The 65,474-nt window shown below is 42.3% G+C and overlaps 2 protein-coding genes across 3 annotated transcripts; both read right to left on the bottom strand.

Annotated features, from left to right (window-relative positions):
* Positions 1-5,110: 5,110 nt before the first annotated feature.
* bean1 (brain expressed, associated with NEDD4, 1) lies at positions 5,111-33,631 on the bottom strand. The gene is made up of 6 exons (XM_072671337.1): positions 33,418-33,631; positions 29,122-29,171; positions 27,043-27,150; positions 11,381-11,546; positions 10,582-10,720; positions 5,111-6,085 (listed from the first exon to the last, which is right to left on the bottom strand). Exons 4-6 carry the CDS (start codon positions 11,517-11,519, stop codon positions 5,776-5,778), a joined length of 588 nt encoding a protein of 195 aa, XP_072527438.1. The 5' UTR covers positions 11,520-11,546; positions 27,043-27,150; positions 29,122-29,171; positions 33,418-33,631; the 3' UTR covers positions 5,111-5,775.
* Positions 33,632-43,668: 10,037 nt separating this feature from the next.
* On the bottom strand, positions 43,669-64,177 carry cdh5 (cadherin 5). 2 transcript variants are annotated; one of them, XM_072671308.1, is made up of 12 exons: positions 63,907-64,177; positions 58,578-58,787; positions 57,354-57,636; positions 56,987-57,103; positions 55,993-56,160; positions 55,283-55,461; positions 54,486-54,739; positions 53,967-54,103; positions 53,762-53,874; positions 52,985-53,087; positions 48,043-48,285; positions 43,669-46,490 (listed from the first exon to the last, which is right to left on the bottom strand). In XM_072671308.1, exons 2-12 carry the CDS (start codon positions 58,785-58,787, stop codon positions 46,000-46,002), a joined length of 2,298 nt encoding a protein of 765 aa, XP_072527409.1. In that variant the 5' UTR covers positions 63,907-64,177; the 3' UTR covers positions 43,669-45,999. The 2 variants fall into 2 exon arrangements, with proteins under 2 accessions (XP_072527409.1, XP_072527410.1); XM_072671309.1 differs by having other exon boundaries at positions 63,916-64,177.
* Positions 64,178-65,474: the final 1,297 nt, after the last annotated feature.

Genomic DNA, 65,474 nt, shown 5'->3' with positions numbered 1-65,474 from the left:
AATGAACAAATACATTTTTTATTAGTAAGACAAATGTTTTAATACATATTAGACAAACAAATTCACAAATAAACGTTTGTAGGCTTCCGTTAATTTCATTCAACTGCAAAGAATAGTACATTTACATTTACTGCATTTATCAGACGCTCTTCTCCAGAGTTCTTACAGAAGAGCTTCACTGTTTACTGAAGAAGAACCTCAGCTAGTTTAAATAGACTAAACTCAGATCCTCTAATCTTAGACTCTACTAAACACAAGTCAATATACAGACCTTAATACTAGCCTATATTTGCCAGCTGTGCGTCCACAAAAGCAGTTGTAGCCTCTTCCACAGTTGGATGGATGGATGGATGGATGGACCGGCACTGGGAGAAAGAAATGCTTGTGTGGCAAAAATAATAATTTTTAGGATATTTATTTTCCAGATTAAAAATGACAAAATAATTTTATAAAATGATTATTTTTGCCACACAAACAAAAAATATCCACCTGTGGAAGAAGCTACAAATGTTTTTTTGATGCAAAGCTGGCAAAGGTATGAACCCTCTGTCTTTAAGCATCTCCATGAATTCAGGCCTGATGTTCTGAGCGGTCTTCCTGCAGACTGACCCCACAGCAGCTCCTCCTGTTAACAGCAGACTGTGACCATGCTGCCGTGCCTCTCCCAGTATGATCTTCTCTTAGTCTCAATAAATAATGTGTGTGTTTTATTATTAGTATTATTACTATTATGAATCATATTGGGGATTTTGTTTGACTAAGTGCACTCCACTCATGCAGAGTCTATCTACCTGTCTGTCTGTCTGTCTGTCTGTCTGATGCACACAGAACCCGGTTAAAGAAAGCTCCTGAGAAGCAGAGGAAGCTCTGAGCTCTTTATTCAGTAGGATCTACAGAAGGAAAGGAACAGAGGCTCCAGTATAAACACACACAGCTGTGCAGCACAACTACACACACACACACACACACACACACACACACACAGGAGAGTGAGACACTGGACTGAGATACACAGCGGGCTACAGTGGTGGAGTGACAGCGGACAGCAGCGCCCCTACAGGCAGTCAGAGAGCACCACCTGTTTAAAGAGCCCAAATCAGGGAGGAGGAAGTGCAGCATTTCTACATTTTTGTGATGTCATAAAACATCTATTTACATATATCCACCCATTCAGCCTGGAGAGATAGCCCCACCCATTCAGCCTACAGCAGTTTAGCCCCACCCATTCAGCCTACAGCAGTTTAGCCCCACCCATTCAGCCTGGAGAGATAGCCCCACCCATTTAGCCTACAGCAGTTTAGCCCCACCCATTCAGCCTGGAGAGATAGCCCCACCCATTCAGCCTACAGCAGTTTAGCCCCACCCATTCAGCCTACAGCAGTTTAGCCCCACCCATTTCCAAGTTATATGGAGTGTTTCAGCCCAGACAGCTTTTTAAATAAGGAGCAACACAAGGCCAATCAGGACAGAGACTATTTACATATGTCAGTCTTAAAGGCACAGTAACTGATTGTGATACAGAGAGGTTGTAAAATGTTGGGAATGTAAAAAGCAGAGTAGAAATGCAGCACACAGACGTTACCTACACACAGGTGAACCCAGCAGCCCAGCAGAACCTCCACTACACCAGAACCTTCAGCACTGCTCCTACTGCTGAAAGGAGCCGGTACCTTCATGAACTTACTGACCTCCAGATAAACATATTGATGTTAATAATGTAGACTTACATTGTCTGGCCACTTTATTACTAGAAATAGTGGTGGTCTGTTTCCAGTGCTGAATGGGGTCGGGGTGGCGGGGGTGTGGCTGAGAAACTGACTGACAGATGCATGAAAAGGCAGTTTGGAAGCATTTAGGAGTTTCACACGTTCACATATTAATAATCCAATAAAATACATATGAGTCTGTATCAGTTCTGTCAGCTCTACACGTATAATAACGTGAAACATGATGGATGTATTCCTTATATTTTTCATAATGACATCCTTTGGAGAAGTGGATTGACGGAGTCTGTTGAAGCCCTTTCAGCTGAATTGCTCTTCTTAATGGAAGCGGTCGTCATTCACACGCTTAGAGCTGCTGTGTTTGACCGTGTTCAATCAAACTAACGTCAACAAACTTTACAAAATAAGAATCAGAGACCAAAATAATCACAGTGAGATCAACTAGATACACTCTTACCATAAAACATAACAGAGTGTGAATCTGCAGCTGTTCTTTATACTGGATCAGAATTTCATGATGAACGGACCAATAGACACGCTCCAAAGTCTTTACACTGAACGCTTAGAGAGAGGAGGTTTGGTTCTGAGGTCCATGTACAATCATCTGCACCCTTGTCCTAATGGCCCATGCTGCTGAGTGTTAAGCAGTGAACACATCCTCTTCAGGAAACATCAAACACGGCCATTTAAACGTCATTCATTTTGCACACGCCAGATATTACTCCTCATTATTCCACCGATCTTAACCTCAGTAAAACAGCAGCGTGTGAGTGAGCAGGAGTGTCTCTGTAGAGGATGAGACTTATTTACACTCACAACATCAACCATACCTGTCTGAGCAGAGCCGTACTGTGTAAATACACACACACACACACACACACACACACACACACACTCACAGCTCCAGAAAAAATAAGTTTATTAAGTACTATGAATGCCATAAAGTCCCAACAGCAGTGTGAAAGACTAGTGGAGAGCCGGCCGAGACATGAGAGCTGTGATTGGCTGTTGAGGTTATTTCATCATAGTGATTTCTGAATGGTTTCAGAGTTCAGATATTAGTACTGAGTTTAAATCTGAATAATAACGTCTTAATTATTTTAATTAAATTATTTTTTAAATTTTATGTTAATTTTAACATTATAATTATTATAATCATTTATTTGCATTGTTTGAGCAGTTGTTTGAAATGTAGAGGAAATGTTGTCCATGGTTTATGAAATACAACTCAAATGTTCTTTTCCCAAAGCACATCGTCTATAAATAGTAAAAACAAACTGATCATGTAGGGTGGTCTCTTCATTTTTTCCAGAGCTGTATATTTATATGTATGCATATAGACTTACAATACATCTGTATGTTTGTTACATATATAATGAGTACTGTATAAATGGTAAAGCCCTGTACAGGTGATGTAATTACTCTAAATGAATTAATATAATTACATCACAGAAATTTACAAAATATCATAAAAGATTTACTTTTCTGTCAGAAAATAGTAGAACTGATCAAACATCTACACAGAGGGCCTTCTGTAAAATTTATTAAAGCTGACCCTACAATAATACTGTTAATGCGTGTGAGTGTGTGTGAGTGTGTTTGTGAGTGTGTGTGTGGTGGGGTTTGAGAAAGGATGTGCATTTCTATTATTATTAGTAGTAGCAGCAGTAGACACAGAGCCTGGATATAAGTGTGCCAGTTTTGAGAGTGAAAGGTGATCAAGCTTATTTAGCTACATTTTCTATTATTATATTAGATATCTGTGATATTAATATCTGTGATATTAATTGTGTGCCCCAGTTTCACCAGCTCAGCTAATACATCAACACCGTCCATTAAACTGTTTCAACTGTTTTAAATAAATGATCTGTTTCAGTAAAATAAGGCTGAGGGTCTTATTACAGGTTCTTTCACTTCCACAGATCTCACTTCTGGATCTCTCGGCTTGTCAACAAACGCAGGTGTGCAGCTGTCCATGAGGGGGCAGGAACTCAATAGGGATTTGTATTTAGGGCAGTGGTGTAAAAGCAAATGACACTCCCCAACTGTAGCGGGAGCCCTGGACCAAAGAATACCAATCCTCCCACATTCCTGCTTTAAAGGATATGAATTTTAAGCATGAGTAAGAGATTGTTAACGTGACGTCCAGATTCAGGCCAGAGTGGACGTTTTCGGATCTTTTGATGACATGGAAACGACAGTGATTTTGGTGGACGTTCTTCACTGTACATCAAAATAACCTGTAAAAAAAAACGTGTTAGTAGAAGTCGTAAAAAAGACGGTTTAGTGGCGGCCTGCTTTGCTAGCGTCCATTTTAATATACATAAAATATAATAAACTAGCCCATATAAAGATGTTCATTCAGGCAAGGCTGACCCAAAGCGAACGTCTAACAGCAGTCTGCTGACCGACTAGACCATTAGGAGCTAATCAGATAACTAGCGTGTAAAGTCCTGCTACTTTAACCGCAGTGTTTAGGCTAGCTAACGCCGTCACTGTAGCTAAACCTCCACCTGAAGTTCATCACACAGCTAAAACAGCCTTTTATTCATCACACAGAGTCACAACCCACACCAGCGAGGTTACTGAACACCTCCACACGCTGCCAGAAGAGTGTGTGATGACTTAGACATGCAGTTAGCACCATGCTAATTGGTGTACATAGGCCTCCATTACGTTAGCTACATTAGCCTCAGAGAAGCAAACGTCAGACACTGATCATGTCTTGCTTGGTGCTTCTCTGATTTTAGGCATTGGAGAGTCAGAAATGTAACCCTTAATATACCTAATAATGTGTCGCATTAATAAACTGATGATATAAGAGCACATTAAAGGAGCAGTCTGTGAAAAATCTGAGTATTGTGATTGATCTCTGAGCCCAAATTTATTTGATCACACAGGACGTGTTCAGTATCTGACCTGTGCTTTTTTAGTTTACGACAAAAGATGCTAAGCTAATATTGCTAACAAACACTGGATTCAGACTGTCACCAATTTACCCATCTCAGTAAACATGTCCATCTCTCAGAGCTCCTCCAGATCTTCATCAGCTGGTAGATTGATGAGGTTTAGGAGATGGTGGGGCTTACTTTAGTCTGTAAACCCAAACAGAACCGGAACCACAGAGCTGAGGAACGCTGGAGGAACCGGACCCTCACCTCAGCACAGTGTGTGGTATCACTCCGCCCACTGCGCTCCAGTCTGAGGGTGGAGCAGCTGTACTGAGCGGGACGTTATGAGGAGGATAAAGTAGTTCCGGTTCTAGATTCAGTGTGTAAAAAAGATCTCCTTGTTCTTTTACTAAATCTAGAACATCACGTTTCTTTACTAATATTTCAATTTATCGAGGCATTGGTGACAGTCTAAGTCCAGTGTTTGTTAGCAACATTAGCATAGCATCTCCTGTACACTAAAGAAGCAGAAGTAAGACACTAAACGTACGTCCAGATGTCCAAAAGTTTGTAGACACCTACTCCCACAGAGCTGTTTGTTCCCCCGTTGCTGCATTAATAGCCTCTTCTGCAAAGGCCCAACACTATATTTTGGAACATTGCTGTGAGGATTTGATGATGGCATTTGGCCATGAGAGCATCATTGAGGTCAGGATTTGAACTTTCTGGACCTGAATTTTCGGTCTCTATTTATTAAGGATTAATGAAAGAGCTACAAACAGGATCAACACTCAGAAGACAAGACTGAGTGAGGTGGAGGTAACAGTGGGTTCCTTGAGATGTTCCCCAGTGAGATCCAGCTCTCTGCTCCTTCGCAAAGTCTCAGAGTCTGTGGAACGAGCTTCCTGGATTCAGCCAGTCCATTTTCTTGCTCCAGTGTTCTGATCGGTTCTCCCCGACCAGCAGCTGTGCTGTGCTGTAATTGTAGCTAATGACTGTTTGTGCTTGAGTGGTCATCAGTAGGCCATCAGTAGGTCATCAGTAGGTGGGGATGGACCGATGGCTTCTCTCACTGGGGATTGGTAATTCCCACCTGGAAAGACTCAAGCTGCAGGGGTCTGATCGGGTGCAAAAACCCCAAACAAGCAGGAACTGTGTTTTCAGGTCTGTGGGGTTAAAGGAATGGGGCGGTCCGCCCCCGTGCCCCACACCACGGCCTCATACGGTGGCACCTCCTCCATGGGCAGTGGAGAGGGAGAGCTGGACGAGACGGACCAGGCTCCAAAGTCCCGCTGTCTGATTGGATACGCTGAAGCGTCTGGAAGGAGCTCCATCTGCAGGTTGTAGACAGTGTGGAAGCGTGGGGAGGGCGGCTGATCCCAGCGGCACGGGTCAGTGAGGGAGTACGGCGGGGGGGCCTCTGTAGGGTCGTACATCGGAGGAGCTCTGGGTTCCATGCACTCGTCATATCTGAAACAGAACCAGATTATGATTATGGTCATTCGAGTCCACGCCCAATATGCAAATATACTACAGGGACGAAAGTATTGGGACACCTGCGTATTCAATACTTCCTTTGAAATCAAGGGTATTAAAGAGCTGATCCTGCTTCTGTTGGAGTAACTGTCTCTACTGTCCAGAGATGAAGAAGTATTCTGCAACAAGAGCTGTATTAGTGAGGTCAGGATGTTAGATGGATGATCACCAGTTCACCTCACAATCCCCAACCCCCCAACTCATCCCATCAAAAGTACTGGATGGGAAGGGGTGTCCGCAAACATTTGGACACATAGTGTAGATTATGTGAGGAGACAATAGGGAAGAGGTTTCCATTAGGGAGAGCCAAAAACAAGTAAACTACAATAATAAAATAAAGTTTCAACATTTTTTTCTGATATTTTAAATACACAGTAAAGGCCTGCGGTGATGCAAATATACACTGTGTTAAGGACGGTGTGTGTGTGTGTGTGTGTGTGTGTGTGTGTGGACTGACAGTCCAGCCTGAGGAGTGTTAAGTGTCAGGGCTTAGACATTCGCCATTTGACTGTTTACTCCTTTACCATCTGCTCATTTACTGCTAATAGTGATACTCACTCTACCCCTCTCTCTCTCTCTCTCTCTCTCCCTCCCTCCCTCAGGCAGTGAGAGACGGGCAGGTAGTTCTTGTTCTTGGTGTGATGATTAAATATTGATCAGAGAGGGAGCACCGCTTTACTGTTCTCTGATCAATATTTTATTAGATCTTGGAACATCCTGTTCCTGCCGGTTCTGCCGGTTCTGTTGGTTCTCTTACCCATTTTCACTCTCTCTCACTCTTTCTCTCCTTTTCTCCAGCTTGTTCTTTTTCCCTCTCTCTCTTTTACACAGTTAGCTTTAATGCAGTTAGCACTAATTTGTGGGGTATAGGCTGCCTACAGCAGTCAAGCCCCACCCATTCAGCCTACAGCAGTCAAGCCCCACCCATTCAGCCTACAGCAGTTTAGCCCCACCCATTCAGCCTTCAGCAGTTTAGCCCCGCCCATTCAGCCTAGAACCACTTCACAGCCGCAGCGTAGTGGAGTGAAGGAGCGGCGAGGGCTCGGACCGTTATCTGTAATAAACCTGTGCTGAAGATCTTCAGAGTGGAGGTTCTGGAGCTGCTCAGATTGCATGTTAAGCAGTTTAGCATTGATGCAGAGAGCTGTATAAACGCAGCGCAGTCGTTACTGAGAGCTGTAATGGGATGGAATGATCTGCGGGCTTCCCCGGCAGAAAGGCAGGCTGGATAAATGTAGAGGAGGAAGATAAATTATTGAAGATGCCAATTAAGCAATCTGCCATTTAGCTCCAGCACAGCAGGGCCTGCTGCAGAGTACAGCCCTGCCATTAGCAGCCTCACGCGGCCTGCAGGAAGGAGGCGGAGCCTGCTGAGACACTGTGCTGTGATCAATACTCTCTGCAGCAGCCTTCAAGAAAACAGCATGATCAATTCCCAACAAAGGCATAAACACACACACACACACACACATTATATATATATATATATATATATATATATATATGAATAATCAGTTTGTACTTTACAGAGTAAACAATTAAATATATGTAATATTTTTGATTTGGAATTAATGATCAAGTCCCAAAAATGTAATAACAGAATTCTTTATTATTATATAAGTTCTTTCTTTTTAAAACACACTTAGTGTTACATTATCAGACTGAGTTATTATAATTATTATTCTCTCACACTCTTATGCTTTCTTTCGCTCATGCCTTCTTTTTCATGCAGTTAGCTCCAATGCTAACTGGTGGGGTATCAGCTCCCTACAGCAGTTTGGCCCCACCCATTCAGCCTACAGCAGCCATTCAGGGCAGCAGACAGCAGTGGTAAAAATGTGTTAAATTATCAGACAACATTATTATAATTATTATTACTAAAAAATATGATAAATATAGACATTAATTTCATTAAATGTCATTAATACCATTACATTGTAGCTATTTATAGACAATTCAATAGAACTGAATACAACATTAATGTAAAAGTATTGATTACAGCAAATTCAACCAAAAAATAATGTAGATGGTAAAAGACAGACAGACAGCGCCACCTGGCGGTTGTTCAGAGCTCAGGCCTTTACTGTGCATTTAAAATATCCGAAAAAAATGTTGAAACTTTATTTTATTATTGTGCTAACTCGCCCACACACTCCTTCACTCTCTCACTCTTCTACTCTTTTGTTTGCTCACTTTCTTTCTCCTCCTCTTAATTTCTCTCCCTTTCTGCCCTACAATCTCTCTCTCTCTCTCTCGCTCTCTCTCTCTCTCCCTCTCTCTCTCTCTCTCTCCCTCTCTCTCTCTCTCTCTCGCTCTCTCGCTCTCTCTCTCTCACGCTCTCCCTCTCTCTCCCCCTCTCTCTCTGTCTCTCCCTGTCTCTCTCTCTCGCTCTGTCTCTCGCTCTGTCTCTCGCTCTCTGTCTCTCGCTCTCTGTCTCTCGCTCTCTGTCTCTCGCTCTCTCTCGCTCTCGTTCTAATAATACCACAGCGATGGACACAGCAAGCCTAAAAATAGTGTAGTCCAGTCCCCACGTCCCTCAAGAGCTCTCCCTCTCCTCTGTCTCTCTCTCCTTCTTCAGAGAGTGATGTCTCTCCCTCACACTTTGTGTGTGTGTGTGTGTGTGTGATAAGGCAAAAGCTACTCATGCAACAGTAAAGCTTAGTGAGCAGAAACAGTGATGTTTGATTCAGTTTAGCTGAATTGATTCACTGATTCACTCACCTTTACTAAAGCGTCGTTCCTCTCATACTCACGAAAACACAGATGTACACACTGCAGAAAAGCTCCAGTGCGTCTGATTCAGTTTGACTCGTGAATCGTTCAGATTTGATTAAGCCTTAATTGAGCCACTGTGATCAGTTAGGACTGACTACAGTCTGGAAAACCTCCAGCGTATAAATCCACTACTGCAGTGCTGCAGCTCAGAGCCCAGGATACGGATTATACTGCAGACATCCACCCATCTATCTATAGATCCATTTATCCACCCATCAACATTACCCATCCACCTACATATCCATGCATCCAGCCACTCATACACCTATGCGTTATTCATTCATCCATCCAGCCATTCACCCTATTATCCATCCATCCACCCTTCCACCCACCCTATCATCCAATTACCCATTTATACATTCACCCTATTATCCATCCATCCACCCATACATTCACCCTATTATCCATCCATCCATACAAACATCCACCCTATTATCCATCCATCCATACAAACATCCACCCTATTATCCATCCACCCACCCATACATACATTCACCCTATCATCCATCCACCCATCCATTCATTCACCCGGTCATCCATCCACCCATACAAACATCCACCTATTATCCATCCATCCACCCATACATTCACCCTATTATCCATCCATCCATCCACCCATACATACATTCAAGCTATTATCCATCTATACATACATTCACCCTATTATCCATCCATCTATCCACCCTATTATCCATCCACCCATACAAACATCCACCTATTATCCATCCATCCATCCAAACATCCACCCTATTATCCATCCATCCATCCACCCATACATACATTCAAGCTATTATCCATCTATACATACATTCACCCTATTATCCATCCATCTATCCACCCTATTATCCATCCACCCATACAAACATCCACCTATTATCCATCCATCCATCCAAACATCCACCCTATTATCCATCCATCCACCCATACATTCACCCTATTATCCATCCATCCATCCACCCATACATACATTCAAGCTATTATCCATCTATACATACATTCACCCTATTATCCATCCATCTATCCACCCTATTATCCATCCACCCATACAAACATCCACCTATTATCCATCCATCCATCCAAACATCCACCCTATTATCCATCCATCCACCCATACATTCACCCTATTATCCTTCCATCCATCCACCCATACATCCATTCACCCTATCATCCATCCACCCATCCACCCTATTATCCATCCATCCATCCATCCATTCACCCTATTATCCATACATCCACCCATTAATCCATCCATAAGAGAAGCTTGTTCCACTGCTCTAGAAGTTACTCAGTACTGAAGTACTTCAGTAGTTTTTCAGCTGCTGCTTCTGTTCTTCTGTTTGTAAAAATACTTTTATATTTGACCTTTTCAGTGTTTACCTGACTCCCTGATCCAGAGGTCTTACAGGTGAATGATGTTACACAGGTAGGAGGATGTAGAGTTAGCAGTCTTACCCAAGGACTCTTACTGAGGTGGGGTGGAGTGGTTGCCAGGCTGGGGAATTGAACCCCAGTCTGCCATGGGGAGGGTAGTGTTGTTACCCACTACATTGCACCAGCGTCAACCTTACCACTTTTACAGAGGGCCCATCTGCTGAGCATGAAGGTCTGAGGATAGAGAGAAGCAGGAGAACAGGAGCAGACAGAGGATCACTCACTGAGGCGGTGCGTCTGGACACACGTCGCTGTTCTGGGAAACTGTCTCCGCGTAGGAGTCCCAGTCAGACGCAGTGCGGGAATCATCAGGACGGATGGGCCTCAGTTCCCCATTCGAGCCGACAAAATAGCGGTCCCCAACTACCAGGACAGAACCAATACAGAACCACAGTTACCACCATCTGTCCACACAGCTGCCTCCTCACTGTCCTACACTGGAGTTTAAAAAGAGCTCACCCTGTCTCTACTGTCCAGAGAAGACTTTCTACTAGATCTTGGAGGTACATTGCTGTGAGGATTTGATTGCATTCAGCGACAAGAGTGTTAGTGAGGTCAGGATGTTGAATGATGATCACCCCCCCACCTCATCACCCCCAACTCATCCCAAAAGTACTGGATGGAGCTCCTCCACCATCATTCCAGAGAACACAGCTCTTCCACTGCTCCACAGCTCCTCAATGCTGGGGGTCTTTATACCCCTCTAGCCCACGCCTGCCATTATTAGGCAGCATGGAGTCAATAGGGTCATGATGTTGATTTGCTCCAGAGAGTCCTATTCTATTGGCAGTACTTCTTCTCTACAGGGACTAGACAAGCTGTGTGTGTGCATTTGCACATCTGTGTCAGCAATGAGTGCAACTTAAAGTAGCTGAATGTATTTTATATATTTATTTTTTATAAATATTTGGACATATAGTGTATATAACTGAAGCTGTGGTAAATAAAACAGTGTGTGTGTGTGTGTGTGTGTGTGTGTGTGTGTTTAAGGACGGTCAGTATACAGTGTGGCTGTGCTGGTACCGAGACTGCTGGAGCGCAGGTTCGGGTTCCTCTTGTGGTTCCCCTTCCTCAGCCTGCCGATGATGATGGTGATGCAGGAGATGATGATCACGAGGCCGATAACGATTCCGGCCAACAGCAGGCTTGCCTCACTGCTCATGGACGAGGCTGCTCCGGTTCGAGGTCACTGTGGGCACACACACACACACATTCCACATAATAATAATAATAATAATAATAATAATTTAATAAAGTAATTATTTCTAGATTTTATTCTAGATAAGATACATGTGAAATACAACTCCAGACTACTAGCTATTTATTTGGGGTAACATTAGGAGTTCTAGGACAGTCCAGTTAAATCCCACTGAAATCCTGAACACTGGTAGAAAAGGACAGTATAGCAGAAGGCTCTGTTGGTAGTAGGTGGTTATATGGAGAGGGCAGCTCAGAGACACAGTCAGCAGCAATGCATCTCACTGGACGATCAACAACCGCCTGGTAAGTTGGCGACCCACACTGCTACTAGAGAGGAACAGAGAGACTGACTCAGGGTTTTTTTTGCAGTTGGTTACCAGTATAACACCCCACCACTCTGATTACTCTACTGCACACACTAGCTAACAGGCCTGAGCAACAGCAGCAGCAGGGAGCTCAACACCAGACCTCTGTCCTCAGTCCGCTCAGCTCAGATAAACACAAACCCATCTGCTACACACTACAGCTGGTGGAATGAGAGTGAATCAGATGAGACACTGAGCTAGAATTATATATATTAGTGTCCTGACTGTGTCTAATTTAGTAAGAATCCAGATGATCAGATGATCACAGTTTCAGTTTCAGTTTCAAGAAAGAATGGTTTAAAAAGAAATCAACAAAATTATTAAAAATGTTGGTTCTAAACAACTCTGGTTCTACTGGGTCCTCAGCATTTACTTACAGATTACTCCAGATTACTCCAGATTACTTTCCTGATGAATGTGAGAAGGTCTGTTGTGATTGTGTATTTATGCTGAACAAAGACTGAATTCTATGATTTTAACAATGTTTACTGTTCTGTATCAACTTAATATCTAGAACCTGCTGTTTCAGTGCAGTTCAGTATGTTATTAATGTAACAATACTGTAATAATTATGTAATAATACTGTAAAAATTAGTAAAATGAGACGTTCAGCAAAAAACTCACAACCTAAACAGTTAAAATGTTAATATATCAACTGATTAGACAATAATATTCACCAACACAGCAAATTTAAAGACGTTTAAAGTTCCAGAACATAATAAACAGGATGCACACACACACACACACACACACACACAAACACACACACACACACCCCCCAGACTGTGATCTCTCAGTGGAGTTTATTCAGCTGTTTTTAATATTTAATTCTGACCCACCTAAATATTTAAATACACACACAAGAGCCTTCAGATCAGCTCGAACCGACCAGCATTCGATGATCTATGAGCTATTATCAGTACCTGGAACGTCTTCTGATAATGTGGGAGCTCTTTATAGGGTCATGACGCACAAGCGAGAGGTCTATACTAAGAACCCCCCCCCCGCTCCCCAATCGAACACCCTGTTACCACAAAGGCCCCTCACACTGCTCCTCCTCTCCTCTGCAGGTGTATTTAATATCAGGATGTGTGATTCCACCACTGGGTAAAAACACCCCCTCTAATCTCCTCCATTACAGCCTGATGTGATAATAACTTTATTTGTGTGTGAGCTCTGTTCCCGAGCTCTTTGTGTGTGTGTGTGTGTGTGTGTGTGTGTGTGTGCGAGAGAGATAGAGTGTGTGAATGAGGTTAGAGACAGGGGAAGTGTGTGTGTGCGTGTGTGGGTGTATGTGTGTTTGGAAGATGAATGTGGGAAGAGGCAAGGATGTAATTTTGGTTTCAGTAGTGTGTGTGTGTGTGTGTGTGTGTGTATATTTGGGGGGTTAATGAAGCTAATAAAGTCTCTGGTACCTCAGAGCTAGGTGGGTCTTACTCAGCTGACAGGACGTTTCTCATAATACAAAACTACACACTCACAACTCAGCCCATGAACCATCAAACACGTGTTACCATGGTGACCATGCAAACGAGTGTAATCTAACTCCTCAAAAGTGTAGCGCAACCATAAATATAGATGTTGTAAAACCTTGGGAATGGGTGTAGCGTAACTATGGAAATGGGTGTAGCATATCCATGGGAATGGGTGTGGCGTTACCATGGGAATGGGCGTAGTGTAACCATGGGAATGGGCGTAGTGTAACCATGGGAATGGGCATAGTGTAACCTTGGGAATGGGCGTAGTGTAACCATGGGAATGGGTGTAGTGTAACCTTGGGAATGGGCATAGTGTAACCATGGGAATGGGTGTAGTGTAACCTTGGGAATGGGTGTAGTGTAACCCTGCACTGAATTGCTAATGGTTAAAACTGAAAGGTAAAGGTAAAGGTGCACGTATTTGTCATTGTACAGTGTACAGCGAAATGTGTCCTCCGCATTTAACCCATCTGGTAGTGAACACACACTCACACACACACATGTGTTAGGGGCAGTGAGTACACACACACACCCAGAGCGGTGGGCAGCCAACTCCAGCACCCGGGGAGCAGAGAGGGTAAAGGGCCTTGCTCAAGGACCCAACAGTGGCAACTTGCCGAGCCCGGGAATCAATTGATGAGATTTGTATATTATGCTAATGCGTCAAATGATTCAGCCAATCAGTGATGGTCTTTAGCTAACATCTAATTTAGCAAGACCATGGTGTTAAATTAACAGCCCATGTCTGCAGACTGAGCTCACCTGGATAATAAATACAGAAAAACATCCATACAATTCTGCTATATGTCCAAATGTTTGTGGACACCCCTCCTAATGAATGCATTCAGCTACTTTAAGGTACACCTATTGCTGACACACATGTGCAAATGCACACAAGGATCAAATCTTTTTTTTAAAAAATACCCTTGATTTCAGACGATGAGCAGGTGTCCCAATACTTTTGTCCATGTAGTGTATGTGTATGGTGATTCTGGGTGACTGTAATAGTAACCACTGATCTGATGCTGAAAGTCACCAAAATCTAGAGCTTCTGATCAGACTCTGATAATCAGAGGAACTGATCTGCGCAGCTGCTGTCGCTGTGGGTCAGAGTCTGCGGTGAGACGGAAGTGTCTGATTGGCTCTGACAGGCCGCAGAGGGTCGCCGCTGCAGGCCGCTGTTTACCAGACGTAATTCTGTAAAATGAAGAACAGTGCATCACTCTGACTGTGAAGCTCCGGGCTACGTTTGTTTGCAGAGATATGAGTGTTCGGCCTCTTCTGGGAGGGGTCTGACACACACACTCACACACACACACACACACACACACAGCATAATCTTCATTTCCAGGAAGTTCCTAATGGCTGTGGTGTTTTATGGTTTCTCAGCAGAGCATCCCTCGGGTCTCTAAGCCGGAGAACACTGAGCTGAGAACACAATGCATTAAAGCGACAGTTCCAAATCACATTTACACACCTACCCAGCATGCAATTCACCAGACAGGTAAGGCATTGCTGTAAAGTCTGTGGACTGAGTAGGTGCATATGAGTTAGAGCTTAAATCAGAATCACCATTAACTGAACATTTGACCTCGATTACGATTAATGCAGGACTATAGAAGCTGCTGGAGTTGCTCAGCTGCAGTCTGGAGGGGGTGGAGTCAGGTGAACAGAGGGGATGCAACGGCACCAGCAACGGGAGTCACTGCCCACTTAGCGGCAAAAGGGCAGAGTGTCAGCGTGTGGGAAAGAGCTGCTGTGCGACTGACTGCACGAACAGATCCAGCAGGAATCTGGAGCTACTACACGTGACGTCTCGCTCTGAAAACAGGTGGGGAAAAACATCCCACTGTAGCAGTGAGTTTAGTGACATGCCAAGATCAATTCAAAGAGAAAGCCAGTAAACCTGGAAGAGCCAGTCTACTACCAGTCTACCCCACTCGACTCCACGCTCTCAGATATGAGGCTTTAGGTGAGAAATCGAGCCTCAGTCTGCTGGACGTTCTTGGCTATACATCGCTGTTCAAGCCGGCTTTCTTATTTTACCATCTTAGCCCAGACTTCCTTTCTGCCCCTCCACCTGCAGCTCCAGGTCTTCTCCTCACAGCTGGAACTGGGACCTGCTCCAGTGTTGAGCTGCTGAGCTACAAGCTGCTGTTCCTCAGCTGGGGTCCTGAGAGAGTGCAATTGGCCTTGCTCTGTCTAGGGTGGGTATATGGTGCTATCCCCCCTCATCACACTAGAGTGGCGCTGGCCGTCACTGGCGTCTTTTAGCCGGTGCTTCAGAGCCGGGTGATGTGGCATCGGCGGCAGTTCGGAAAAGAGGTGTGGCTGGCTGAGCATGTGTCGGAAGGGAGCGTGTGTTACTAGTGAAGAGGGTTACTTGTGATGCGGGGAGGGTGAGAATAAGTACGGGTCGATCTAAACTGGTGAGAAAACGAGTAAAAAAATCAGAAATAAAATAAAATTAAAAAAAGAAAAAACAACCAAACAAAAAAAACTGACTTTACTTGATACGAGAACTTTACCTGGTAATGAAAGGCTATGTACACCAATTAGCATGATGCTAACTGCAGGTCTAAATAATCACACTTCTCAAGCCTTGTGGAGGTGCAGTAATCATCCCTACATGGTTCTGACACAGTGGGGCTCACTGTTATCTAGAACATAGACATGGGGGAGGTTCTCCAGGGAAGGTGTGTGTGTGTGTGTGTTTGAGAGAATACTCCTTGGTTACACTCCGAAGTGTAAGTCTCGCACCTCGACTACAACCTCCCCTCCTGCAGCCCCCAGGTAAACCCCGTTGGGCCGGACGTTAATAGACTTCATCCTGATTTTGAGCCTCATGAGACGAGGTTGAGAGCAAGGTGACCGACTCAGCAAGCCTGGACTTCTGACTGACCCACATACTGTACACTCCCGTCCCACAGAGCATCATCACTGTGTTCAGAAAACAAAAACCAGTTCTGCTGCAGATTGATGTAGAACATCCCGAACAGAACCTGAACAGAACCTGAGATTTTACACTGGAGAAATGTGGTGTTTTACATTGTGCTGCTCTCTGAATTCACACAGAACTTCAGCCAAGCTGAGCAGAAGGTAGGAGAGGGTTCTGTCCTGTTAACGCTCGATAGTCAGACCTGCTGGAGTCGTCAGACACACTCTGATCCTGCTCAACATTCTCTGATCTCTAGAAATCCTCTCAGAACTAACCCTCTCTTTTTACCTTCTCCCAGAAAATGACCGTCCATTTATCCAGCCTGATCTGCTGGAAGACTGACCGCTGAGGTCCCCTCTACCTGCGTCAGACCAGCTGCCACCCACCAGTCTGACCACCAGGCTCCCCCACCACCCGTATCAGACCAGCGGCCCACCCTCCTACCACTGCTACCTGTTTAATGACCATGTTAAACCTAAATGGACTCTTAACTACCTGCCACTGTTAATATCACCACTATTACCCCTCATTCCTCTGACCATCACTATATTAAGTTCTACTACACCTGGATTATTATGATTATCAGATTATGATATTAAGAATATGTTGAGCAGTACAGCAGTCTGGATGGTTCAGTGACTTTTATCAATAATGTATAAATAGTTCTGATCAGAGGAGGACGGGTCGGGTCCCTCCTAAGGTTTCTTCCTCCAGCTCTGAGGGAGGTTCTCCTGCACGGTGGTCTTTGGCTGCTCACTGAGGGCTTTTAAGGATTTAATATGTATATATTTCATGTGTTCTTATGTTGTTGATTTCTCGTCTTTTTACTAATGGTGTAAAGCTTATTTGTGACAACGCCAGTTAAAAAAAAAAAATTCACATAAATTTAATCTGATTTGATTAATAGAACTCTCTATTAAAGACAGCTCTGCTAATGACCTGCTATTCAGAGTTCTGCACCTTTAAAAAGCAATAATACATCCCATATGTATTATATACCTGTAAAATAACCTCAGCTAGTTTAAATAGACTAAAATTCTGATCCTCTAATCTTAGACTCTACTAAACACAAGTCAGTATGGAGACCATAATACTCTACTCTTCACCCAAGTCCTCTCAGAAGAGGAGGGTCTTCAGTCTGGGTTTGAGGACAGTGAGCGTTGGAGTCTGCTGTTCGGACACCCAGGGGAAGTTCGTTCCACCACTTCGGTGCAGGACAGTAAAAAGTCTGGACGCTCGTCTTCTGCTATTGTACATATTTGTATACACCCTGAGTCCCAAATGTATTATATACCTGTAAGTTCAATACCTGTAAGTAATAGGCACTTGTAACATAATGCTGAGTCCTGTGTGTGTTGTGTATGCATATCATTTCATATGTACTGTCCTAGGTTGGAACATGCCTAAATTTCCTTTGAAAAATAAAGGAAACCTGAATGTAAGAACCTGTATGTAATGTGTCCCTTATGCATGATATATAGCAAGTATTTATACTTAATAAGAATATGCATCATATTATATATATATATTATTATTATTATATCATCATCATCATTATTATTATTATTATTAATATTATTATTATCATCATCTATATGTTTGTGTACTCTGTCTCTTTCAGAGAGTTTACTCAGTTTTAACAAAACACACACACACACACACACACACACACACTCTAACACCAGCAGCAGCAACAAGGTTTGTATTACAGGATAAAGCAAAGCAGACCCACTGCAATCCTTTCTAATGGAGATTCAGAGGCGCATTAATTCGGGACATTAGAGAGAAGAGAGAGGCCAGTGGCGGCCCGGTGCGGAGCCTGCTGTGAACTGGATGTGGGTCAGAGAAACAGAGAATATTTAGGTCACTGTGGATCACACAGAGGCTTAAACCTTCCTCATTCAGCCTCAGCCATTAATAACAGCCACAGGGGAGGACTGCGATTATTCCTGCAGCCTGCTGCGCTCTGAATTCCCCATCACTCCCACAAACCAACACAGCGCTCTCTCACCAACCTTCTCCCTGCTCCGGAGGAAACACCACACACCCCCCATCAGCCCCTCCACCCCACACCCACACACACCAGTTTCATCAGGACCACGGAAATGATACACACATTGTTTCAGTGATAGATAATTATATCCGTAATAATAATAATAATAACAATATCCGTTTCTGTAAAATAAAGGTGCCTGTGTTGCCATGGCAACAGAAACACCGCGTGTACAGTTCCTTTAAGGGCCCATCAGGGAGGTGTTACTCACTTTTCTGAAATTTAAGGCAGTAAATCAACGCTGTTCACGTTCCATAAACACACTCACTGACCCCAGACCATGTTCAGAAGCTAATCTGCAAAAACAGCCAATTATAAATCAACTGTATTTGTGATGTACCCGCCCACTCAGCCTACAGCAGTTTAGCTCCGCCCACAAATGTGCTGATGGAATTATGCTGGGGCACAATACAGGGAAGCCATCAGAGCTCAGATCAGAGCAGAGCTCATCTACATACAGTATATCAGTCTTAAAGGTACAGTAACAGAATCAGCCTGTTCAATTCTATGTAGGATGGTCGTGCAAATATAAAAATGAATTCTGATATATAAATAGTACACAGGATCTTTAACAATCAGATCAAAGTGAATAAGTGTAAGATTATGTAATAATAATTTGCCCCGTATGCATTATTAACAGTATGTCAGCATACACATAATGCTCATGTGTATATGTAAGAAAACCGTGTCGTTACAGTAATGCAGTAGAATCACCACTTAAATGGCAAAAACAGACAATCTTAGCTCCAAGCCGGTGATCAGTGTGAATTACCGCCATCCCAAACCCATTTCAGCAGCGATTACGGCAGGAAATGGCTCATTTCAGCCTTCATAGTGACTGGTCGCCCCAGCGGCCAGGCTGGAGTGATGGCTGACCTGCTGGCCGCTCCAGAAGGAGGTTAATGGCATCAGTTGCTGCAGTTAGCACCGCTATCAATACTGCTAACTACAGTACCTCACCGCTCTGGTGCCGTTTCTGATCCAGTTAAGCTTTGATGTGCAAACAAAACACAAGCCGGAAGTTACACAAGTCACCTGGACTCTCATCAAGACTGCCCTAACTGGTACTGAGTTCAGATTACTGTAAGCATTATGATCCAGAGTCCAGCACTAACGATATTTAATACAGACAGAATATAAATATACAATATAATATAATTGTGGCTCCTGTCATGACTCATCCCAAAAGTACTGGATGGAGCTCCACCACCATCATTCCAGAGAACGCCTGGCTTTAGACAGCATGATGTTGATCTGCTCCAGAGAGTCCTATTCTATTGGCAGTACTTCTTCTCTACAGGGACTAGACAAGCTGTGTGTGTGCATTTGCACATCTGTGTCAGCAATGGGACGAACATTTGGGCATATAGTTTATACATAATCATCAAACAAAAGAAAAGTAGTCAGATCAGAGTGATGTTGACAGTCCAAGACCAAGGCTTGTTAGCATATGTTGGCCTCATTAGCATAGCATCTCCCATTGAGGTCAGATACCAAACATGTCTTGGCTGATTGACAGCATCTTGGGTCAGCGATCAATCAGGCTACTTTACAGGAGGCGATCAGCAAAGTCTCGGGACAGATCAGAGCCCAGATGATGATAAGCAGGACAGTGAATGATCTTTAGCTCCTGAGCAGGAGGATGAGAAAGTGCTCCACTGGCTTTATGAGCTCTTTCCTCTCAGATAATTGTAGATCACAGAAGGGCGTCCGTTTAGGGAGCCTATTCCCCATCCCATTTAACCCAGATCAGGAGGAGAGCGCTGGAACAGTCGAGCGTGCAGCTGAACTAGCTGACTGATGGAGGATTACTCTATGATTTCCTCAGGATTTTCCCCTCCAATCCCTCTCTGACTCCTGCGGCCGGCGCGGGACAGGGCATAATCTTGTTAAATCAGCCCACAGAGAAAAACACCCTCAGCCAATCAATGAGGATCCATCCATCGATTCCTCTTCATCTGAGATGCAGGACTGAGGAGGACCTTCAACACTAGAGTGACTGAGACGGTCATTCTGGCGGTTTGCTGTGGGAGGTGTAACAGCTTCGACTAAACAGCTCCCCTCATGTCTACCCAGCTCGGACTTTCACTGTTACTGAGCAGGAGGGAGGAACAGCTCGGTAACAGTGAACACAGGCCTGCGTCAACCCCCAACCCTGCTCAAATGAAATGAAATGAAATGAAGTTATTGTTTTATAATTGTCTGCACACTGGAAGATTACGATATTCATATGGGTTATGAGTTCATATTAATTCAGTATGAAGGTAAAGCTGAATACAGACTGAAACACACAAACATTAGAATCTGAAAGCTACTCTACACATTTCTACTCTGTTCCAGCTGGGTGATATGACCTCAAAACAGCACCATCAGTAATTAAGTTTACCTCGATTATGATTAATGACGGATTATCAAAGCTGCAGGAGTTGCTCGATTAGCTCGGCGTTCGAGTTCCCCTCCATGTTGGAGGAGGTGGAGACTTTAGGGGCGGAGTCATGTCACTACATATGTAGTAGTCCGTTTTTAAGGGTACAGTACATGAACACAGAATTAATACAAAATGTAATAAAATTGTATTCTTTTTTCATTTTAATAATCAATATGGGCAGGACTTTGTTGATTAGAGGTTCAGAGTGTCAGTTTCGATTAATATTTAATTAATTGATCAGCTCTATTCTATTCTTCTTCATGCTTCTCTATTCTAAACTGTTATTTTTATTCTTTTTGTTTGAGTTTTGTTCTAATCTAATCTAATAACTTCTATTCTGTTCTCTATTTCTATTGTACTGTTCTTCATTTTTTTCATGTTTCTTCACGTTCTTTCATGTTTTTTATATATTTCTATATACATATACTGTATATTTTATGCTATTTGTTTTGCTGTTTCACTCTATACTATTCAACTTAACGAGTTCATTTCTACCGTATCTAATATTTTCATCTTTATTCTATTTTTCTTTTCTGATCTATTTTGTTCTGTTCAATTTTATTCAGTTTTGTTCTGTTTTAGTATCATTTGTTCTAGTTTTTCTATTCTACTGTTTTCCAGCTGTTGGGTTTTGTTCTACGGTATTGTATTCTAATGTAATAAATACTGTTATTCTTTCTATTTTACTCTGAAATTCCTATTCTATTCGATTCCATTCGGCTCTATGCTATTCATTGCTCCGTCTGTAGTCTGGTTATCCCGCTTTGCTGGAGCACTCTTATTCTCTAAGGTCATTATAACGGGCGTAACCTGAGATAATGGAGCTACAGCAGGTAGAATGATGGTCAGCAGTGTTCGAGCAGTGTTCGAGCAGGGCTCGAGCAGGGCAGCAGGCTGATATGGCTCCGTTGGGAGGCTGTAATGGAGCTGGGTTGTGATGACCCAAAACCGCACGCTGCCTGTTGTTGGTCTAATTGGATGAATTCTGAGAGGAGCAGCGGGAGCAGCAGGAGCAGCAGGAGCAGCAGCCACTGGACTTAAAATTATAATGCTATCTTCACATTTTTGAAGAGGCTGTGAAAGTCACCGCTTCTGTGCCCAGAGTCTTAAAGCGAGAGTTCAGAAAAACAAACCCGAACCCGAACCCTGTAGTCGCCCAGGCAGCCAGGTCCTGCTCTACTGCTCATATAAGATTTAAATACTTAAATGCAGTTATTAATGCACATTAATTTACTTAATAAATACTAAATAAATAATATGGTCACGGTTATAATCTCTCAAAAACCTTGCATCTCAATATTTACTATTTTTCACTTTTCCTAATAATGTGAACTGGCGAGGAATGTCATGATGAACGGACCAATAGAAATGCTCCAAAATGATCTGGAATAAAATCGTTTTACACTGACTTTACAAGGTTTTCCTCTCCTGTAAAGCTGCAGTTCTGGAGATCCGATGATTCTGCCAGACAGAAACCATACATACATATCTGTGTGCGGGGAGGTATGGAACAATCACAGCTGCAGCACCCCTGGATCTGAATAAATGGGCTTGAGGCCTCAGTGTAACAGACAGGTGTGAGTGCTGGTCAGCATCTGATGGAGATCATAGACTGATGGAGCAATCAAACGGCCAGCCAGTCACCCAGCTAACACACTCCGCACCGGCTCAAACACAGACATACAGCAGAAGGCTCCTAAAGGTCCTCAGTGAACTTCCTCCAGCAGCCTTATTAATATTAATATTAATGACCCTGATTGTGCCCTCCGACCCTAAACGCAGTTTATGTTCAGATCACAAACTCTGTTTCCATCACTCACACAACTGACCAACCCAATGAAAACACAACTCTGTTAAAAAGACCAAGAAATGAAACCACTGTACTTCAGCAGACGTTATGCATCTCCTTCTCTGAAGCCCACAGAACCTTTTAAGTAGAGAGAAATGTCTGAAAATGCAGAGAGCAGATCCCAGGGAACAGGGCAAGGAGCAGCACCAAGGTCAAAATGACTGTGACTGTTTTTAAATGTCCAGTCTGATCTAAAACCTGTGTGAAAGTGTGAAGACCGGAACTGGAAGAGGTCGGGTAGTCTGCATTATTCAGCACACTGGCCTGCCTGTGATTTCAAAGCCCAGCATAACATATCAGAAACCTCACCAAGACTCAGCAGTGCCTCAAATCTCAATTTATAAAAACTTCTATGTTACGCAAGATCTGGCCACCCACAGTATGCAGATAACTGTACTGAAATCTACAGCACACTGCAATCCCTCTCCCAGTCATAGCAGCAGAAATATCTGCAGAACATCACTGTAGTTCCAATGTTACTTTAACATTAAAGAACTGAGATTCCCACCCAAACATCACAGGAGATAATGCAACAGTAACAGCCAAACATCACAGGAGATAATGCAACAGTAACAGCCAAACATCACAGGAGATAATGCAACAACTACACCCAAACATCACGATAATATAAAAATGGCTGGAGATAATGCACAAACCATACTCAGAAATAACAGCAGATAATGCAGAAAGTATGCCTGAAAATCAAAGGAGATAATACTAGAATACAACACCACAGGAGATAATGCAACAACTACATCCAAACATCACAGGAGATAATGCAACAATAACAGCCAAACATCACAGGAGATAATGCAGACATTATGCCTGAAAATCAAACCACACTCACAAAACCACAGGAGATAATGCAACAACTACACCCAAACATCACGATAATGCAAAAATGGATAATGCACAAACCATACTCAGAAATAACAGCAGATAATGCAGAAAGTATGCCTGAAAATCAAAGGAGAAAATACTAGAACACAACACCACAGGAGATAATGCAACAACTACATCCAAACATCACAAGAGGATAATGCAAAAATGATGTCACAGGAAATAATGAGGAATACACCCCATATTTCTCAGGAGATTCACAGAACATGACAGAACATTCCAGAATGTAGATGCAAAGATTACACAAATTTATACCAGAAGAGATAATGCAAAAATCTGACCCAGGAGATAATGCACAAACAGCTGAAAATCCCAGGAGGTAGTTTTTTCTTATTGGTCACATGCACGGTCTTAACGCTAGCAGTGGAATGCTCTGATGACGACGAAAACATAAAAAATCTAACAAAATACAGGATGGATAAAATACAGGATCAAAATAAAGCTACCATTAAAACATACAAATCTAAATATATAGAGATTGATAAAATAAACAATATGAAATATGTAAGTAAATAGATGTTATGGATGAGGATGGAGGTGTGGTTATGATAAAACTACACCCAAAAATCCCAGGAGCTGCAAAATCATGACCGTAACGTCAGTCTGGACGAGCACTGTGTACGCAGTTCTGACCGCAGGTCTGACGCTGTGGTGTAACTGCACCTGTGGCACCGGTCAGTTCAGTAGGTCAGTGCTCTGTTTATTAAAACGGGAGCCACAGCTTCTCCACAGGGGTAAAGGTCAAAAGGTCAAAGCCAGAAGAATCCTACAGAGGAATAAAGCTAAAGACACCCATCCGCACATTTATCCACTTCCTCCCTGCACCGCCCTCCGGAACACCTCCCGTCCCCGGTCCCCGGTCCCCGCTGGCCCCCAGCTGTTCTGACATTTCAGGTGAGAGACGAGCCATGAATTATATATAGGAGTTAATCCAGAGGAAGGACAAGCGAGTGTTACTTTGTGTGAGAGAGACTGAGAGATTCACTCACACACACACACACACACACACACATCGTTTAAGCTGAGGTGAAGATATATCCCATAATTTATTTCCTATACAAACTCACCAGTCTTCTGAGTTTTATATGGAATGATGATGATGATGATGATGATGGTAAAATAGTGGAGAATCTGAACTAATGCAGTTCTCTTTAGGGACTACTTTCTGTAGCCGCACTACACCCTGCAGCATGTATCCCTCCACCATTTTAATGATCTGATTTTAAAAGCAGGTTCTAGAGCCGAACTCTTCTCAGAACTCTGGTAGAACCGTGTCTCAGGCATCAGGCAGCGTCTTCATCACCATTAGGTGAAGAACTTTCTGTGAGGAGCTTTTAGTAGAGCTTCAGACGTCTGCTTCCCTTCACCTCCACTGTAGAACTCCAGCTCTGACTGGGGGAGGTTATCTAGAACCTCCACTGTAGAACTCCAGCTCTGACTGGGGGAGGTTATCTAGAACCTCCACTGTAGAACAGCTCTGACTGGGGGAGGTTTCTCACCCACTTAGCCTACAGTTGTTAAGCCCCACCCATTCAGCTTACATTTTCTCAGGCTACCCATTCAGCCTACATCAGTTTAGCTCCACCCCCTATTCAGCCTACATCAGTTTAGCTCCACCCCCTATTCAGCCTACATCAGTTTAGCCCCCCTCCCAAAGTTCAAAGGAGTGTTTTGAGCTAAAATGCTTTTTAAATGAGACATTCTACATTATTAGGCCAATCAGAACAAAGCTAATTTACATACATGTCTTAAAGGCACAGTGTGTTTAATTGTAAAAAATAATGATGCAAATGTGAATTATGACTGTGTTACCTACATAAACCAAGACAAATGTAAGGCAGATACTTTATAAGATAAGGAATCTGCAGTACATGATAAGAGAATAAAAAGGAAGACTCTCAGAGCTGTGCGAGCTCTAAAGGTGTGGAGGATCATCTGTGGGAGGATGTGTTTCCTCACAGCTGCTGTTTAGAGAGTTAGTGTGGAATTGATTGTGGAGGGTAAACGCTGTGCTGGCCACGTCGCCCGTTAGCCATCTGATTGCTGCCGTTAGTGAACACAGTCTCCTCTGAAGGCAAACAGTTTAGTGAAAGGTCAGGTGGCATTAGCAGCAGTTTCACACACACTGTAGCCGAGTGTGTGTGTGTGTGTGTTCTTCAGTGAAGAGGAAAGAGGGAACTTGGTAAATAAGGACAGTAAAAATCAGATCAGATTTGGGTCACATTAAAGCAGTGTTGCGTGAGAACTGGTATTTTTGCTCCTGGGCTTCCCCTACAGGTATGAAGTGTAATTCACTTTTACTCCACTACTGTAAATACAAATCAGACTTTGAGCGCCCCCTTTTGAACAGCTGTACACATGCACTGGACAGTCTGAAGGTGTAGCAGCATGTGGGCTGAGGCTGAGGCGGCTGAGGCGGTAGAGTACACAGCGTTACACAGCAGTTCTGGAGAGAGGTTCTCCTCCTGCAGCTCCACCACCAAACCTCCATAGTGCAGTAGCAGCAGCAGCGCTCCGGCCCGGAGTGGGAATGACGGAGACGCCCTTCACCCTGTTCCAGCCAGTGGAGCATCAGCATGATTCAACGGTTGCAGTTTAGCCCCACCTATTCCACTTACAGCAGTTTAGCCCCACCCATTCATTAGACAGAGCTGATACAGAATGTTGCTCAGTCAGGTGGGTCTAAATGTTTGCTGTATGTGTCGTGGTCAGTATGGTGGGCTGTGCGGTCAGGTGCATGTTCTAATGTTCTAATGCTCTGCTTCTCTGTGCTCTCCATCAAAGCAGAGTGCAGAGATGAACGGCCATGTAAAAGCAACAGCAACATCTCTGTTTAATCAGCTCTATGCAGAGAGAGTCCATCCAAATCACATCCTAGAGACACGTTGCCATGGTTTCTGCCATGACCCCAACCTAGCTGCCCATAGTTTAGCCTGTTTATCCTTCACAAAAACCTTCATCACAAACACCCTCCTCATCCTCATCTGCACAAACATCTTAAAGGCATCTAACAGGGATTTTTGGACAGAAGCCACTTCAGGCTCCATAAAGAACCTTTATCAGTATGTTTTACCATTTAAACAACCAGAAGAAAACCTTGTATCTCCAGATAGTCATTTCCACTGTCAAACCGTTCCACACTGCCGAATGTCAACTGATCTGTTATCTTCTGAGAACTCTCCTCACTGCTGCGGGCTGGGAATCATGTCTGTTAATTGCCTCTAGAGGACGCCAGAGGGCGCTCTGCTACAACACAGCGGTAAAAACCAAGGAACTGAACCGGATCAGGCTTAAAAAAGCTGGACTCAAATATATATGCAGAAGAATTTCAGGAGAATCTTAAGATCTTCTTGTACCTAATGGAGGAAATGTGAGAAAATTCTGAAAATGTAAACTGCAAAAGGAGATTAAGTGTCCCCAAACTTTTGAACAGTCATGCAGACAGATAATCAGCAGCACCACATCTGGCCTTACCTGAACTTATTCACCTGCATTCACTCAGCCCTTCAGTCCTTCAGTCCTTCAGTCCGTCCTGCAGAGACATCTCACCCACTACACTCCTACACTCCTACACTCTACCATCTAGCACACACACACAGAGAGAGAGAGAGAGAGAGAGAGAGAGAGAGAGAGAGAAAGAGAGAGATCATTTTCAATAATCCCATTAATAAATAAGATTGATAAGTTTTTAATAATAATACATTTAGTGTGATGGTACACCCTGCAGCAGTGTAGCTCCACCCATTCACAGTGAAGTTGCAAGTAGTATTTATAAGTATTTATATAAGATGGGCCTTATTCCCCATGTCTCTGGGTTAAAGGTACAGAGTGTGAGTGTAAGGGATAAAAAAGGGGGAGAGACTTTGGGAAGGATTCTGGGAGTGTGACCATCTTAGACTTGGACTGATTTTTCCATTATTCCAGATCTAGCAGCTACAAATTTTGGCGTCACATTTGATTTAGATAATTTGAGCAACATATAGCTAATATTAGTAGAACAGCCTGTAGAGATAAAACACTCCTTATCTCTACAGGACGCAGAAAAGCTAGTACACGCTATTTATTACCTTAGGCTAGATTACTGTAATGCACTACTGTCAGGTTGTTCCAGCAGGAACCTCAATAACTTCAGCTGGTTCAGAACACTGCAGCCAGGGTTCTTACTAAACCTAGCACTGCACTGCTCCCAGTTCAATTCAGGACTCAGACACAGTCTCAGTCTTTAAATCTAGGCTGAAACTCATCTGTTTAGTTCAGCTTTTGGTAATTAATGTTTCTTAGATAAGGGCCGCAGGTCCAGGGGTTTGAGGACACAGGGAATTGTAGTACACTGAGATGCTGGAGCTGTCGTCTCGCTGCTTACACGCCATCACTCAGGTTTGTGGACGGTGAAGCAGATGGACGCTTACGTTTAAGGGAGCTCCCGTGTCTGTGTTACCTTCTGGCTCTCTTCTTTTAATTAGACTGTTATAGTCAGACCTGCCGGAGTCGTCAGACACACTGACACTGATCAACATTCTCTGATCTCTATAAAATCCTCTCAGAACTAACTCTGTCTCTTTACCTTCTCCCAGTAAATGACCACCCAACCCGACCTGCTGGAAGACTGACCGCTGAGGTCCCCTCTACCTGCGTCAGACCAGCTGCCACCTACCAGTCTGACCACCAGGCTCCCCCACCACCCGTATTAGACCAGCGGCCCACCCTCCTACCACTGCTACCTGTTTAATGACCATGTTAAAACCTAAATGGACTCTTAACTATCTGCACTATTAATATCACCACTGTTACCCATTATTCCTTTCATTATTCTGACCATGACTGCCATGACTATATTAAGTTCTACTCCACCAGGATTATTATAATTACCATATTATGATATTAAGAATATGTTGAGCAGTACAGCAGTCTGGATGGTTCAGTAACTTTTATCAATAATGTATAAATAGTTCTGATCAGAGGAGGACGGGTCGGGTCCCCCTGGTGAGTCTTGGTTCCTCCCAAGGTTTCTTCCTCCAGCTCTGAGGGAAGTTCTCCTGCACGGTGGTGCAGGAGTGTGTGGACGATGCGGGGAGTGTGGACGATGCGGGGACGGTGAGGGGAGTGTGGACGGTGCGGGGACGGTGAGGGGAGTGTGGACGGTGCGGGGACGGTGAGGGGAGTGTGGACGGTGCGGGGACGGTGAGGGGAGTGTGGACGGTGTGGGGACGGTGAGGGGAGTGTGGACGGTGCGGGGACGGTGAGGGGAGTGTGGACGATGCGGGACGGTAAGGGGAGTGTGGACGATGCGGGGACGGTGAGGGGAGTGTGGACGGTACGGGACGGTGAGGGGAGTGTGGGATGTGGGCTCTCTGTGGAGATTTGTTTATGAAACGTGTCTGTCTTTCTGCTACACGGCTGCAGGCTGATTGGTTAACCGTCAGCACAGCAATATCTCTTCCCATACACACTCCATCCAGCCATCCACCCCCCCACCACACACACACACACACACACACACACACACTTACACACATCTTGAACACAGATCGAACAGAACACACAGATACTCACAAGCTTCAGAGAGGTTTCAGAAGAGCTTTTAAGGAGTTCCAGCAGGAGAGCTGAAAACACAGAGAGAGAGAGAGAGAGAGAGAGAGAGAGAGAGAGAGTGTTTGAGTTTGACAGAGAGGACAGGTCAGAGAGGACAGGTCAGAGAGGACAGGTAGGATTTGAAAAGTAACAGGAAAAATGAGGCGAGAGGCAAGTATGGAAACTGAGCTGTAATGAATTTGAGTCCTTAAGCCATAACATTAAAACCACTCCCAGGTAAAGTGAACGCCACTGATCTGGTTCCAGTGGCTCCTGACAAACGGTGGATATATTAGGCAGCAAGTAAACAGTCAGTCAAGGTGATGAAGGTGATGGTTGACAAGAACCAGACTGTGATGTTCTAGACGACTGGTCAGAACATCTCCAGAACATCAGGCAGGTCTTGTGTGGTGTTCCTGGTATGCAGTGGTCAGAACCTATCAAAAGTGCTCCAAGGAAGGACAACAGGGTGAAATGGTGACAGGGTCATGGGCCTCCAAGACTCACTGATGCTAATGGAGGTCCCACCTCACAGCTCACAGGACTTAAAGGATCTGCTGCTGACGTTCGTCTTGGTGTAAGAGCCCACAGCAGGACACCTTCAGAGGTCTTGTGGGGTCCATGCCTCGACAGGTCAGAGCTGTTTTGGCGGTATGAGGGGGACCTTTCTCAGTATTAAGCAGGGGGTGTGTCATTACGGTTAGGAAAAAGAGCCCAGGTCTGAATTCAACAGCTGTGACTAGATTTTATAATATTAACACATAATAATGGTAACATTAGTTATGTGATGAATACACTGGTGTAATGGTATAAACCGTACTGATGCTGAATACACCCAGCCGACGCTCACTCCTCTCTCAGGGCTGGCGCGTGCTCTGTGCCGCTCTTTATTTCTTGGTTACGACAAAAACAAGTGTTACGCTTAAAATATTGCACTTTTTGCTGCTCATTTATCCTCATCTGTCATTTATTTTACTCCGATCTTGCAGACATGGAGTGTTATTAATGTTGTGGCATGCAGGATATCTGACTTCTGGTGAAATCTGCTAATATCTCAGAACATACTGCAGACTCAAACGACCGCAATGTCAGGTTTCCCAAGATCATGCAGCTTCCATACAGCCTGTTGCAGTAATGATGGGGATGATAGTAATGATGGGGATGATAGTAATGATGGGGAGGATGGGGATGAAAGTAATGATGGGGATGATAGTAATGATGGGGATGACAGTAATGATGGGGATGACAGTAATGATGGGGGGATGGGGATGATAGTAATGATGGGGAGGATGGGAATGATAGTAATGATGGGGATGATAGTAATGATGGGGATGACAGTAATGATGGGGATGACAGTAATGATGGGGGGATGGGGATTATAGTAATGATGGGGAGGATGGGAATGATAGAAATGATAGGGATGACAGTAATGATTGGGAGGATGGGGATGATAGTAATGATGGGGATGACAGTAATGATGGGGGGATGGGAATGATAGTAATGATGGGGATGACAGTAATGATGGGGATGACAGTAATGATGGGGGGATGGGGATTATAGTAATGATGGGGAGGATGGGAATGATAGAAATGATAGGGATGACAGTAATGATTGGGAGGATGGGGATGATAGTAATGATGGGGATGACAGTAATGATGGGGGGATGGGAATGATAGTAATGATGGGGATGACAGTAATGATGGGGATGACAGTAATGATGGGGGATGGGGATGATAGTAATGATGGGGAGGATGGGAATGATAGAAATGATAGGGATGACAGTAATGATTGGGAGGATGGGGATGATAGTAATGATGGGGATGACAGTAATGATGGGGGGATGGGGATGATAGTAATGATGGGGAGGATGGGAATGATAGAAATGATAGGGATGACAGTAATGATTGGGAGGATGGGGATGATAGTAATGATGGGGATGACAGTAATGATGGGGGATGGGGATGATAGTAATGACGGGGAGGATGGGGATGATAGTAATGATGGGGATGACAGTAATGATGGGGAGGATAGTAATGATGGGGAGGATAGTAATGATGGGGATGATGGGGAGGATAGTAATGATGGGGTTCACAGTAATGATGGGGATGATGGTAATGACGGGGAAGCTAGTAATGATGGGGATGATGGTAATGATGGGGAGGATAGTAATGATGGGAATGACAGTAATGATGGGGAAGATAGTAATGATGGGGATGACAGTAATGATGGGGATGATGGGGAGGATAGTAATGATGGGGTTCACAGTAATGATGGGGATGATGGTAATGACGGGGAGGATAGTAATGATGGGGATGATGGTAATGATGGGGATGATAGTAATGATGGGGATGACAGTAAAGGATGGGGATGATAGGGAGGATAGTAATGATGGGGAGAATAGTAATGATGGGGAGGATGGGGATGACAGTAATGATGGGGATGACAGTAAAGGATGGGGATGACAGTAATGATGGGGATGATAGGGATGACAGTAAAGATGGGGATGACGGGGAGGATGGGGATGATAGTAATGATGGGGATGACAGTAATGATGGAGATGATGGGGAGGATGGGGATGATGGTAATGATGGGGAGGATAGTAATGATGGGGAGGATAGTAATGATGGGGAGGATAGTAATGATGGGGATGACAGTAAAGGATGGGGATGATGGGGAGTATAGTAATGATGGGGATGATGGGGATGACAGTAAAGGATGGGGATGACGGGGAGGATGGGGATGATAGTAATGATGGGGATGACAGTAATGATGGGGATGATGGGGAGGATGGGGATGATGGTAATGATGGGGAGGACAGTAAAGGATGGGGATGATGGGGAGGATAGTAATGATGGGGAGGATAGTAATGATGGGGATGATGGGGATGACAGTAAAGGATGGGGATGACAGTAAAGGATGGGGATGATAGGGATGATAGGGATGACAGTAATGATGGGGATGATGGGGATGATAGTAATGATGGGGATGACGGGGATGATGGGGAGGATAGTAATGATGGGGAGGATGGTAATGATGGGGAGGATGGGGAGGAAAGTAATGATGGGGAGGATGGTAATGATGGGGAGGATGGGGAGGAAAGTAATGATGGGGAGGATAGTAATGATGGGGAGGATAGTAATGATGGGGATGATGGGGAGGATGGGGAGGATAGTAATGATGGGGAGGATAGTAATGATGGGGAGGACAGCAATGATGGGGATGATGAGGATAACAGTAATGATGGGGAGGATAGTAATGATGGGGAGGATAGGGATGATAGTATTGATGGGGATGACAGTAATGATGGGGTAATGGGGAGGATAGTAATGATGGGGATGACAGTAATGATGGGGATGATGGGGAGGATAGTAATAATGGGGAGGATAGTAATGATGGAGATGACAGTAATGATGGGGATGATGGGGAGGATAGTAATGATGGGGATGACAGTAATGATGGGGATGACAGTAAAGGATGGGGATGACAGTAAAGGATGGGGATGACAGTAATGACGGGGATGATGGGGAGGATAGTAATGATGGGGAGGACAGTAATGATGGGGATGATGGGGAGGACAGTAATGATGGGGATGGTTATTTATTGTTAAAATATGGAGAAAAAAAGGGCAGATATGAACATAAATAATGCAATCTTTTTTTTTATATAAATAACACTTTTTGTCTTTAAGTTTTTAGATTTTTTATGAGTTGGTAATAATAGTTGCTCCCGAGTTGTAATAATAAACAAAGTTGGGGGATGAGTTCAGAGTTGCAAAATATTGATGTTTAAACATTTTAAAAATGTAAATCGTAAGTTGTTTGTTCACATAAGTGGTTTATTATGTAATAAATATTTCTAAGCTCCTCTAAATAAAGAATCACCTAGTTCTAGTCTTTACTTGTTTACAAAGCTGGGACTGGGACTGTAAACATGGTGACGGACCACAGGGCATTACTATCACATCTGTCAGCTTCTGCACACACTGAACCTGTGGTCAGTCTGTCAGTCAGAAGCCTTGTGGAAAACTCCCAGCATTCAAACATCCATCATACTCTGCTTTATTCATATTAATATCGCACTGATTATTAGCACCGCGTGCAGGAATAAGTCGAGTAAGACAGACGGACAGACAGACTGCGTATGCATGCATTATATTAGATCAAATATTCTACTAATCGATCATCTCAATCGATCAACAAAACCCTAATACGCGTCCTGGCTCGTGCACCCACGCAGATGACGCCCAGTGCTAAAACGCACGTGCACTCACCCACTTACCTCTCTGCAAACGCATCTATGCCACGGAGTGTGTGTCTACCTCGCGCGCCTCTTCTCCTCCTCCTCCTCCTCCTCCTCTTCTTCCTCACAGCCTGCTGGATCACTGAACGAGCCTCACGCGCGGACACTGCATCAGCTCTTCATCTCGCCTCGAGCGCCTGAAATATCCCCCAGAATCACGCGCACAACCTTCTTCCCAGCAAAGCAGGAGGATGTGAGAGCGGCGCGTGGACGACAGTCCTGCTTCTTACCTACTCCCATATTTCACTAGGCCACGCCCATACCTGCGCTATGATTGGCTGGCAAATCCCCGCCCCCTGTGCTGGGATTGGCTAGTTAGGTCACGCTGGAAAGCAACAGAGTAAAAACATGTAGTGTACATATAGTAGTGGATATATATAATAATATTTACTAATAATCATCCAAAATTATACAAAGCAGTGTAAACAAATATACATAAAACTAAACACTGAAGTAGTTTAAAAACAACAATATACGTCTTCAATAAAATCTAGTCAGAATAATCATTAAAAAAATACTGATAGGTGAGGGGGAGCAGGTGAGGAATACAGGTGAGAAAGCAGAAGTGAAAAAAGTACAGTAGTATAGCCAAGCAGACAGGTGAGACAGGTGAGACAGGTGAGAAGAGACAACTAAGAAGAAACAAGTGAGAAGAGACAGGTAAGAGTAGATAGGTGAAAAGAGACAGGTGAGAAGAAACAGGTGAGAGGAGACAGGTAAGAGTAGACAGGTGAAAATAGGCAGATGAGAAGAAACAGGTGAGAGGAGACAGGTGAGAGTAGATAGGTGAAAAGAGACAGGTGAGAAGAGACAGGTTAGAGGAGACAGGTAAGAGTAGATAGGTGAAAAGAGACAGGTGAGAAGAAACAGGTGAGAGGAGACAGGTAAGAGTAGACAGGTGAAAATAGGCAGATGAGAAGAAACAGGTGAGAGGAGACAGGTGAGAGTAGATAGGTGAAAAGAGACAGGTGAGAAGAGACAGGTTAGAGGAGACAGGTAAGAGTAGATAGGTGAAAAGAGACAGGTGAGAAGAAACAGGTGAGAGTGGACAGGTGAGAGGAGACAGGTAAGAGTAGATAGGTGAAAAGAGACAGGTGAGAAGAGACAGGTGAGAGGAGAGAGGTAAGAGTAGATAGGTGAAAAGAGACAGGTGAGAAGAGACAGGTGAGAGTGGACAGGTGAGAGGAGACAGGTAAGAGTAGATAGGTGAAAAGAGACAGGTGAGAAGAGACAGGTGAGAGGAGACAGGTAAGAGTAGACAGGTGAAAATAGGCAGATGAGAAGAAACAGGTGAGAGTGGACAGGTGAGAGGAGACAGGTAAGAGTAGATGAGTGAGAAGAGACAGGTGAGAAGAGACAGGTAAGAGTAGATGAGTGAAAAGAGACAGGTGAGAAGAGACAGGTGAGAAGAGACAGGTGAGAGTAGATAGGTGAAAAGAGACAGGTGAGAAGAGACAGGTGAGAAGAGACAGGTGAGAGTAGATGAGTGAAAAGAGACAGGTGAGAAGAGACAGGTGAGAAGAGACAGGTGAGAGTAGATAGGTGAAAAGAGACAGGTGAGAAGAGACAGGTGAGAAGAGACAGGTGAGAGTAGATGAGTGAAAAGAGACAGGTGAGAAGAGACAGGTGAGAAGAGACAGGTGAGAGTAGATAGGTGAAAAGAGACAGGTGAGAAGAGACAGGTGAGAGTAGATGAGTGAAAAGAGACAGGTGAGAAGAGACAGGTGAGAAGAGACAGGTGAGAGTAGATAGGTGAAAAGAGACAGGTGAGAAGAGACAGGTGAGAGTAGATAGGTGAAAAGAGACAGGTGAGAAGAGACAGGTGAGAGTAGATAGGTGAAAAGAGACAGGTGAGAAGAGACAGGTAAGAGTAGATAGGTGAAAAGAGACAGGTGAGAAGAAACAGGTGAGAGTGGACAGGTGAGAGTGGACAGGTGAGAGGAGACAGGTAAGAGTAGATAGGTTAAAAGAGACAGGTGAGAAGAGACAGGTGAGAAGAGACAGGTAAGAGTAAATAGGTGAAAAGAGACAGGTGAGAAGAAACAGATGAGAGTGGACAGGTGAGAGTGGACAGGTGAGAGGAGACAGGTAAGAGTAGATAGGTGAAAAGAGACAGGTGAGAAGAGACAGGTGAGAGTGGACAGGTGAGAGTGGACAGGTGAGAAGAGACAGGTGAGAGTGGACAGGCAACCGAGGTGGTAGACAGAGTGTGGACCAGCAGGTAAATATATTCAGTAAACAGTGAATATATAAGAAGATATTATACAGTAATTAGAGTCTAATCTGTCAGAGATGCCGCTGGTCACAGAAACTGACCACTGATGAAGGGCTAGAGGAAGGAGAACACACACTGTGCAGCAGATGGGCTCCAGTCTCTAACTGTGGACTGTTCTTTAGAGCCACTTCAATCAGTCCAAAACGTGGCAGCTCAGAAACTCACTGGCACTGAAACCCAGCGACCATCTCAGTCCAGTTCCTCCTCACTGGCTTCAGACCAGCGTCTCTTAAAATTCTGCTGTGATAAACAACCATCTACAGAAGCCTTTTCACCAGTTAAGCTGCTGATGAGTAATGATGAGTAGTGTTGTCCTGGTAGCTAGCATGTGGCTTCTGAAAGTAATGATGGAATGATGGTCAGTATGTTGTGTCCATCTCTGCTGAAGCTGTTTAAAGACTGCTGCTCATTGTGTTCTGCAGGTCGTCAGAGGTCATCCATCAGAGTGAACCACAGACACAGCACGGCCTTATGAATATTTTAGACAGTGAAGCTCTGGTTGGCGTCAGCAGGTAGCTTCCAGTATCTGAGTGTGGATTTCCACTAATTATCAGGTCAGACCCTTGACGCGTTCCTGACAACTGGGAGCTCAGCACTCCTAAAAGCATTAGATCAGAGTAACCCAGCTTAGACCAGCATTGACTGGGCAGTGAGTGGTCTGTATGGGCTACATGTAGTGGGGGTCTGTGCTGGGCAGTGAGTGGTCTGTATGGGCTACATGTAGTGGGGGTCTGTGCTGGGCAGTGAGTGGTCTGTATGGGCTACATGTAGTGGGGGTCTGTGCTGGGCAGTGAGTGGTCTGTATGGGTTACATGTAGTGGGGGTCTGTGCTGGGCAGTGAGTGGTCTGTATGGGCTACATGTAGCGGGGGTCTTCGTTAAATTTGAGGACTATTATGTTGATCTGAGGCTTTAATTAATTGAATAACGCTGTGTATATATATATAGTATATTCCGTTTCTCAGCTCTATTAGTGTCACTAATGTAAAAGTTAGACCTCAGGGATTTCAGCCAGTGTTCCTCCCTCCAGGGATATCTTCTCTCTGCTGCGTATCTCCTCCTGTGAAGTCTCCGAGGACTGCAGCTCCACTAGCTTAGCATTTTACAGACCATGTGTGAATTTCCGTCACTCGCGGGACTAGAAAACACAACAGCTCAGCAGTTTCAGACGTGTCACTCTGATGTCCCTGCTGGTGTGAAATCCACCGTGCTACTCATTAATCTTAATGCTGCTCTAGCATAGCCTGAGCTAGCAGTGTGTCTTCTACTCTCCGACCTCTCTGTTTATCATACTGTGCATTCTCTGGCCACTTTATTAGAAACCGTTCTGCTGGGTAGGTTTCCACTGGAGCTGTGAGGCTGATGTAGCTAACAGTGAGCGTGGTGTAAAAGGGTGCTGTCTGCTAAACTGTAGCACACTGCACTATACTGCAGCTTTACTGAAGTATGTTTTAGTGATAGTGAAGTTATTGTGCAGTTTGTAGACTGCATGACTGAAAATGACTGCAATCTTTGGCTGCCAAGTAAGTGCATGAGTGAGCAGAACCGCTTCATTTATCTAGAACTGTAGTTTTTCCTATCTGTGGAACCATTCCATCGGTAAGTGACGTAACCCTAGCCCATTTACACAGCATTTCACGAGGATGAGAAAGCTGTGTGATACTATACACCCTGCAGCAGTGCAGTTGTTCATTTTTGAGGATCATGCAGTTACTGCAATTGTGTTCACATAACAGATGACATATCTGCATTAGTACTGAATAATACACCAATAGATACGTGTTTCTAATAAAGTGGCCAGTAAGTTGAAGCATATATGAAGAAGGCATGTTCTGTGTAGAGGAGCAGATGGCAGAGGCAACCACAGGAGACTGAGTGTGCGCATATTTATGTGTGTGTGTGTGTGTGTATGTGTGTTTGTGTGTGTGTTTGTGTGTGTGTGTGTGTGTATGTGTGTTTGTGTCTGTGTTTGTGTATGTGTGTTTGTGTGTGTGTGTGTGTGTTTGTGTGTGTGTGTGTATGTGTGTTTGTGTGTGTGTGTGTGTGTTTGTGTGTGTGTGTTTGTGTGTGTGTGTGTTTGTGTGTGTGTGTTTGTGTGTGTGTGTTTGTGTGTGTGTGTGTGTTTGTGTGTGTGTGTGTGTGTGTGTAACATTTCACACACTGTTTAGTTTAATGTTTCTCTTGATATGTATTTTTGGTGCTTTATGAGGATTCTGCAGTGTTTTACACACTTTGAGCAACACTGCAGTCATAAACTCTCTATTAAACGCTATAAGCAGTTTAATGCCCTTATCATATTATTTTTAGGGGTATTTTAGTACAGTAACACCACTATTTAATACTGTTACTGGAGCCCTGTGAGAATATATGTTATTATATATAATGTTATATTATTAAAATTATATTATATTATATGTTTAAAACATTGTAGCTAAACATTGTAGTTCTCTAGTTTCACACACTCATAAATCAGGCTGAGATTTTGCCTGTGACTAATCATGGGCAGTGTGCACCCTCTGCTGGCTGCTTTATATATTGCACAAATATATTCTAGTTAATGACTTTCTGAAGAAAAGTATAAAATAGGTATATATCTAAAAACAAACAAGCATCTTTTTGGGACTTTTTTGGGCCCTGCATGTATCCCTCCACCATTTGAATACGTTTAACCTCTTCTCAGAACAGATGCTCTCGCTCTTGTGAGGCTGACTGCAATTGATTCCTCCTCAGCTAAGGCCGACAAACTCCTGGCTAATAGCCTGGAGGAGCAGATGTCCACATACTTTTGGCCACACAGTGGAGCTTAAATGTTGCTTCTGATGTTCTAAATAGGATGACTGGCTTCAAAACCTTGAGGGCTTTTCTAAGAAAAGGCTTTGCTCTCAGACAGCAGAGCCAAGGTCCAGGAAGTCCCAGCTGGGCGAGTGTGTGTGTGTGTGTGTGTGTGTGTGGGGGGGGGGGGGTTGGGGTCCTCTGCTCTTGTCTTTGATGTGTTTTTGCTGGTGGGAAGTCCACTTAGATGACACACACACACACACACACACACAAACTTCACTCACTGGCCACTTTATTAGAAACCCCCTACCTTGTGCTTCCACTCACTGGCCACTTTATTAGAAACCCCTTCCTTGTGCTTCCACTCACTGGCCACTTTATTAGAAACCCCTTCCTTGTGCTTCCACTCACTGGCCACTTTATTAGAAACCCCCTACCTTGTGCTTCCACTCACTGGCCACTTTATTAGAAACCCCTTCCTTGTGCTTCCACTCACTGGCCACTTTATTAGAAACCCCCTACCTTGTGCTTCCACTCACTGGCCACTTTATTAGAAACCCCTACCTTGTGCTTCTGCTCACTGGCCACTTTATTAGAAACCCCTACCTTGCGCTTCTGCTCACTGGCCACTTTATTAGAAACCCCTTCCTTGTGCTTCCACTGTAGGTAGGTGTTTATAGGCAGCGCTGTTAGAACTGTAAGCAGGTTTTTATTATTGGGTGTAAAATTTATTGTTTGAATACAAAATTGGCAACAGTTGATAATTTTACACATTATAAACAATAGAAAAAAGATTCTCAAAGGCACGTATTGCTTTTTATAGAGCACATGTGCACACACACACACACACACACACACACACCCTTTACACTGTAGTCGCACTTACACTCTGACATACACACTCACACTCACACAGTCACCTACAATACTGACACCTAGTGGACAACCTACATAACTACTCCAGCAGGCCGCACCCTTAGCAAAGGTAAAAACAGTCGTTCAGCACCAGCAGAGAGACAGACAGACAGACAGACAGACAGACAGTGGTAATCAAGTATAAATCGATCAGGGGAGTTTACTCACCCATACAGAACAGAATTATAATAATAATAATATTAATAAAAACAACGATAATAAAAACACACCATCACCAAACTGCAGGCACGGTTCTCTATTTACAGTTTTTATCCACATTTTTTTTGCACATTTTGCTCCACAGAGACATTATTGCCTTTCTAATTTATGAAATATAATATGAATAAAGAAATAACAGTGTTAAGAGTAGCGCTTTACAATAAGACCACGCTTGTAAAGGGTTTAGGACAGGTTTAAAATTAGACCAGTTATTAATTAGGCTATAAATAGTCATTAATAAGCAGTTATAACAAATAAAAAGGGTAACAGTGATCTGTCTCTAATCAGTGACCCACATTCATCTCTACACTCTTACAAATAAAAAGACTGTAAAGGTGAAATAAGGAGTTCTCTTAGAACCTGTTTACACCTGGTCACTTCGTCTGAGTCTCAGGATTATAAGTGGATCAGACAAAATCCAACTCCCCCAACACTCACTTAAACCAGGTCCTAATCCCGTCACTCAGGCCAGTTCAGGAGGAACTCAGAGATGCATTTCAGTCACAATACAGCATCCACCTCTCCAAGACACAACCACAACCCCTCCCAGTACAACCACGACTCCTCCCGGTACAACTTAAACCCCTCCCAGTACAATGTAAACCCCTCCCAGTACAACTTAAACCCCTCCCAGTACAATCTAAACCCCTCCCCGTACAACCATGACTCCTCCCAGTACAACCACGACTCCTCCCAGTACAATGTAAACCCCTCCCAGTACAATTTAAACCCCTCCCAGTACAACCACAACTCCTCCTAGTACAACATAAACCCCTCCCAGTACAATGTTAACCCCTCCCATGAAGACCTAACCCCCCCAGTACAACTTAAACCCCTCCCCGTACAACCACAACTCCTCCCAGTACAACCACAACTCCTCCCAGTACAACCACAACTCCTCCCAGGACAGCCTAAACCCCTCCCAGTAAAACCAAAACACCAGTAATAATTGATTTGTAATGAGGGAATTTGCATACTCCGTCCCACACATTGATCAGTCTGAACTCTTTCTGCTTCCTGTTCCTCCTTTGTCTTCTCTATCAGTCAGTGTTAACCCTCTCAGCCTCAGATCTCTCACATCTCTCATCTGACCTTCTAATTTCCTCCAGTTTAGTCTGATCTTTCTTCGTCTCAGATGGTCTATGTCCATTTATTAATCAGCATTAATCAGAATGAGTTGAGCTCCAAACATGAAGATCAGCACTGCTGAAACTGTGAAGCATGAACATCGCTCAGAGCTCAGACTGTGAGAGAAGTTTATTCAGATGTTAATGAAGCTGATCAGATGATCATCAGTGAGTAGCTGTATTAGGAGAGCTCTGCTGAAGCTGACGGCTAGAACACTGACTGATGGAGAACCCACAGTAAGATCAGGAGAACCAGCAGATCACTGTAGTCCTTTTATTTATGTTATTATTTATTATTATTGATGTTTAAGCTGTTTACGACCTCATTGGTCACAGTAGTAAAGGCGGGTCTTACTGTAAAGTGCTTAAGAATTGGAGTGACTGCACTTACAGTGTGCAGCTCAGTCTCAGTACATACAGAACAGCAGTTTCAACAGAACTGTGGATATAATGTTGCTATTAAAGCTAAAATACAGTAAGACTGGGTTCTATCAGACTAGACTAAAACCAGTGGAAGAAGAAAAGAACATCCTCGGCCTGAGGACTGAAACGTTAGCGGTCAGATCGCCACAGTTTGTGTTATTCTTTAACAGTTTTCCTGGGATTTTCCCTCTGGAATGAAAACAGGAAGCTGCTCCAATGTGTGACTTCACTTAACAGATAAGAGAACAGGAAGCGCACGCATGCACGGACAGGAAGTGGCCGTATTTGGGGTGGCTCGGTGCGCTAGCGTTTGTGAGCGCAGTGGTGAATGGGATCACCAGCAGGAAAGGGGGGAAGATGGCTTCCTCGTATTGTGTGTAATGATGAAGAGGACGGTAGCCGTCTGTGAGCAGAGGTAAACACTCAGAGAATGGCGAGCGCTAACAAACGGCGGAAGCTAGTCTTCTCTGTTTAGTCTCACAGGATTTACCGTCAGCCCTGAGGCCCGCTGGACCGCCGCTCACTAGAAAGAAGTGTTGTAGGGAGTGAACTCAGCGTAAACACAACCTGCTACTCTACGCTGCGTCCTGCTGATTGTTTAGAGGTGCAGGTGTAAGCATGGGAACCTGCTTGGGTTAAACACTGGGGGTGGGTGGGTGGGTGGGGGGGGTATGCTATCTGGAACTGATAGTGGACTAAGAGTGTGAGCAAGTGACCACGACAAACCCAGACACTCCCATTACACACACTGAAGGTCTGTCTCTACACCTCGCCGGCTGCAGGGCTCTGCTTCAGACGGACAGTTAACTTGACTATGCTGGTCGTTGAGCTGGTCGTACTGGTTGGGCTTGGTAAACCAGTTTGGTAAAAGCTGGTTGGCCAATTTGGTGATGCAGGTCATTCTGATCAACCACCTTGATCATGCTGCTCAGCAACCTTGGTCATACAGGTCATAGTGGTCAACCACCTCAAACATGCTGGTTGACAATCTTGGTCATGGTGATGAACCGGTTTAGTTATTATGGTCATGCTGGTCACCCAGTTTGGTCATGATGGTCGATGCCGATCAACAACCTTGCTCATGCAGGTAATTCTTTTCAACCACTAAGGTCTTGAAAATGAACCAGCTTGGTTATGATGGTCATGGTGGCCAGCCACCTTTGTCATGCTGTTGGCCAGCTTGGTCATGATAGTCAACAATCTCGGTCATACTGGTGATGCTGGTCAACCAACTTGGTCATCCTGGTCATGTTGCTCAACCGGCTTGGTCCTGCTGGCTAGCAGTCTTGGTCACACCGGTTGACCAGCTTGGTCAGGTTGGTCATGCAGGTAGACCTAAAGATCCATGAAGATCCTACCCCGTGCCGGTCAGGAGCTAGGTAATCAGTCACACAGCGGTGTAGTTCGTGTTGTGTGATGCGGTTGGGGCTGTGTTCAGTAGCCGCAGCTCGCCGCCGCTCTGGTTGAAAGGTTAAAGTTGTTCAGACTTAATTCTCACCCTTTTACAAGCGAACGAGCTGCTGCACACTTCCTGAGACTTCTGCTATTGCCTTATTACAGTGGACCTCAGAGGTTTCAGCTTTATTCACAACAATTGGGGTGTTGATGATTCCTGTCAAATAGACTCACAGTGAGCTTTAATTCTGTCAGGGCCCTGCTGCCACGGCTTCCTCTGCTTCTCCCACAGCGCTGGTGTCATTTCCTGCCAAGACGAGCCAGCGCTGCAGCCCACAGAGCATTCCTAAACCTCCCTGATTCAGAAACTCTGCAGAGCTGAGGTCTCCTCAGACTTCACCTTCAGTGTTCCGACAACAACAACAACAACAACAACAAAAGAAAAACACAACGTCTATCAAAAGTTTAAGGACACAGCCTTCTTCTGAAAGTTTGACCAATTAATTATTTGCTAATTAAATATACGTATATGTAAAGGGTCAGTGCTGATAAAGCAGCTCCAGTGCTTCTGAACTTCCAGAGCTTCTTTTGCATCGGTATGAAGATCTGTCAGCATTCTAATAATACTTAAAAGCACAGAGTGAAGCTCTTTTTGGGCCAAAGATCCAAAAGGTGGTTTGAACACCTCAGATGTTTGAATTCTGACATCACAATAATCAGTAAAAGGGGCGTGGCCTTTGGCTTCATCCCCAGGGAAGATCTTTTAGTAGCTTTTCTGCTGTTTTACCACAACAAAAGGAAACAGAGAGTGAAAAACATCCTAAATCTACTCAGAATATCTACAATATTAATATTATCATAAATGTGCTGTTCATGATATTAAGGCCTGATTTCTTTACAAACACACTGGCTGGCCTTTTATTAGCCTTTCTGAAACTCACACTGTGTGAGCTAAATAAATACACTCACACACTCACACAGCAGTTTACATCAGTCTGAGGCATAATATAAAACATAGCTTGTCGCTGTCACACAAAAACCTCGTATCTCCAAAACAGCAGATTTACAGGAGAAGAAAAACCTTCTTAACTTTCACTGGAAGTCGATGTAAAAAGATTTTATTCAAAGTCATGTTTGAGCGTTTCTATTGGTCCATTCATTTTGAAAGTCTGACACAATATAAAGAACATTAAGACAAAAATATAACAAAAAGTGAAAAACAGCAAAGATTGAGATACAAGGTTTTTTCAGGACAGTGACAATCTGCTCTATAATGGCTAATTCTAAAATGAAGATCCAGTGAATTACATGCAGCACAAATGAGGAGCTGCACTGAAAGACAGAGGAAACTTCTACACAGTTCTATTAAAATCTCAATAATAATTTGTCCAGACATGAATCATATAAACTAGAGTTAAGGTATATTCATTGCCAAGCCATTCCTGTGCTACATAATGATTCTTAAAAAAGTCATTTATATGTCCCCAAACTTTTGATGGATATAAAAAGAAACCCCAAAATAAACAGATTGTAGTTTTCTAATCTGTATAATGATTAGTTTTCTTTCACGCTGTGTGTGTGTGTGTGTGTGTGTGTGACAGTACATTAATGTATATACTGTATATAAACACAGAGCCTCAGGCTTCCTCACTAACGACCCTAAACACAATATGGCTGAATCCAGCCCCCACAGGCCGCGCATTCATGACTCAGCTCTTCTGATGCCTTATCTTGTTTATGTCACAGGTGTTCATACGGTCACGGTCACCTCATGATATCTCACATCAACAAGATGTACAGTGTACAGTAATGCAGCTGAGCAATGGTGTAAGCGGCAGTCAGAGCGGCGGTCAGAGCGGGGGTCCGAGCGGTGGTCAGAGCTGCGGTAATCATACATGAGCAGGACTCTGGACACTGGCACTAAGATACAACAGAACTGTCAGTGTCACCTGACCTTTAGTAGTATTTCATGAATATTAATATTCATATTAACATAATTATTAAGTAATATTAATATGAATGACCCATTCATGCTCTGATTTCTGTGAGACGACGCTGTGCACAGTTGAACTGAGTGTTTATGAAGTTTAATTACATTTATTGTTCATACTTTTAGGACTTTAGTTTAATTAGGATTTTGTTTATTGTTTCATTTGATCAAAAGATTACATTTAATATAATCAGCTCAGACTCACACAACAGACGGATCAAAGGACATGAATGGGTCAGTGTTAATACCCTTGCTGTGTGTGTGTGTTGGTGTGCGTGTTTGTGTAAGTTGGTGTGTGTGTGTGTTGTTGTGTGTGTGTGTGTGTTGGTGTGGCACTACCTGAGTTTTTCATAACCATGATATAATAATGGTCTTTTCGTGTCTCAGAGAGTGCCTTTTTAGCCCCGTCTATAGAGCACCTTCACCCAACACTGCACACTCAGTGTACACCCAGTGTAATACACCCTAATACAGTCCCTGAGGTTCTGGATATTAACAGTCAGCTTGAGGTACAAACTACAAAGTACTAGGTAATTCTGGAAAACATTATGGTTAGTTCAAAGACAATTCTAAATCTAACAGGTTCTAAATATTACATTCCAGACAAGAAGGGTTCTAAGTAGTACTGAAAAAGGGTTCTTTGACTGTGCTGTTTAGCACTTTAAAAAAAGCACACTATGTAAAAGGTTGTTCCACCAATCCAAAGAACTATTTAACCAATCCCAGAACCAATTCATTATCCACATTGCTGTACATAGAGCCATTGCCTTTAGTAAAGAACCCTTAAAGAACCCATTTTTGCTGTCTGATAAGTATGAACTGTATGAAGGTGGTACAAATATGTCACATATTTCAGAGATTTGAGAAAAGGGAACAATTCAGTAAGTTGCAGGTAGTAATACTGCAGTAAAAGGGGGACTAAGATCTAGCTATTACCTAGAACCAAAACAAATTCTGGGCTGTGAAAGAAAGCAATAACTCTGACTGTGGTTTTACAGTCTTACCTGCTTGAACATGTGACATTACAGTTCAATTTAGAGTGTTTGACTTATTAAAGTATCTAGAACCCGTTGGGTATTTCAGTGTAATTTTTTAGGATGTCTTAGTACTTGCACCCATATTACCCAGTAGAACAAAACAGTACTGTATAGTTTGTACCTTACATGTGCATGCATAATATCTAGAACTTTTCAGTGTCAGTACAGATCTGTTAGACTGTACGAGTAATGATCTAGTACCTGGTCAATATCTAGAACGTAAGGGACTGTAAATGGAAGTGATACCAATATGGCTCTCACAGATGTTGGTTCAGCTGCTGTAATCATTTATGAGCAGGACGAACACTGGTACTCCACCCTCCCAGCGTTCCTAGCGTGTTTTTTCCTGAAGGAACCGACCCGCTGGTGATGTTTTGGTGCAGGAAGGTGCCGTGATGTTCCAAGATCAGTACGAACTGTCAGAGTCCGATCCATCCATTCCATAAAGCTGAGCCAGGGTCCTAAACCGGGGCCCCCAGTCGCTCAGGAAGTCGTAATCCAGATGGGATCCAACCGAGGACGAATCCAGAGAGCTAAGCGATCCCGCTAACGATTCTGTGCCTTCGTAGCCGTAGATGTGCAGCGTGTCGTAGGGAATTCCGTCACGATCGTGATCCGCCTCGTCCTTCTTCACTTCGATCATCATGGCCATGTCCCCTTTACAGGCCGGAGGCTTTTTAGCCACGGCATACACTGCCGGCCCTGGGGTCGGCCGCAGGGTTCCGCTGTGGCAGGCCGAAGACAGGATGCTAACGTCGTAGCCGTTGGTGTCCATCTCGCCCCCGCCCTCCTCATCGTAGGTCACCAGCTGTTCATGAATTTCCCCAGCCGATTTTCCCAAAGCCACCAGAGTCTCCTTCTGATAACGCTTCCTCAACACGAACAGGATCACGATCACTGCAACAGCGAGAGACAAGAATTAGCCACGCCAGTGAAGAAGACTGACTGACCCATCCAATCAAACGAGCCCACACCAGGAGCCACACTTTGGGAAGCCCTAGTTTAGAGTATCTAGAACAGGGGTTCTCAAATTAATAGAGTTTTCTGAAAACAAACAAACTGTTCAGTTGTTAGAGACATTAAATATATGAGGGTTATAATGTGGTGGTTCAGTTGATCAGTCTTTGGTTCATCTGCAATACTCAAATTATACTGTTCATATGTGCAATAATAATAGTACTGTAATTCAATTTAATACATGTGCAATAACAATGATGCAATCATTTTACATATTTATTATCACAGTTATTACCAATATGCCACTTTACTATATTCATATCATTTATATATGTACATATTTCAAGTTATAATTTTTTCTCTTTTTGTTTTCAGTTTATTTTATTTATTTTATTTTTTTTTATTTATAAAGTGATTATTTTATAGAGTGTTTATTTACAAAGTGTTTATTTATAGTGTTTATTTTATAGTGTTTATTAATAGTGTTTATTTTATAGTGTTTATTTATAGTGTTTATTTTATAGTGTTTATTTAGAGTTTTTTATAGTGTTTATTTGATAGTGTTTATTTAGAGTGTTTATTTTATAGTGGTTATTTTATAGAGTGTTTATTTAGAGTGTTTATTTTATAGTGTTTATTGTAGAGTGTTTATTTTAGAGTGTTTATTTTATAGTGTTTATTGTAGAGTGTTTATTTTATAGTGTTTATTTTATAGTGTTTATTGTATAGTGTTTATTTTATAGTGTTTATTGTAGAGTGTTTATTTTATAGTGTTTATTTTATAGAGTGTTTATTTTATAGAGTGTTTATTTAGAGTGTTTATTTTATATAGTTTATTTAGAGTGTTTATTTTATAGAGTGTTTAGTGTGTAAAGAGCAGCTTCTTTCCTGGGAGTAAGGTGACCAGTAAGGTACTTCTGATTCTGATTCTGATTCTGATTTATTCTGGAACAGAGCAAAAACCGGTGGTTCTGGCCTACACCACCCTACCAGTGAAGAAAGTCTGTCTGTGAGACAGCGCTAGCTCTAGCTCTGTGCAGCTCTCTGGAAATAACGTAGGTTGGAACGTGTCAGAGTGGGAAACGTATACCAGCTGTCTGATAATGAGGTCAGAACGGTTAATCAACACTCTGTCTGCATTTGATTAAAAAGTGAGAAGAAAAGCATCTTGTTAGCGCCTCCGTTGGGTTTGGTGTGTTGACGTGTGTTTGCGTGTAAACAGCCGACGGTGGCACCAATCCAATCTGAATGAATCACACACACTCACCCAAAACATGCCCTTATATTTAACCCTTTCCTTAATAAAGTGTCCAGTCAGTAGAAACACAAGGCAGGTGTTTCTGATAAAGTGGCCAGTGAGTAGAAACACATGGTAGGTGTTTCTAATAAAGTGGCCAGTAAGAAAGCACAAGGTAGGTGTTTCAAATAAAGTGGACAGTGGGTGTGTATACTGCTAGTGTATGTAGACTATGTAATATATGACAGAACTTACCCAGGATGGTAACGATGCAGAGCAGGATGGCGATGAGGGCGCTGACACTGACCCCAGTTTGAGCGTAGGACCTACAGTAGTCCTGTCGGCGGTTTTCCCAACATGTACACACTCGGATGTGTAAGGTGCTTCTGCTTTTCCGGGGGGGCATCCCTCCATCTGAGATATCAATATCCAGACTGGTCTCTCCTGAATGGTCCGTCTTAAAGCCTCCCTGGGTCAGCAAGATGTTGGCTGTGTTGTCTGTAACCAGAAAATGTCAGCTGTATTTATGGATTTATATTATATATCCTACAGAATGTTCATTAAACAACCAAAGGGTAAATATAACAGAGTTACAGTGGTACAATAGATATAGGTCCCAATAGTGACGGACTGTGCAAAAATCAGACATAGAAATGGTTAAAAAACAGTGTCTACCTGTAATTAACTTTATATAACATTAGAATAAACCCAAATAAACATAGATTCAGCGGTCAGTGAGAGTGTCTACCTGTAATTAACTTTATATAACATTAGAATAAACCCAAATAAACATAGATTCAGCGGTCAGTGAGTGTGTCTACCTGTAATTAACTCTATATAACATTAGAATAAACCCAAATAAACATAGATTCAGTGGTCAGTGAGTGTGTATACCTGTAATTAACTCTATATAACATTAGAATAAACACAAATAAACATAAAGTCAGTGGTCAGTGAGAGTGTCTACCTGTAATTAACTCTATATAACATTAGAATAAACCCAAATAAACAAAGTCAGTGGTCAGTGAGAGTGTCTACCTGTAATTAACTCTATATAACATTAGAATAAACCCAAATAAACATAAAGTCAGTGGTCAGTGAGAGAGTCTACCTGTAATTAACTCTATATAACATTAGAATAAACCCAAATAAACATAAAGTCAGTGGTCAGTGAGATTGTCTACCTGTAACTAACTCTATATAACATTAGAATAAACCCAAATAAACATAAAGTCAGTGGTCAGTGAGAGAGTCTACCTGTAATTAACTCTATATAACATTAGAATAAACCCAAATAAACATAAAGTCAGTGGTCAGTGAGAGCGTGTACCTGTAATTAACTCTATATAACATTAGAATAAACCCAAATAAACATAGTCAGTGGTCAGTGAGAGCGTCTACCTGTAATTAACTCTATATAACATTAGAATAAACCCAAATAAACATAAAGTCGGCGGCAAGTGAGTGTCTACCTGTAATTAACTCTGTATAACATTAAAATAAACCCAAATAAACATAAAGTCAGTGGTCAGTGAGAGTGTCTACCTGTAATTAATTCTATATAACATTAGAATAAACCCAAATAAACATAAAGTCAGTGGTCAGTGAGAGTATCTACCTGTAATTAACTCTATATAACATTAGAATAAACCCAAATAAACATAAAGTCAGTGGTCAGTGAGAGTGTCTACCTGTAATTAACTCTATATAACATTAGAATAAACCCAAATAAACATAAAGTCAGTGGTCAATGAGAGTGTCTACCTGTAATTAATTCTATATAACATTAGAATAAACCCAAATAAACATAAAGTCGGCGGCAAGTGAGTGTCTACCTGTAATTAACTCTATATAACATTAGAATAAACCCAAATAAACATAAAGTCGGCGGCAAGTGAGTGTCTACCTGTAATTAACTCTGTATAACATTAAAATAAACCCAAATAAACATAAAGTCAGTGGTCAGTGAGAGTGTCTACCTGTAATTAATTCTATATAACATTAGAATAAACCCAAATAAACATAAAGTCAGTGGTCAGTGAGAGTATCTACCTGTAATTAACTCTATATAACATTAGAATAAACCCAAATAAACATAAAGTCAGTGGTCAGTGAGAGTGTCTACCTGTAATTAACTCTATATAACATTAGAATAAACCCAAATAAACATAAAGTCAGTGGTCAATGAGAGTGTCTACCTGTAATTAATTCTATATAACATTAGAATAAACCCAAATAAACATAAAGTCGGCGGCAAGTGAGTGTCTACCTGTAATTAACTCTATATAACATTAGAATAAACCCAAATAAACATAAAGTCAGTGGTCAGTGAGTGTCTACCTGTAATTAACTCTATGTAATATTAGAATAAACCCAAATAAACATAAAGTCAGTGGTCAGTGAGAGTGTCTACCTGTAATTAACTCTATATAACATTAGAATAAACCCAAATAAACATAAAGTCAGTGGTCAGTGAGAGTGTCTACCTGTAATTAACTCTATATAACATTAGAATAAACCCAAATAAACATAAAGTCAGTGGTCAGTGAGAGTGTCTACCTGTAATTAACTCTATATAACATTAGAATAAACCCAAATAAACATAAAGTCAGTGGTCAGTGAGAGTGTCTACCTGTAATTAACTCTATATAACATTAGAATAAACCCAAATAAACATAGTCAGTTGTCTGTGAGAGTGTCTACCTGTAATTAACTCTATATAACATTAGAATAAACCCAAATAAACATAAAGTCAGTGGTCAGTGAGAGTGTCCACCTGTAATTAACTCTATATAACATTAGAATAAACCCAAATAAACATAAAGTCAGTGGTCAGTGAGAGTGTCCACCTGTAATTAACTCTATATAACATTAGAATAAACCCAAATAAACAAAGTCAGTGGTCAGTGAGAGCGTCTACCTGTAATTAACTCTATATAACTATAAGGCAGTGGACAGAATGTGCTGTTAGTCAGTAAAGTTACTGATATGCTGGGTAGAAGAGCACAGGACTGGGTGCTGATCTTCTCTGTGAACTCTAGGCACTGTATGGATGTGTTCAGCTGATCTACTTTATTATTATAATTTTATATTATATATGATATTATTTTAAGTCAGTAAATAATAGATTGTTTATTTGGTTGTTTGTGTTTATTGCAGTGAGATAAACAGCCCTAGTGATCATCATCATCATCATCATCAGGTGACAAAGTCTTTTTCTCAGCTCTGTTTTACAACTTTTCTGGTCATATGCAGCAGTGACGTGATTGGCTGAGGAAATCTAGCTGAGCTGTGCTGCTGAAAGGTGTGTGACAGTTCAATGCAGAGGGGTCCTAAGAATATCCCATTTCACACAATGGTGGGAACATGCTGTCCTCACTGTGACTCAGGAGCAGAAGCGTGGAACTGAACACAGACACTTTATCAGAGTGAGGGACAGTTACAGCTCAAACACAGCGGCGAGCACCAAGTCCTGTAAGTTATGAGGTGGGCGGGGCCTCTATGAGCATCAATGAGCTTTAAATGCCCATGACCCTGACACTGGTTCACCTTGGAGCACCTTGAAACATTTGTGATATGTACTGACCACAGCATACATATAGAAAACACCCCATAAGACCTGCCTGATGTTCTGGAGATGTTCTGACCCAGTTATTATCTAGAACATCACAGTCTGGTTCTCGTCAAAGTGTCTCAGATTCTTACGCTTGTCCATTTTTCCTGTTTCATCACCTTCATCACCTTCTGGCTGTTCACTTGCTGCCTTATAGACCCACCCCTTGAAAGGAGCCACTGGAACCAGATCATCAGTGTTCTTCACTTAAAAGGTAAAAGGTAAAGGTGCACGTATTTGTTACTGTACACTGTACAGTGAAATGTGTCCTCCGCATTTAACCCATCTGGTAGTAAACACACACTCACACACACACACACGTGTTAGGGGCAGTGAGTACACACACACAGAGCGGTGGGCAGCCAACTCCAGCACCCGGGGAGCAGAGAGGGTAAAGGGCCCAACAGTGGCAGCTTGCCGAGCCCGGGAATCGAGCCCACAACCCTGTTATCAATATCCCGGCGCTCTAACCGCTGAGCCACCACTGCCCCCAGCCACCACTGCCCCCACTGGCCTTCCCTGGTTGTAATGTTATGGCAGTTATGGATTGCAATGAGGATATGCTGAGCTGTAATGGTTGCAGATGCTTCAGTTTTCTGCTGAGAATCTAACGAACAGTTCATATGCAGATGTTTCTGGTGGCAGGAAACCCTTCTTTGTGCTCAAAAGGCTCTCAGAGCCAGCACCCTGTGGTGACAGCCGTGTTCATGCTGACGCTGGATTTAAAAAGCCTTGTACCTCATGCATCTTTCAGCACCTGTACAACGTTTGTTTCCATTCTGGTTTACGCCCGAGAACACGAGAACCGAGTCGCTGTCTGGTCACTTTAGAGCAGAAACTGAGACGGATCCATCAGACCTTCATCAGACCTACCTCTGTTAATCCTGCAGCTCTGGGGCTAATGCACTACTGTACATCCAAAGGGTTCTGTATAGCACCACAACAAGGTCCTTTCACTTTTGTAACCTTAAGAAGAATTATTATAACTTCACCTCATAGACCAGGCTTGCAACTCACTCACTCACTCACTCACTCACTCACTCACTCATGTCTAGCAGACTGAGGATTCTCCACAAGAGGGTGCTGTTGGTGCTTCACATCAGTGACACTGAGTGCTTGCTTTGAGGGTGTAGGTAATTAGTAATCCTAATGTACATCAACATGTAAATGCAACTACATTTTTAAAGAATTAATTACATAATTACATAATAAATTACATTATCATTTATGATTATTATTACTTATTTCTATTTAATATGTTTTTTGCATTATTCAAAACAGTAAACAGTGTGCAAAAACTTGACTAGAGTACAAAAAAGTATTAATATAAATTACTATACTGGATCTACTGGAACTGGATCTGAGCAGCCAGAATTTCCAATGTATTATGTTAATGTTGTAATGTTAATAATACAAACCTAATTTAATATAATATTAATATTAATATTTAATTGAAGTTGTAGTGTGTTGTTGAACACGGGGCATTGTTGCCCTTTCACCCCGGGTATTTCTGACACTACCAATGATAATATATTTTATTTGATGCCCATATGTTTATAAGTAGGAACTGAAAGGTGTTCTCACCTAAGTTGTCATAGAGGGAGAAGTTGGAAGTCTTTGTCGCCAGAGAGAATCGGAATATTCCGGAGTTTTTATCCTTGTCGGAAGCACCGATCGTTCCAATAACCTGCAGACCGGAGAGAGAGGGAAAGATATTCACCAAAACTGGAAACTAGAAACTGGAACAGTTGAGCAGCTTCAGCTGTTCAGACTTTCAGACACGTCCTTTGCTATTTGGTCACTAAGGTGAGACAGTTTTTGGTTGCTATGGTATTTTAGATGGTTGCTATAGTTGTTTAATAGGTGCAATGGTGTTGATAATGGGTTTCACCTATTCAGCCTTCAGCAGTTTAGCCCCACCCATTCAGCCTACAGCAGTTTAGCCCCACCCATTCAGCCTACAGCAGTTTAGCCCCACCCATTCAGCCTACAGCAGTTTAGCCCCACCCATTCAGCCTACAGCACTTTGGCCCCAACCACCAGGCCTACAACAGTTTAGCCCCACCCATTCTGCCTACAGCATTTTGCCCCGCCCATTGCGCCTACAACAGTTTAGCCCCACCCATTCAGCCTACAGCATTTTAGCCCCACCCATTCAGCCTACAGCATTTTAGCCCTGCCCATTCGAGCTGGTTATAAAGAATTTTTCTGCCTGGTCTGAGACACAATACATGGTAGCCAATCGGATCAGAGGTAATTTACATATATGAGTGTTAAATGTACAGTATTAGAAACAGTGTGTTTAGAAACACTTGAATATGAATCATATCGTAAATCAGATTATTAACGTTCATTACTCACCGTTCCTTTTTTATCGTTCTCACAAATGTACACGTTGCTCCCATTAACCAGCACTGGGTCGTTGTCGTTGATGTCCAACACCTCCAGCCTGACCATGGCGTATGATCTTAGATCTGTGGAGGGAGAGAGGGGGTGTTCGTGGTTCAGCAGGTCAATGAACAAAACGACTATGTAACGTTGTGGTATTATTAGCTTATTAACTCACTGCTTGGGGGATCTTCCTGTGCTGTGACCTCACACATGTGTAACTCCTCAGACTCTCGGTCCAGCTCTTCCTTTAGCAGGAGCTCCCCGGTCTTCTGGTTTATTTCCAGTGGACAGTTCGGGCTCCTGATGGAGTAACTAGTAACAGAAGAACATATTGAGTGGTTAATGGGTGGCAAGTGGAAGGGTCTCTAGTTTCTCGCTTCCAGTTTCTGGTCTGGGGGTCAGGTTGGATGCTTATCTGAACTTTGAGGCCAAAAAAGGGGGTCCAGTATCATCTGCAAAGCATGGACTGGACACCCCTGATCTGTAAAGGTACAGATTCAAGCCTGGTAAAGTGATTTTTTAGGTCAGATCTTTTTATTTTGGAGTTGTATTTAAAAAAATTGTGCAATGGTGACACGGGATAAAAATGCATATTTATTGCATCTTATTCATGATATTTATTTTAATTGTGGAACCACTTCTAGCTGCATATTGTATGAATTATTATTAGTAGTAGTATTATTAGTAGTATTACCTTATTTCGGATTTGGCCTTGTCCGGGTCCCTGGCAGAGATGAATCCGATGACTTTGGTCTTGTACGGACCCTCCAGGACTTTAAAGTTGTACTCAGTCTGGGTGAAGACCGGCGGTTCATTCACGTCCACTACAGAGATGATCACTTGAGCAGAGGTGAACACAGATCCTCGAGCATCCGGGGGCTGAACCACGTTGTCTTCACTCACCATCACTGTGAAGCTGTAGGCTGCATTGGTCTCATAGTCCAGGCCCTGTAGGAAATGATCATCAGCTGTTAAATTGTTCTGTAAGATTTAATGCCTTCACCCAGATCCCAGAACCCAGAATCATGTGTATTCTTACAAAGGGTTCTTCAAGAGTTCTTATTTAAAACAGTGGTTCTACATAGGACCTTGCCAACTCTAAGAATCATCTGCATGGTTAAATGTGTCTTTAACTGTTTAACTGGTTCTTCAAATACAAGGAACGCTGTAGGTAATGCTCCTGTATAGAACCTTCTAAAATTGGTTCAACCAAAACGGGATTCCACCACTGTTACAAGTACATTTGCTTATTTAAAGAACCATGTTTTTAAAAAAGAAGGTGGGCGTGAAGAACTCTTTAAATGTTCTATGGCAATTTAGAACCATGAAACTCCAAAAAGTAAAAGCCTGGTTCTGTGTATTGGTGAAGAGGTTCAACTTTCTGTTTGGAGTGTATGGAGAACAGAAGGTGTGGTTTATGGGGACATGAGGTTTATGGTGACGTCCCAGTGGCTGTTATAGCCAGATATGCAGGAAACTGAGGAAAGCTACCTTGCTGAGCATGAGGGCTCCGTCTTTATTGGTGTCCAGATTCACGAAGAAGAGGTCATTATGCTTCTTTAAAGTAAACTTCGGTTCTTTGTTCTGCTTCTCGTCCCAGTCCTTCACTGTCAGTTTGCCGATTTCGGTCGGCGTCTTCGCGTCTTCTGGCACCTCGAAGCGGAAGGTGCCTGCAGACAATGAGCAGAGACTGTGATCTACTGCAAACCTTCACATTAACAACTTCAGCTTCGTGTTTATGATGCTAGGTGGTTTCAGTGGTGTTCCAGAAGGTTGCTACAGTGTTGCTATAGTGTTCCTAGGTGGCTGCAAGGGTGTTGCCTATGTGCTGCTAGAATGTTTCTGTAGTGATGCTAGGGTGTTGCTAGGTAGTTGCTATGGAATTCCAGATGCTTGCTACAGTGTTGCTAGGTGACTGTTAGGGTGTTGCTCTAGTGATGCTAGGTCGTGGCTAGGGAGTTGCTATGGGGTCCTAGGTGGTTGCTATGGTGTTGCTTAGGTGTTGCTCCGCTAGTGTTGGTGGTTGCTGTGGTGCCCCAGTAGGTTGCTACAGTGTTGCTATGGTGTTGCTAGGTGGCTGGTATGGACTTGCTGTGATGCTTCTACTGTGTCCTAGGTGGTTTCTAGGATGCTTCCTTGTGGAAAACTAAGAAATTCACCAGTTTGCAGGACTGTTGATGCAGTAATATGAGTTCACATACCTCCAGTGAAAGAGGCCATATTATCATTGATATCATTAATATTAATGGTCACAATGGTGGTAGCTGTCAGTCCTCCGAGTAGACCAGGCATGTCTGAGGCCTGGACAATAAGCTTGTATTGACTTTGAGTCTCACGGTCCAATCTGCTGTCCTTAACAGTGATCACACCTGGAACAAGCAAATACAGAGAATCACTGACACTGTTTAACATCAAGGAACATCAAATCGTGATATATCATCAAACCTCGCACACCTCATACACCTCATACACTTCCTCCAATACTAAACCATTAAAAACAATAACCTTAATGTATTACATTTATGGCATTTAGCTGACGCTCTTATCCAGAGCGACTTACAAGGTTACTGGTATTACAGAGGAGGGCCAATGCAGTGTTAGGAGTCTTGCCCAAGGACTCTTATTGGTGTAGTGCACCCAGACTGGGAATCAAACCCTGGTCTCCCACATGGTGTAATAGTGGAATAGCTCACTAGCAGCTAGTCATTTTATCTGTTGCGCCACACCAAGGTGTATTAACTGAAAAGACCTGTTGATCAGTCTGACGTGAGCTTCTTTAGTTGAAATTGGGAGATGCTATGCTAAAGTTGCTAACAAACAGTGGACTGTCATCAGTCTAATCTCCATAAACAAAAGCCCAATTATGCAAAATTTTATATAAATATAAGGCTATATCTTTATTTAGATTTCTGAAGCGAATAAAGGAAGATGTGTGTTTATCAAGATGAGACTGGTGATGATTTTAGTGCTTGTTAGCAACGTTAGCCAAGAATCTCTGTGTTTTAATTGTGAGTTTAGTGACTGATTTCTGTCAAATATAAACTGAATCTGTTTCATTAATCTGATTCTGGATCATTTCTTTGGGTCAGTTCATTATTCAATGTTGACACAAGGGGACGAGGAGCTGGAAGCTAGAGTGACTGAATACAGCACTGTTCATATAGAGTTACAGGTAGGTGTAGAGCTCTAACTCACCTGTATCATTTGCAATTTTGAAATAGTTCGTTCCATTCAGCAACTCATATATAACATTCCCATTGACTGATGTCGGGTCATCCGCATCAGTGGCATTAACACTCAGCACAAATGTACCTGCACAAATGCCACATTTGCATTGTTATTTTTACTGTGAATAATAGATACTTTTTAAAAATGTTTAAAAATGTATTTTATTTATTAAAAGTGGGAAAAATTACTTAAAAGTAATTACGTTAAATATAATAAATTATCAGATTCTGAATAATCAGAAACATTTGATATGTTGTAAGCATTAAAGAGGAAGGAAGACATTGTTTAAATATTGGTTATCTTTGTTTATTTTGTGTAGCTGTTGGTGACGTACCTTTTGCTGCTCGTTCATTAACGAATCCAGCAGGGGTTTCTGAGAAAACCGGTCTGTTGTCATTAATGTCTTGGACCTTTATGTGAAATATAGCAATTTTATCCAGCCTGTTTTCGTTGCTGGAGTCCCAGATTTCAGCGTTCAGTGTGTAGCTGCTCGTCTTTTCTCGATCCAGAGGGGCGTTCACCAAGATCTCTCCAGCATCATTTACTGTGAAGAGGCTGTTCGCTCCTTCTCCAGAGATCTTAAATTTAGCATTTGGTTTTTGTTTGGTATTCAATAACTGAGGGAAGAGAAAAGGTTGATAAAACAGTGGTTGAAGTCTTTTCTAAGTGGAATTGTTAATATGTCAAACATTAGAAACCCAGTTTCCCATTGTAATATTTCTCTTTATTGTCGTAAGAACTTGTTTTTTTTACGCTAACATGTTTTTTTCTTTTACATTTTTTACATGTGTTAAAGCAGCATAAAATTTTATTCATGCCTGGAATCCAGCATCTAAACTCAGCATCTCTATTGTGACAGCATGGAAAGATCCAGGCCCCAAATCAGAGAATAGTCAGCTATCTGGCAAGAGTTTACTCTGGAGAACGTTACTTCAGATGCCATTCTGTCTTCAGAGGAGCACCTTTTGCTCCACTATTAGCTTTAGAGGTGTTGGGGTTTCTACAGCTTTACTATGTCCGGAGATGGAGATTGAGTTCTTCCATTCTTCTTGCAGATCTCCTTCAGGTTCTTCAGGTTGGTTGGATGACAGTTGTGGAACCGCAGCTTTTATACAGTGCCACTGATTTTCGATTGGACCAAGATCTGGACTTTGACTTGCCCGTTGTAGAACTTTCACTGTTCTGTTGGTCTGCCACTCCTGTGTGGTTCGGTCTTGTATTTGAGATCTGTCCTGATTGAAGGTGAAGTTCTCACAAGCTTTAGAAGGTTGTCGCAGTATCTCCCTGTATTTTGCACCGTCTGTTCATCCAATTTTAGCCATGGCCCAGTCGCCAGTCCCCACTGAGGATCAGCATGCGAATAACCTAATGCTTCCACCACCATACTTCACAGTGTGGTGGTGCTTGATATGGGTTAGTGTTTTAAATGTTGCATTTTTGTCTAGCCTAACCACAAAGTCACATCCAAGCATTTAAGGAAGAAAAAACTCCAGAAGCACACTATTCCAGCAGTGACAGCTTCACTACTTACAATGACCATTTCCTTAGAACTTCTTACCTGTCCGATTTTCTGTGGAAGCAGCCGTCGGGGTAGTTCCTCACTAGCCAAGTATGTGTTAAATATCCAGTCTCGTTTTTGTCTGTGAAGAACCGGGCTGCGGTGGACGTCCTCAACATCTGCAGCCACACTGAAGACAAACTGCAGGACTAAAACACCTGCCCAAAGTAAAGTCCAAGCCATCTGCCTCCGGACAGGATGGATCATCATCTGGTAAAGAACCAGTCCAGAACAATATTTAGTACAAATTAATATCCAGTATGAAGCTCTAATAACATTTATATCCAGTATGAAGCTCTTATAACATTAATATCCAGTATGAAGTTCTAATAACATTAATATCCAGTATGAAGCTCTAATATCATTAATATCCAGTATGAAGTTCTAATAACATTAATATCCAGTATGAAGCTCTAATATCATTAATATCCAGTATGAAGTTCTGATAACATTAATATCCAGTATGAAGTTCTAATAACATTAATATCCAGTATGAAGCTTTAATATCATTAATATCCAGTATGAAGTTCTAATAACATTAATATCCAGTATGAAGCTCTAATATCATTAATAACCAGTATGAAGTTCTAATAACATTCATATCCAGTATGAAGCTCTAATAATATTAGTATCCAGTATGAAGCTCTTATAACATTAATATCCAGTATGAAGTTCTGATAACATTAATATCCAGTATGAAGCTCTTATAACATTAATATCCAGTATGAAGTTCTAATAACATTCATATCCAGTATGAAGCTCTAATAACATTAATATCCAGTATGAAGCTCTAATATCTTTAATATCCATTATGAAGTTCTAATAACATTAATATCCAGTATGAAGCTCTAATATCTTTAATATCCATTATGAAGTTCTAATAACATTAATATCCAGTATGAAGTTCTAATAACATTAATATCCAGTATGAAGCTCTAATAACATTAATATTCAGTATGAAGTTCTAATAACATTAATATCCAGTATGAAGTTCTAATAACATTCATATCCAGTATGAAGCTCTAATAGCATTAATATCCATTATGAAGTTCTAATAACATTAATATCCAGTATGAAGTTCTAATCACATTAATATCTATTATGAAGTTCTAATAACATTAATATCCAGTATGAAGTTCTATAACATTAATATCCAGTATGAAGCTCTAATAACATTAATATTCAGTATGAAGTTCTAATATCTTTAATATCCAGTATGAAGCTCTAATATCTTTAATATCCATTATGAAGTTCTAATAACATTAATATCCAGTATGAAGTTCTAATCACATTAATATCCATTATGAAGTTCTAATAACATTAATATCCAGTATGAAGCTCTAATATCTTTAATATCCATTATGAAGTTCTAATAACATTAATATCCAGTATGAAGTTCTAATCACATTAATATCTATTATGAAGTTCTAATAACATTAATATCCAGTATGAAGTTCTAATAACATTAATATCCAGTATGAAGTTCTAATAACATTCATATCCAGTATGAAGCTCTAATAGCATTAATATCCATTATGAAGTTCTAATAACATTAATATCCAGTATGATGTTCTAATCACATTAATATCTATTATGAAGTTCTAATAACATTAATATCCAGTATGAAGTTCTATAACATTAATATCCAGTATGAAGCTCTAATAACATTAATATTCAGTATGAAGTTCTAATATCTTTAATATCCAGTATGAAGCTCTAATATCTTTAATATCCATTATGAAGTTCTAATAACATTAATATCCAGTATGAAGTTCTAATCACATTAATATCCAGTATGAAGTTCTAATAACATTAATATCCAGTATGAAGCTCTAATATCTTTAATATCCATTATGAAGTTCTAATAACATTAATATCCAGTATGAAGTTCTAATCACATTAATATCTATTATGAAGTTCTAATAACATTAATATCCAGTATGAAGTTCTAATAACATTAATATCCAGTATGAAGTTCTATAACATTAATATCCAGTATGAAGCTCTAATAACATTAATATTCAGTATGAAGTTCTAATATCTTTAATATCCAGTATGAAGCTCTAATATCTTTAATATCCATTATGAAGTTCTAATAACATTAATATCCAGTATGAAGTTCTAATAACATTAATATCCAGTATGAAGTTCTATAACATTAATATCCAGTATGAAGCTCTAATAACATTAATATTCAGTATGAAGTTCTAATATCATTAATATCCAGTATGAAGTTCTAATCACATTAATATCCAGTGTGAAGCTTTAATAATTCTTAATGTACAAATTGTTCACTGAAATTCTAATATTTTAAAAACAAAACATTTGAAAATATGTTTGTGTTGTTTCTAATATTTTAAAGGAAATTATGTAAATTATTATCAAATATGAAATAACAACAATGATTAATAAAACCACAAAAGACTCATATGACCAAATAAAATAAGAGCTTCTTCTGTAAAACCATTAGAAATAAAGAAATATGAAGAGTTAAAAAAGTTCATTCTCTTGATCTTTTTCAGTTCAGGTCTGATAGTTTATCTCCCTCGTAGTTCAGAGCTTAAGCAGACTGCAGCTCTGGGCGTGTGTGCTGTCCACTCTTCTGCTGGACTGACCATTATCATCATCAGCTCTCATTTAGCTCACATATCCTACAGGACAGGGTTCCAGTGTCAGGGTTCTCTAACGCAAAACCCAAACCCGCTGAATCCAGGATAGATCCTCACTGGTTCCTTCATCTGAGTCTGATCTCTCAGGCGGCGCTGGTCTGACTCTACCTCACTGATAACGGTCTAAAAATGTTCGAGTGCATTTTTTGAAAAGGCCGAGGCTACAGAGGCCGATGTGAGTCCCTGTAAGTTTCTTATCAGAGGGTGGAAGTTGAAGCACAATGGTGTGGGGCAAGGGGGGTGGATTTGGGTGGAGGCTAGGGGTAGGTGGTGGTGGGGGGCGGAATTATGTCCATGTTTAGTTTAGTGGGATTCGTGCCGTAATTACTTTAATGCCACCAGACTCTCACACCCTTCCTGCAATTCAGCTCCCACCTCCCAAGCCCCCGGTCCTGATTCTACACCCCTCAGCCTCCATCTATATATATGTGTGTAAAATGGTTCTTTACTAAAGGCAATACTTCTGTGTAGAACCACGACAACTCAAAGAGCTTTAGCACCAAAAATGGTTCCAACACTTTTTCAGAACTATATAGAAGCAAAAACATCAGTTCTACATAGTACTAGAAAAAGGGTTCTCGACTTTTGGTGGAACCCTTTTTGGCTCTATGAGAACCATTTTTAAATGTTTATAAAGAACCATTTACAAAACGTTTTCCATGTAAGTGAAGAACCATTTACGCTTTTAAACTGTTCCTGCTCATTAAAGTTGTCATGGTTCTGTACAGAACCTATACACCCTTAGTAAAGAACCCTAGAAGAACCGGTTTGTCTCAGACAAACAGACAGTGCCTTTAATTCAGTGGATTTTACAGCTGCAGGACAGCCTTTACTGTGTCCAGTTGTTTGATGGCCCTAATACCTCCACACTGACCCATGTGTTTGGTGAAGTGTGTATACTGCGTGTGTGTGTGTGTGTGTAAGAGAGTGTGTGTGGATTAGAATAGGTTTAATCAGAGAACAGCAGCTTCAGCAATCTGTCTGCCTACACACAGCTCGAGGAGCTCGGTCCGACACTCGCCTGCTTGCTCTTTCACATCTTCATCAGCGCTGCGTCGCGTAACTCTGACAGGATTTACACTCCACACCTGCTCTCCACCCGCCCTCCACCCGCCTCCCCTCCCCTCTACTGACGGGTTACTCATGTGTGAGCAGAAGACAGACCTCTGATCGCCCCCACGTTCCTCCACAACATCAGATCGCCCATCATTACAAGGACTGGATTGATACATCGGCTGGAGGTTATCAATACTGGTGATAAGTTTACAGTGGAATCAGACTGTATCAGACTGATATTACTGCCTTATTAAAGCTGTTATTAGCTTTTATTACAGTCCTGTTCTTCAGCTATTTTACCTTTCATTTAACATTTACATTTTACCTTTAGTTTTTATTTATATATACATATTTAGTTCTTAATTTCATGCTTACTGTATTTTTGATTTATTTTAAACCACTTTAAACAGCATTTCTGTATTAAATTAACTGCTGAAATAAACTAATCAGAATGTTTAGCTCTTAAATTAAACATTTGTCAGACTGTCAGACTTCATAAGTAATGAAATAAGTTCATTCTCTTGATCTTTATTAACTTTTAATAATAATTACTGTTAGATTGACTATTTTTGGATCAATTATCCAGATGAAGTGAAGCCACTACAGGGCTCGCCTCACTGTAAAGCTGATTTTCCAGGCTTGTCTTCCAGAAAACAGTGATATCATAGTTTCCTACAGCAGTTTAGCCCCACCCACTTACACTGTGCGCAGGTTATGAGGGGTGTTTTACTGTGGATCAGCTTCTGAACAAACTGAACTTAGCTCATTTGCATATATCCATTCTAAAGGCGCAGTCCGTTTAATCCTAAATGTTGTGTAAATGATCAATTATTTTGTCTGATTTTGGTTCGTAAACCATCACAGGAATATTAAAGGAGCTCAGAGGGAGGAGAGGGAGGATATCCAGCGGGTCGGCTCTTTAACGCTCCTGCTTTTACTTCTTCTTAAGTTCCAGAGGCGAGAACTGAACAGGAGGAATCAGCGCAGCGACTTCAGCCTCGGTTTAAGAATAACCTGAGCTCTCTGTTGCGTAACCGAAGATGGAGCTGGCCAGATGTTTAAGGATTTGTTATTATCACTGTGTCCCTGAAGACTAACGCTAATACAGCTGAGTCCAGACCTACAATTCCCACCAGCAGCAGCAGCAGCAGCGTCTCGGAATTTCCTTCCTTCCAACTCAAGGAAATCACGCAGATCTTGGATTTCCAACATTCTGATCACAGTGGATGATGGATTTAGTGTATAAGTCATTCAAATACCAGTTTATACCATTTATTATTTATGGAAAATAATAATTCAATGATTTTACTTCATTTTGGATTTAAATTTTCAGATAAAAGAGATTTAAAAATGATCAAACAAAGATAAAATACATTAAAAATACCTGATTAAAGAACCCTCACTGTTATCAATCACTGATATTACTTTTTACATTGACTTTCAGTAAACTGATCAACAATGACACAATCAATTACGTCATCAAACAATTTAAATTTAAATAACCAATAATGATATTATGAATATATTAGCAGTCATTGTTATTGAACACTAATAAAACACATCACTAAGTTGAAGTTTATAAACGAGTGTGAAGACTCTCCTACCGGACCCACTTCCTCCAGAAGAAGCTGTTTTTCTGTATTAATCCAGAGAGAAATCACACCAGCGCACTCTCCCAACTCACTCCCGCGCACTCTTCCAGCACACTCCGGCACACTCTTGAAGATCACTCCAGTGGACTCTTGAAAATCACTCCGGCACACTCTTCCAACTCCCTCCGGCACACTCTTGAAAAACCTCCAGTGAACTCTCCAGCAGAGTGTGAACCTGTGTGAACTGTGAGGACGTCCAGTCCAGCGGTCAGTAAAACTAGCCCAGCCCCAGCAAGCTCCTCTACTTCCTGTTATTGTCACTGACTCTTCTAAACTCCAGATCAACCATAGAGAGAGAGAGAGACTTCAGCATCACTCGAGAGGCAGACAGAATGAAAGAGATGCAGAGAGAGAGGGAGCCAGATGTGATGAACAGGGGGAGGGGGAGAGGGGGGGGGAGAGGAAAGAGACAGAGAGAGAGAGAGAGATGAGAGAGCGAGAGAGAGAGAGAGAGAGAGAGAGCGAGAGAGAGAGAGAGAGAGAGAGAGAGAGAGACAGAGGAAAGAGAGAGAGAGAGAGAGAGATGAGAGAGAGAGAGAGAGAGAGAGAGAGAAAGAAATAGAGAGAGGGTAAATAACAGAGAGAGAGGGAGGAGAGAAAGAGAGAGAGAGAGAGAGAGAGAGAGAGAGAGAGAGAGAGAGAGAGAGAGAGGAAAGAGAGAGAGAGGATAGAGAGAGAGAGACAGAGAGAGAGAGAGAGCGAGAGAGAGAGAGAGAGAGGAAAGAGACAGAGAGAGAGAGCGAGAGAGAGAGAAGAGAAGAGAGAGAGAGAGAGAGAGCGAGAAGATGAGAGAGAGAGAGAGAGAGAGAGAGAGAGGGAGAGAGAGAGAGAGAGAGAGAAAGAAATAGAGAGAGGGTAAATAACAGAGCAGGGAAGAAAAGAGAGAGGGAGGGGAGAAAGAGAGAGAGAGAGAGAGAGAGGAAAGAGAGAGAGAGAGGATAGAGAGAGAGAGAGAGAGAGAGAGAGAGAGAGAGAGGAAAGAGAGAGAGAGAGAGGATAGAGAGAGAGAGAGAGAGAGAGAGAGAGAGAGAGAGAGAGAGAGAGGAAAGAGAGAGAGAGAGGATAGAGAGAGAGAGAGGAGAGAGAGAGAGAGAGATGAGAGAGGAAAGAGAGAGAGAGAGAAGGAGAGAGAGAGAGAGAGAGAGAGAGAGAGAGAGAGAGAGAGGAAGAGAGAGAGAGAGAGAGAGAGAGAGAGAGAGAGAGAGAGGAAGAGAGAGAGAGGAGAGAGAGAGAGAGAGAGGGAGAGAGAGAGAGAGAGAGAGATGAGAGAAGAGAGAGAGGAGAGAGAGAGAGAGTGAGGAGAAGAGAGAGAGAAGAGGATGAGAGAGAGAAGAGAGAGAGAGAGAGAGAGAGAAGAGACGAGAAGAGATAGAGAGATAGAGAGATAGAATGAATACAAACAGAGAGAATGGAGAGAGAAAGAGGGGAAGACAAGAGAGCGAGCAAATAGAGAGAGAAGAGGAGGTGAAAGAAGTGAGGAAGAGAGACTGAGAGGAAGGAGGAGAGAGAGAGAGAAGCAG

This window comes from Salminus brasiliensis, chromosome 25 (genome assembly GCF_030463535.1).
Source record: "Salminus brasiliensis chromosome 25, fSalBra1.hap2, whole genome shotgun sequence".
Lineage (NCBI taxonomy): Eukaryota > Metazoa > Chordata > Actinopteri > Characiformes > Bryconidae > Salminus > Salminus brasiliensis.
The sequence above is the reverse complement of the archived record's forward strand: the minus strand, read 5'-3'. Positions and strand labels throughout refer to the sequence as shown.

Bases quoted from the DNA above. Each gene is read 5' to 3' on its own strand.
- bean1 (XM_072671337.1), bottom strand. From the start codon at position 11,519: ATGAGCAGTGAGGCAAGCCTGCTGTTGGCCGGAATCGTTATCGGCCTC. The intron at 10,721-11,380 runs GTACCAGCACAG...CTGTCCTGGTAG, and splicing joins CCTGCGCTCCAGCAGTCTCG to TTGGGGACCGCTATTTTGTC. The intron at 6,086-10,581 runs GTGAGTGATCCT...GTTCTGTTTCAG, and splicing joins TGTCCAGACGCACCGCCTCA to ATATGACGAGTGCATGGAAC.
- cdh5 (XM_072671308.1), bottom strand. From the start codon at position 58,787: ATGATGATCCATCCTGTCCGGAGGCAGATGGCTTGGACTTTACTTTGG. The intron at 54,740-55,282 runs GTAGCTTTCCTC...CATTTCCTACAG, and splicing joins GAGCCCTCATGCTCAGCAAG to GGCCTGGACTATGAGACCAA. The intron at 53,088-53,761 runs GTGAGTAATGAA...TCCGGTCTGCAG, and splicing joins AGAACGATAAAAAAGGAACG to GTTATTGGAACGATCGGTGC.